Source organism: Vigna angularis, chromosome 1 (assembly GCF_016808095.1).
Source record: "Vigna angularis cultivar LongXiaoDou No.4 chromosome 1, ASM1680809v1, whole genome shotgun sequence".
NCBI classification, from domain to species: domain Eukaryota; kingdom Viridiplantae; phylum Streptophyta; class Magnoliopsida; order Fabales; family Fabaceae; genus Vigna; species Vigna angularis.
The window spans coordinates 26619018-26691106 of NC_068970.1; the positions used below are offsets into that span (position 1 = coordinate 26619018).

The 72089-nt window shown below is 33.5% G+C and overlaps 5 protein-coding genes and 1 long non-coding RNA gene across 8 annotated transcripts in view; 2 read left to right on the top strand and 4 right to left on the bottom strand.

The window, feature by feature from the left end:
* The window catches only part of LOC108321870 (uncharacterized), a 6672-nt gene extending 5318 nt beyond the window's left edge, over positions 1-1354 (top strand). Inside the window, exon 6 of the mRNA XM_017553766.2 lies at positions 936-1354. Coding sequence (XP_017409255.1) covers positions 936-1151 — 216 coding nt within the window. The 3' untranslated portion in view covers positions 1152-1354. The remainder of the gene's footprint in view (positions 1-935) is intronic.
* A 1231-nt stretch (positions 1355-2585) lies between these two features.
* LOC108321933 (mitogen-activated protein kinase homolog MMK1) lies at positions 2586-6762 on the bottom strand. 2 transcript variants are annotated; one of them, XM_017553852.2, is made up of 7 exons: positions 6669-6762; positions 6222-6480; positions 5892-6021; positions 4789-4926; positions 4205-4537; positions 3702-3882; positions 2586-2997 (listed from the first exon to the last, which is right to left on the bottom strand). In XM_017553852.2, exons 2-7 carry the CDS (start codon positions 6452-6454, stop codon positions 2825-2827), a joined length of 1188 nt encoding a protein of 395 aa, XP_017409341.1. In that variant the 5' UTR covers positions 6455-6480; positions 6669-6762; the 3' UTR covers positions 2586-2824. The 2 variants fall into 2 exon arrangements, with proteins under 2 accessions (XP_017409341.1, XP_017409349.1); XM_017553860.2 differs by lacking the exon at positions 6669-6762 and having other exon boundaries at positions 6222-6657.
* An 11907-nt stretch (positions 6763-18669) lies between these two features.
* Positions 18670-21638, bottom strand: LOC108333493 (uncharacterized). Its single transcript, XM_017568961.2, has 7 exons — positions 21346-21638; positions 21185-21254; positions 20916-21075; positions 20601-20682; positions 20020-20236; positions 19745-19809; positions 18670-19154 (listed from the first exon to the last, which is right to left on the bottom strand). The coding sequence occupies exons 1-7, from the start codon at positions 21427-21429 to the stop codon at positions 18900-18902; spliced, it is 933 nt and encodes a 310-aa protein (XP_017424450.1). The 5' UTR covers positions 21430-21638; the 3' UTR covers positions 18670-18899.
* A 19292-nt stretch (positions 21639-40930) lies between these two features.
* Positions 40931-41863, bottom strand: LOC108343093 (uncharacterized). Its single transcript, XM_017581158.2, has 2 exons — positions 41538-41863; positions 40931-41344 (listed from the first exon to the last, which is right to left on the bottom strand). Exons 1-2 carry the CDS (start codon positions 41744-41746, stop codon positions 41089-41091), a joined length of 465 nt encoding a protein of 154 aa, XP_017436647.1. The 5' UTR covers positions 41747-41863; the 3' UTR covers positions 40931-41088.
* Positions 41864-42180: 317 nt separating this feature from the next.
* On the bottom strand, positions 42181-53918 carry LOC108343086 (probable phosphoinositide phosphatase SAC9). The gene is made up of 13 exons (XM_017581144.2): positions 53738-53918; positions 53060-53655; positions 52047-52179; positions 50450-51669; positions 50022-50129; positions 49743-49913; positions 49142-49384; positions 47923-48348; positions 46047-46868; positions 45129-45326; positions 44581-45039; positions 44258-44485; positions 42181-42789 (listed from the first exon to the last, which is right to left on the bottom strand). Exons 1-13 carry the CDS (start codon positions 53748-53750, stop codon positions 42508-42510), a joined length of 4899 nt encoding a protein of 1632 aa, XP_017436633.1. The 5' UTR covers positions 53751-53918; the 3' UTR covers positions 42181-42507.
* A 15250-nt stretch (positions 53919-69168) lies between these two features.
* LOC128196481 (uncharacterized) overlaps positions 69169-72089 on the top strand; it is a 3378-nt gene continuing 457 nt past the window's right edge. Inside the window, exons 1-6 of one of the 2 annotated variants that reach the window (XR_008248793.1) lie at positions 69169-69462; positions 70023-70088; positions 70436-70495; positions 70580-70743; positions 71602-71673; positions 71893-71997. This is a non-coding gene — a long non-coding RNA (uncharacterized LOC128196481). The remainder of the gene's footprint in view (positions 69463-70022; positions 70089-70435; positions 70496-70579; positions 70744-71601; positions 71674-71892; positions 71998-72089) is intronic. The other variant, XR_008248792.1, reaches the window with a different exon arrangement.

Genomic DNA, 72089 nt, shown 5'->3' on the forward strand with positions numbered 1-72089 from the left:
TTTATGGAACGCATGCTTCAAGTGGATTTACAAAATAAACTAAAATGAACATTGAGAATGGCTGAAACATCAAGGGGGTTGGTTGTTATATACCCTATAACATATTTTATCTTCTTGAGATCTGGACTGAAGGTTATGATGAAAATTGTGATTATTCTTTTGTAAAAGAAATTGATGTTTCATTGTTGCATCAACATATTTTATCTTCTTGAGATCTGGACTGAAGGTTATGATGAAAATTGTGATTATTTTTTTTAAAAGAAATTGATGTTTCATTGTTGCATCAACATATTTTATCTTCTTGAGATCTGGACTGAAGGTTATGATGAAAATTGTGATTATTTTTTTTAAAAGAAATTGATGTTTCATTGTTGCATCGTGTGTATGTGCCGCTTGTTTGTCAATTTTCTTGTACGATAATAAAAATATTTGTAATTAAAAACTTAATTAATGTAACTTGTCTGAAAATGTAAAGCGGTTGCTAAATTTTATGTTAAAGTTAGAGAAAATGTGTACATAAGAAGCACTTATAGAAATTAATATTTTTTTGATAATTTTTATAATGTTGTAATTGCACAGTAGGAACATTTACAATTTTTCATCACAGTAATTACTACTCATGAGTAGTTTCTTACATATCATTGAATCAATAAAGTTAGTGGTAAAAGAATGTTCACACATATTACAAAAGAGTAGGCACATTATTTAATGTTATAGATGTCTATGCTTGACATTAACATTAACTTGTGTAAATGTGCGGCTGACTGAAATCGTTGGTTTCAATTAATATGTAGCTTCTCTTGGATTGTTATTTGCGTAAAACACCCGTATCTTAAATTAGTACTTTGTTCAAACAATGTCGATTGACACTTGATGTATCCGTTTGTTATGAATGTAAGCTTTTTTATGTATCCTCTTTACCTCTACTATTGTAGCATTCAAGAAGATCTTCTGCATCTAGCTCCTCTTCATCATCTTCATACTCTTCCAGCAGTGATGAAGAAGAAAGAGGATCAAGGAGGTCCAAGTCCAGGTCTAAGAGGTCAAAGAAGGAAAAGAAGCCCAAGTCAAGAAGCAAGGATACTGGAACGGATAGTGAAGATAATGGTCCAGTTCGTCTTTCAAGATTCTTTGGGAATGTTAAGAGTTAATAGTGTCTGAATACTTGGTCATGTATCATAAAATTATTTTATGCAAATTGTACACTGTGGGCAGCTTCACTCTTATGTTCAACTTATTCTTTCTTAACAGATTTGTAATCTTGTATGCCATTTTGTCTTCTATCAATGTGTGAGATGGAGGGGATCTTTGAGTTTCGATGACTATAAATTGAATTATAGCGTGATGTTTAACGGACCTCACTGGTTTAACCATATAAAACTATTAGTGGACTCAATGGAAAGGGAGGGAATACAGCACTAATTTGCAATGATTTATTATCGTATAAGTGTATAGTTTTTCGTTCAAGACGTTTATATGTGCCATCTTAAAATTATTTTAATGGTTTTATAACAGTTTTAAATTTGTCGTATATTTATTACTTTTACAAAGATAGCTGTTGTAATAATAACTGTCACCTGGTTAAAAGTTTAAAATATCCTGAAAATTAGAAAAAAAAATGATAGTTGGTAAACGAGTTGTCAAACCGGTAAAGGAACCTGTCAATTTCTTTTAGTACAAGAATCAACTGTTTTAATTTTTTTTATCAAAACGTTTTCAGAGTATATATAAGTAAATAATGAAAATACAGATATATTGGCTTTAAATTTATATTTTAAGATGTGCAATACGATAAGTGCTAATTTGCGTTATATTTATTTTTATTTAAATTTATCTGTAAAACTCCGAGTCAATCAAGTTGATTAAGAAAATGATAAAAGAATAGTTTAGACTAGACTACTTTTGAAGATATTGCTTATTTAATGCATATAATCTTTACTAGTGTACCTGAGGGCACTAATTTCTATGGGTTGATAAAAGAATGTTAAAATAGTATTGTTTTTGTGACGGATTTTTTCTTAATCCATTCTATTAGATAATAAAATCTGATAAATGACATTGTAAGATAACAGTGGTTAGAATGGAACTGAATTTGACGAAGTCAATTTGGGGGATTTAATGATTTAACCCCAAAACTTAAGCTCTGCACCTTCAAGCTTCTTCTGTTCTAACGGTGTTCTCAGTAAATGTATATATTTTTTCTGGGTAAGTATAAAATACTGTAATCAATCAACAATGCCATTGAAAAGCGAGCGTTGTAAATAAAGCTGCTCATCTCTATGTTAAAATCAAAGGCTCGAAATCTCCGTTACACCAAAATCAACCAGTAAAAGCCAGTTCTTTACTGGTTGAACTAAAACAAACCACCCAGTTTATCTAAAGAACAAAGTTACACATTTATTGACTTATCGATTGACTTCTATTTTAGTTTTTACTAGTTGAACCACCATAAACTACCGTTCTTTACTTCACTAATTAAACATTTTTAATGACAGATAAATGTGATATTAAATTTATAAGTGTAGCAGCACAAATAACCTTTACCAAGGAAAAAAGAAAGAATTTCAAACCCATAAGATCATAAATTTGAGACCGAGAAAGATTTATCAGTTGGCTCAAGCCAATGAATTGGGACAATAATATGAAGCAAATAAGCCAATACAAACACCTTATGATTGTTCCAGTCTACCAATCATGCCTCTGAGGGAAACAATTCAACTCCAATATCATCTGGTTTCAGATGATAGATATATACACAAAGACATCCCTTGATCTATGGACACAGACATCAAACGATCCAAATCCAATGACAACATGACTATCACTACTGCTGATACTCAGGATTAAATGCTAAAGCCTCTCGGTATATCAGTTCTTTCATCTGTTCCTCAGTCAAAGCATGTTGTTCAAAGTCAAAGCTAAAAGGAGTCATGCACACAGGTTCATCACTGATGTCATGCAGAGACGTTAAGTACGGGTGTGCCAGTGCATCTTCAACTGCAAAACAAGGTAAATCAAGGAACGTAAGCACTAGGATAAATATTTGAATTTTGAATGCCGATGGTGATGCTTATGAGACTAGTATAAAGTAAAGCATTTGTTTTGTGACAGGGGGCATTTGTTTTGTGAACATGCTTTATATTTTCCTTAATAATTACAAAATGTTTTCACCATCTATACAAATCAAGGAAACAGGAGATAAAGTAAAATAAGAGGGTAGTTTACAAGAGAAAAAAAATATATCAAAACAGAACATTTCTAAAACACTTACTGAAGCGACAGAACTTCTACTACTTATTGAGAATAGATATCACAAACTCAGATTTTATGTTGTAAGAACACAAAGACTAGAATACAAAGCCTACCCAACTAAAGAGAAGTTACACCACATTAGTTAATAAGCTTAGCCAAATGCAAGAAAAGTAATAGAAACGTGGCACATTGATAGAATAGTTTAAACAGATAAAATCATGCACATACAATTTCTGAAAGATATATAGTATATAACCCAATAATTATATGGCATCTCCAAAGCTAAACAGAAAGCATTTATGGCAAAGTAGATTCAAATTCTCAACCAAATAATAAATATTCAAATAGAATTTTAACTAGTACTCGTGGTGTCAAAAAAATAAATATTTCATATTGATAATATTTAACCTCAGAATCTGAGACTCAAACAATGAAAAATTGAAACTTACCAGTAATCCTTTTTCTAGGGTCAAAAGTTAACATTTTCTCAACAAGATCTATAGCTTCAGGGTGGACATGTGGAAACTTTTCTTGGAAAGATTGACGGTGGTAAGGAGGCAATTGCCTAATGTATCTCTTAGCATTTTCATTCAGAAACCCCAAATCAGCTTCTGAAGGGGTGCCAATCAACTGCAAAGTAAGAGCATGTCTGTTATACACTGATTTCAATGCAGACTGTCATCAAATTTGAACTATATATAGACCATAAGAATAGAAAAAATTAACATTAGAAAGCATGTGTAGATTTCAGTAAGAATTTCGTCATTTTGGTTTAGTGGTCTGACTTTACTCAAGCATGGACATGATATAATGAAACTTAACCTGAATACAATTAGCTTTAATAATGTGTTAGTTCCAAGTCTGGAAGATTAATAATTTCAACCATAAAAACAAATGTGAATCAATAGTTTTTGGATGTTCTTCTTATAATAAAGACTGTTGAATAAGTTACCTCCATAAGTAGACGCAACTGATGCACGTGATCTCTGCCAGGAAACAAAGGCTTTCGATCCATCAGTTCCATGAAAATACAACCAACAGACCATACATCAATTGCTGCTGTGTAATCAGAAGAGTTCAGCAGAAGCTCTGGTGCACGGTACCATCTTGTAACAACATATTCAGTCATAAAATCAGTTTCAGAGGTAACTCGAGCCAGTCCAAAATCACAAATTTTTAGGTCGCAGTTTGCATTCAGGAGAAGGTTGCTAGGCTTTAAGTCCCTGTGCAGAACATTTGCAGAATGTATATACTTCAACCCTCGGAGAATTTGATACAGAAAATACTGTGCCAAGAAAAAAATTTATTCAGGTGTCAAGGATAAGCTTAAATAAACTCCACAAACAAACAAAAAATGAGACAATTATCAAATCATTTCCTCATGACATGGAAGATGAAACTGAAGAAGTACTCTATTACGAACCATTTAAATTTGAAAGATTTTCCAAAGAATTTATAACCAATGACAATGTGATAAAGTATGCAAATAGTTAATAGAAACATGGGCAAAATGTAAAAGTGTATATAAGCATGTACCTGACAATGCTCCTCTGATAACGCTTGATTTGAACGAATGATTTGGTGCAGGTCAGTGTCCATCAATTCATAAGCAATGTAAACATCATTGAAGATCTCCCTTTGAGGTGGTGGCACTATATCCCTGATTGCAACCACCTAGAAAATAATTACAATAGGCAAACCCATATAAGAAATAGTAGAAGAAATATTCTTACTGATCTTAAGTTGTTACATATAATGTCACAAAGTTATTTGTCCCACAATGTATAAGAAATATGATATGTACGCACATTTAAATGACCTAATAATGAGCACTTATTTTCTGTTATCAGAACTACAACAAGACAAAAAGAGGCAGCCCAGCTGTAAATGCAACAATTCAACAGAACACGTGTATGAAGCATGTTCGCCCAATTCATTTCACTGGGGACTCCACAAGAAGCAAATAAAAATAAGCATGTTCGTCAGTTCACTTCAATCAGGACAAAGCCAATAAAATAAGTAACGTGTCTGACATATATCTCAGCCAGCATCAAAATCAAATGCCAAAAGCAATTTAAGAAGAACAAAAAACGCATGCATTAATGCTGGACAAAAATGGTAAACAAGTGCATCAAGATTAAGGATAAGATGACAAACTAATCAACAAAATTGTCAGGGTATCAATCAAGAACAAGCGTCTATCATCAGTTTTCCCATTGGACACAAGTTTATGTTTCCCTTCAAATGTTATGAATTACCATCTACACCTGGGCACTAACACTGATACTTATTATCTACTCATTATCATCATCAATAGGTTTACCGACACTAACTTAATGCATGCATGCCACATAAAAATAACAGGTGCATTTAGGACTCAATGTCTCCTACTATGTTCACACGCCTCATCATTGAACATTCATTATTCCCTCAATTCAAACTAAAATTGTTTCAGAACGGAAAAGAAACACTTTGTATAATTGAATTTGAATCTTTCACATAAAAATAAGGATCTAAAGTGGAACAGATAATTACACCACAGAACAGAAAAGATTAAACTTACACAACAAGACTAAATCAAGAAAGCAAGAAAACAAACAAACAACACCATAAAGCAATCTCAATCATTACTCACTAACGTTTTCATGATCCATGTGACGAAGCAGCTTGATTTCTCGGAGGGTCCTCTTGGCGTCAATCTTGTTGTCAAACGCATTCGCAATCTTCTTGATGGCAACATGCTCATTCGTCTCCGAGTTCAAAGCCGAGCTATTCACACACAACAAAAACAAAAACCAAACAAAAATTTCCATCGTCCATTCCCAACCAAATAAAAAAGAATCAATCTTTTTCTTACATTCAAGAAACACATAAAAGAATAGAGAGAAAAAAAGAACATTAAAAAAGAAACTATCTTGGAGTGGGATTCGATTTGCAAAGAAATAAAGAAGAAAAGGGTAAGTGAATACCAAACGATGCCGTATGCGCCTTTGCCGATGGGCATGATGGGTGGCTTGTATTTGGCGGTGACTTCGAATATGTTCCCAAAGATGTTGTATTGGATGAACTTGCCACCGTGACTGAGCGTGGCCGGAATATTGTCGATCCCCATGGCTGTAGGGGGCTGATGGGGTTCTGGATGCGGTGCGGCATCCGACATAACGGTGTCAGCAGGCGGAGCAGCTCCTCCTCCTCCTTCCATTGGCTGTGTTCTCTACTATCTTGCGTCTAAAATTGAAAGAAAGAGAGAAGAGAGAGGATAAGAGATGGTTAATGAAGTATGAGTTGGTGGTGGAATGAATATATTTATAATATGTATGTGGGAAAATGTTGATGATGTTTATGACAGTGGAAGCGGTGATGCAATCGGTCTTATGAACAATAGGATTAGAAGAAGAGGAAGAAGCAGAATGAACCTGATTTGTGTGAGGGCTTTTGGTCAAACAGATCTGTACTCTCTCTCTCTCTCTCCCAACTTCTGTAAAAACTGTCATCTCCTTCTTCTGTCAATCTTTTCTTCTTTTATTCATTTTTTTCTCTCTTTTTTTTTTCAATTTTTCCTTTTTTATATATTCATTTTCTTACATTAATCTTGTTCAAGGCAGGTTAAACATTTATTATCAACATATTTTCTGTTCTTGCTTAAGAAAACACTGAAATTTGAATTTAAAGAATTTTATGCAAGTTACTTCATTTCTCATGATTTAATTGCTCTTGATAAATTATATTAGCACACAATTTTGTTTGATAAGATTTAATCTTATTTCCTACTTTGGAGGACACCTTGATTGGTTGATTTAACAATGATCTTTTACTATAATCTTATTTTGAATAGTTCAGGGAAGAGTTGAGTAATATTTGAAGGATTAAAAAGTTTACTAAAGATGTGGCTATTAATTAATGTTAATTTTTAATTATTAGGAGTATTCAATAAAGTACATTAATGTTCTATAGTTAATGATTTTTTAAACACTCATTGTCAAGATATACATGTAATTTTTATTAAAATCTTTGTACATGGTAACATTCTTTTGGTACATAAGTTTTATTAATGTACATATTAAATGTTTTTCTAATTTAAAATACCATGTTTATGAAACTTTCAAATATTAAATGAATTTTAAATTTAAGTTTAATATACAAATTAAGTTAAATTATTACATGTTTTTAAATTAAAATTTATTCAATGATTTCTAAGTTTAGATTGATTAAATATTTTTAGATTTAAAATTATTAATATTTTCTAAAGTTAAAATTATTAAAACTATTGAACGTTTCATCTTGGTTTAAAAATTAAATGATTTTATTTTTATTAAATGGACTTGGTTTTAATTTCATAATTAACTTTACTAATTGGACTTTTTGTTTTAATTCTTTAATTAAATAATTCTACAGCAGTTAATAAATGATTTTCCCCACCCTTTTAGAGCATTAATTCCACTGCATAATTTCATTCTTGTTTTAACAACCCAAAAAATTAATTTATCTTTTTTATTAAAATCTTCTTTCTAATTCACTTAGATTTAGGACTTTCCATTATGATACCCTAAAAAAATAGTTATTTCAAATTATGTAGTTAATATTGTAATTAGATGACAAATTTTTAATTAATGAGATTTTAAAATGATTTTATTTTTATAGTGTTTCTTTTTTTATTAATAATGAATTCTACAGCAGTTAATAGATATTTTTGGGTAATTTTATAGAGAAAATAATTAATATATATTGCAGCAATTTTCTACTTCAAATATGAAATTCTAATAAATGAAATAACAAGAGTTTGTTTTGGATATAAGATTAATTTACTGGGTAACTTTGTTGGTAACTTCCTTTTAAAATAAAAATAATTCAATTATAAAAAAATATATTTCAAAGTTAATTGAACAAAACATAAGGGTTTGATAAAACATAATGGTGCAAAATAGTTAATCAAACATATATAGAATGAAAATAATAATAATAATAACTTATTGACACACATTTTATATTTAATTAATATTTATTAAAAATTATAAATATGTATGGATCTCATTAAAAAAAATACGCGTATTTTTCGGTGAATAATTTTACATGATTTTCAATATTAAAGTTTATAAATAAATTAATAAAATATGTGTATTTTTATAAATAGTTTTACAGAAGAATGGTTCTCAAGTTTTTTCGACATTTAAAGTGGTCCAACTTTTGTAAAATTTATTTAATTTGTTCCTTTTTATTGACAAGGTCTAAATCACATGACGTAATGTTCATATAAGTCAATATTGAATGAGATTTTGATTTTTAAAATATGTGGCAAGTTAAAGGGCAATGATATGACAAAGTTAAGTTAAATTTGTTTCTATAAAACGAAATTAACCTTGGTTTCGAATGTGGGATCAATTTGGGTTGAATTTCGGTTAAAGAAATTGATGGGATTGTTGTTCAATTTGGGTTCACTCTTCGTTCAATTTCAAATTGCAATTGAAAGAGTGTGGGTCAGGTAAGTGTTCTTAACCTAATGTTGTGTTTGCTATATTAGGGCTTTAGGGTTTATTATCGAATGAGTTTAATTGTGTTTAATGTAACTTTTTGTTTGAGTGGGACATAAGTTTTGTACTTAAAATGTTATAATTATTTGGTTGTGAAACCTTGTCGGTTTGGGTGTAATTGTGTTGAATATAATACGTCAGCGATTTGGGTGTTATTGTGGTTAAAGTTGTCACTTTTGGGTGTTTTTATTGGTCTCATACGTTTTACTTTAAGATTTTTTAGTGGTCTTGGTTTTCATTTACAGGGGTAGGACTTCGGATGTCTAACCAAATGTTTGAAGTAGTGGTCCACCATGGTGGGACCTTGGTAAAGGAAATTCCCTTTAAATATATAAATGGGGAAGTGGGGAAATAAGGTCCAGGAAAATAAGAGTCTTAAAAATAAAGTAGTTTTGAGACTTTGAGTTTTTATTTGGAAATCTCTTGAGTTTTGTTAAAACATAATTATTATGTTATATTCTTTTATTTTATTTATATTTTTGTCTAGGGCCAAAATGATCTTTTATCTTTTATTAACTAGGTGCAAGAAATAAAAATAGAGGGTGTAGAAAGGAAAAACATGCAAATTAAATAATATAAAATATAATAAAAACATATTATGTAAATCTTTTAGAAGATGTAGTTGGTGTTATTTTAAAAATTAGTTAAATAAAATATGAGATATAATTTTGATGTGTTTAAAGATTAAAAGAGATATTATTATTAGAGAAAATCATTATTAGGTATTGTTAAATATTTTAAAAGATATTTTGAGATATTGTCAATTAAAATATATCTAAAGATATTATTGGATGCAATTAAATATTATTATTAGATAATAATAATAATAATAATAATAATATATTATTGATAAATTTATTATAATAAATTAAAATAAAATATAGGTTTAATAATATAATAAATTAAAATAAAATATAGGTTTAATAGTCTATTTTATCCTCAATTTTGCTTGAGTATGTCAAATTAATCTATCCTTTAAAAAGTGCGTCAATTGGATCGTCACTTGATAAAATTTGCGTCAATGAAGTCCCTTCCGTTAAATCTGTACAAACGACGTTAAATTTGTTTTTTCTTTCTTCTACTTTTCTATGCAACATAGGTTTTTGGTCAGTCCTGACAGTGAAGCTGAAGAAGCCGCAATTCGATCTGGACCAGGTGGGGGTGCAATACATGGGCATCACATCCACTCCCCCCTCCACGGCCTCTCTCTCTCTCTCTCCATTCCCTCCCCTTTGCTGCCACCAACTCCAACAAGGTTGGCATCCAATACGTCTAGTCCAACTTCATTGTCATGTACCGCAGGATCCCCCACGGCAAAGCCATTGTCCCCGACTTCTTCCAACAACCCCACAGTGACTACCAGGTCATCTCCACCATCGTCGTCGATCACATTAATCTCCTCCAGGCTGACACTGCTGACTTGATTCGCGACGCCTCCATCATCGACTGCGTGGACCTCCACATTTTGGGCGATGTCTCTGCCAAGATCCGCGTCATGAACTTCGATTCCCCTGGCGTTCAGGTAACACACCCGGTCCCTTCTTTAATTTTCCTCTTTCCATATTTAGGTTACCTCACATTTTCACTCTTAAACCTCATATTCTTCGCAAATTTCTTTTTCTCTTTCTTTTTCTTTTGAAGCAAAATCGAGGGTTATTATGCTTCTTTTCTCATCTCTACCATGACAGAGATTGAGAAAGTCAGTGAGAATGATGTGCCGGATGCCTCAGGGTAAGAATCTGCTCTCTCTCGAGTTTATAGCAATTGATTCTGGCCCTTTTGTAATTGGATCCAAATCCTAGAGCTTTTCTCTGCTGGGTACCTTGATTCTAGGTTTGGGTGAGGAAATGATGGGAAATTAGGGCTTGGGTCTGGAATTTTTCATCATTTCTAATGAAAAATTGTTCATTGTTGTGTGCATACGTTGTTAAAGTTTCACTTTGAGCTTGTTTGATCATCTGGGTAGGTGGTTTGTATGTCATCTCATACCAGTCAGCTGTAATTGTGTAAATCCTATGGCTGTGTTATTGTAAAAGTTGTATAAACTAGGGATCAGGCTTAGGTGAAAGCCTCGACCTTTGGTTTTCATTGCCTTAATCAACATTAGAAATGTCTTCTGATGGTGTCGCCATCCTTAGCCCTGTTCCAAGGGAACTGTTACTGTCTTCAAATGAATACCATACTCCACTACACTTGTCATTGGATCATGAGTTTATTTTCATATTCTCTCCCATTCTGGATACTTAACTCTGATGTGTGTCCTTCTATACGATACCATTGAGTCGTTGAAACTCAAAATGAAAAAGGTCGAGGGGCTTCCTTCATTGACAAACAAACAAAAGTTGGTTTGTAATGGACGAGAGCTAGCACAGAGTAATTCCCTGCTAAAGGACTATGGGGTTACGGAAGGAAATGTTTTGCATTTGGTGATTAGGTTGTCGGATCTCCAGACCATCAGTGGGAGAACCTCTTCTGGAAAAGACTTTACCTTTCAGGTGGAGAAATGCAGGGATGTTGGGTATGTGAAGCAGCAAATTGCAAAAAAGGAGAAGCGCTTTGTTGATCCTGAACAACAGGAGGTTGTGTGTAACGAGGAGCTGCTTGAGGATCAAATGTATGTACTAAATGAGTTAGGTGTCAGTTGCATCAATAATAATGCTGCAAACACTGACAAAAACCTGCGTTGCACACAAAAAAGTAGAAGAGAGAGAAAAAAATTTAACACCGTTTGTACAAATTTAATGGAAGAGATTTCATTGATGCAAATTTTATCAAGTGAGGACGCAATTGACACACTTTTTAAAGGATGAACTAATTTGACATACTCGACCGAAACTAGGGACAAAATAGGCTGTTAAGAAAATGAATGAATTTTCAATCTCTTGCTCAAATTTTTATTGAATTTACTATAGAATATGTTAAAGCCCCTACAGAATTCGACGTATTATATGTGGTTTAAAAGAAAAAAGAAAAAATAATTAAAAATGGGGTTACTTTTTGGCTTCTGGCTAACAAATAATACGTCAAAGCCCGTACAGAATTCGACGTATTATTTGTTGTTTAAAAGAAAAAAGAAAAAAGAATTAAAAAGGGGTAACTCTTTGGCTTTTGGCTGAAAAATAATACGTCAAAGCCCCTTCAGAATTCGTGTATTATTGGTGGTTTAAAAGAAAAAAGAAAAATAAAATAAAAATGGCGACTCTTTGGCTTCTGGTTGACAAATATTACGTTGAAGCCCCTACAGAATTTGACGTACTATTGATGGTTTAAAAGAAAGAAGAAAAAGAATGACACGCTGGTTTAAATAATTACCATCATAGAACGTCGAATTGTATAGAGCTTCGACATTTTACAATTCTAAACGACATCTAATAATTGCATTTATTTACAAAAATGCCACCGGTCATTTTTAACGTTGGTTATTCAGTAGTTGGACGTTGAACGCGTGACGTTATACGCTGTTTTTGCACTAGTGATCTGTGATTATTGTGGGATAAGGGTTTATGTATGCATGGACATAGGGTTTATGTAATATTTGTGTTGATTTGTTAGGTTATCCCAACCAAGGGTTTGGTGTTAAGGGAGAACAAAGTTATGATGCTTGGGAAAATTGTTAAAGACATAATTGTCTATACGAACGAACAATCTCATGTTTTGAGGTTTAATCAAATAACATTAAAATAGGTTAATAGCCAGTAAACAAGCTAGGGTAAAAACAAAAAACTTAGAGCCCAAACCCCAAACAAACAAAAACTAGAACTTGAATCCCAAACATATAAAAACATAAGAAAACACTTAGGTCCTAAGAATTAGAAAAACATATAGGTTAAAACACCCAGACGCATGACTGGACGATATATTGTCTAAAAACATCCAAAAGAGATTGAGTTAAACACTTAATGCTTAAAATACTTGGATTAAATATTTGGCTTCTCTAAAAAAAAAAAACAGGTCGAGACAATGTCTTCGACAAAAACATTAAAAGACTTAATTATTAGAAACACATCAAAAAGCCTAAGCAAGGTAAACATTGTCTATCTAAAAAGAGACAAAAGACAAAAAAGTGTTTACTTGATAAAACAATACCATGAGCTAAAGAAAAACCTTATCTTTTGATAAATTATTCATATATGCTTGGTATCTTCAATTTAAAGAATTAAATTGTAAAATGCTACCTAACGGTAGGAAATCAAAAACACTTTGTTGTTCTAAGCAGGCATTAAATAGCATTAAATGCTCAACCTTCAAAAACAACAAAAGTGATAAAAAAAGTCATATCTGCTGCATGCACAATTTACTTTAATTTTGCAGCTAAGCTATTCTACACGCATCCACAATACCACATATCAAATATCAAAATGTGCACGTTAGAGACAAAAGAGATAATCACGAAATGTTCCTCTCTTGAAGTAAAGTCTAAAATGATCGTACAACCTACTTCAAGCAAATGACTAAAAAAGCATATTTGCTCTAACAAAGTTGACTTACACAACGCCTGCTACAAAAAGAAGAAAGAGAAAAACAAGTATCAAGGCTACAAACTACAAACTCAATCTAACAAACAAATATTCATGAAGCCTATGAATAGAAGATCTCTCAAGAAGAAAATCAAGAGGATAGAAAAAAGGATAGCTAAAGAGCACAAAGAAAAGCTTACAACGACATATTCATCCTAAAGAGAAAAAGAGAGAAAAGAGCTCAAAGAAAAGAATGCATTTGAGCTAAAGAAAAGAGAAGAGAAAAAGAGAAACAAATACTCTAGAGCTTAAGCACCAAATTTCTTACCACTGTAAGAGAGAAACACCTGCGAGTGTTTAAACTACATTGTATTGTAATCAAATCCTCTCGTAGAGAGATTTAATCTGAACTACTTATAAGCAATCATTGATTGCAATTATGAAGAGAATTAAAATACTTACAACTAAACTCTTTTGGAGTTGAGGAATCTAGGTGCGGTAGTCTAGTACTAGAAGTGGTTCAAATACTCAAAAGAAATCTCGGCGCGGATTTGAGTACTGGAGTGGTGCAAATACTCAAAGGAAATCTCGGTGGGGAGTTGAGTGACACGAGTGGTGTGAATACTCAAAGGAAATATCGATAGAGTAATGAGTACCAGGAGTAGTGTTAATACTCATTTGTAATCAGGTGAAGATTATAGTAGGACCCCCTCTATGGAGGAGACTGGACGTAGCTCAATTGGAGCAAACCAATATAAAATCTCTTGTGTTATTTCCTCTTCTCTTTATGAAGGGTTGCGAAAAACATTTTTCATAAACACTATTCAACCACCCCTTCTAGTGTTTTTTGGGTACTTTAGGTTTCATACAAATATATGTTGTAAGGGTGTTGTGATAATCATTTGTAGTATATTTGGGTTTGTTGGGGTATAACATGTATAATGATTGGGTGTGTATGATTTAAATGTTGTGATGCATGTGTTTGAGTATGTTTATAAGGGTATGTGATGCTTGAATACATGCATGACGTTTTAGGTAAGTTTCCCTCGTGATTTAAGGTTGTTTCATGTATGTTTGAACACCTGGATTATGTCTAGGATGTGTTTTGATTCGACAATGATCGATTATCATTAGTTATAATCAATTATCTGTGAGTTGGTTTGGTGTGGTTTCGGGAATAATCGATTATCAGGGATGATAATCACTCATCCTTTCATGCATGATGAATTCCTGTGATTTGCTGAGTGGAAACACTAAGATAATCGATTATCACCAGTGATAATCGATTATCACCAGTGATAATCGATTATCACCAGTGATAATCGATTATCACCAGTGATAATCGATTATCACAGTATAATTTATGGACATGTGTGTGTTACAAAAATAATTAATTATCACTTATGATAATCGATTAACCTAGAATATTTTTGCTAGAAAAAATGTGTTTTGATGAAGAATGAACGTGGCCTAAGCTTAAGGAGTTGTGGAATGTGATGATAATTGAAAGAGAGAGATTAGTGGTTGTGCTTAAGGTCAAGTTTGACTTGTGGTAGAGATTGGAGCATGAGTGAAAGATGGAATGCACAAGAATGTGTGTGGTTATTGAGCATGAGGCATGACAGATTAGTCTACTTGTTGTACCTAGTAAATCCTGGTTCTATCTCCGGATAAGTGCTCCCTTTGAGATTTGTTGTTGAAAAGGGAGAGATATTTCCTTTGACATTGATTGTTGAAAAAGGGATGACTCTCTTTAGCATTGGTTGTTGAAAAGAGAGTGGTGATTCCCTTTGGCATTGGTTGTTCAAAAGGGAGGGATATTCCCTTTGGCATTGGTTGTTCAAAAGGGGATGACTCTCTTTGGCATTGTTGAAAATAGAGTGGTGTTCTCTTTGACAAATAGTTGTAGAAAAGATAACATTATTTGAGTGGTGAAAGGGATAAATGTTTTGCCTTGTCCTTTTTCAACTCCTTTCGAAACTCTTCCACATTATAAAATTAACAATCACTAATACAATATTACATGCAATCACCCAACACATTTAAACTATGGTACATTCATACAAATATTATTTTTTAAATATTCTTAATTTTTCCCGGGTCTCACAAATGATGATGGGAATATTGTGCACATATGGTGGCTCCTCCTCTAAGCTATATGATTCAAGCAAGAGGAGAGGTTATGGTGGTGTTTAGGTGCTCTTTAGAGAGGTTGAGCCAACTCAAGAGGAAGGGTGACTAGAGGAAACCTAGAAGTGGTGCTCTAGCCTTGTGACCAAGTTGAGTAGTATGACACAAAATTGGTAACATAATACTTAATTCAAAGGTAAATTTACATAGGGGGAGACACCTCTATTTATAAGCTTGGGTAACCCAAAATGTGTCTCTAAATTATGAGGATGACACATACCCAATACTAAGGAGAAAAACCCTAATACTCTAACTTGGAGACCAAGGTAAAATCCTCTCCATTAAGAGGATGACACATGCCCAATACTAAGGAGAAATCATCTCCATTAGAAGCATGACACATGCCACCACTAAGAAGAAATCATCTCCATTATGAGAATGCCACATGGAAAAAACATGTGTCTCACCAAAAGAAACCCTAGACTACTTGGCCTATTATATAAGGCCTAAAATAAACCTAATCTACTAAAAAACCACTGATGGCCCATGATGAATAGAGCTCGGGCCCACCTACAATAGATCACTTCAACTCTTCTTGAATATGCTTGACCATGGTTAGAGGGTATGTCATCACAATTTATATTGTGCAGCCAGAAAACTTTGTGTCATGAGAACCAAAGAATATGGTTTGTAAACTGACAAAATCCATTTATGGGCTAAAATAGGCATATCGTCAATGGTACCACAAATTTCATCCAATATATCTTCTTAATCTTGTATGTTGATGACATACTGCTTGCTACCAACAATATAGACATGTTGCATGAAACTAAGAGATTTCTATTTAGAAATTGTGAAATGAAAGATACTGGTGATGTCTCCTTTGTATTAGGAATTCAGATACATCGAGATTGACCTCAAGGTATTATAGGATTATCATAGTGGAAATATGTCGATGAGGTACTTAAAAGGTTTGGCATGCAAGATTGTAAAGTAGGGAATACTCTAGTTGCTAAGGGAGATAAGTTCAGTCTCAACCAATGCTCAAAAGGAAATCTAGAAATTCAGGAAATGCATAAGATTCCCTATACATCAACTGTAGGGAGTTTGATGTATGTCCAATTGTGTACACGTCAGAATATAACATACATAGTTAGGGTTTTAGGCATATATTTAAGAAATCATTGGAAAGCAGCAAAAAGAGTTGAGGTATTTACAAAGAACAAAGAATTATATGCTCACATACAAGAGGTTAGACCAGTTAGAGATCACTAAATATTCTGATTCATACTTTGCAGGATGTCAAGATAGTTTGAGATCCACTTTAAGTTACACTTTCACGCTGGTTGGTTGCGCGATTTTTTGGTGTAATACTAAACAAACCCTTACGACTTCATCCACTATGGCTACACAATTTGTAACATGCTTTGAGGCATCAAATCAAAGAATATGGTTGAGGAATTTTGTCATAAGACTACGTATTATGAAAGGAATTAAAAGACCATTCAAGTTATATTGTGAAAACAAATTAGATGTATTGTATTCTAACAATAATAGGAGTTCAAGCAAGTCAAAGAACATTAACATCAAATTCCTAGTTGTTAAAGAAAGGATATACAGTGGACAAATTACATAGAACACTTAGGGACAAACTTCATGATAGCATATCCTCTTACTGAGGCTCTTACACCCAACGTCTTTCATGAACATGTTGCTCAAATGGGTGTTTTAATTTTTTTGGAATATTTGGTTTAGTGGGAGTTAGTTATTTTTTTTGTGTTTGTGTTTTGGACATATTTGGTTTAATACATATATGGTTTATTATTCAGAAATTACACTCTGCATATTAAGGTTATTATATTGATCTCATTAAGATAAAGTAAGGATCAGTTGAAAATAGACATGTACAGGTCACCTTAACGTAATTTTCATGCTACACATTTCATGATGAATCCATATCATTTGGTTATATCAATATTAGTGGTCATTCTGAGGTTTGGTTGAGAATGATGCAATGAAAACTACTTTTGTTCTATATGGGATGTGATCAATGGACATAATCTTTTGAATCTGGACGTATAAAGTCTAACACATTTGTAAGAATTTATAAAAATATATCTATATATATATAAGAATATATATCTATATATCTATATATATATATGACTAATAGGGTCATTATATTTTATTACTCATTTTATTAAAGTAGTGTGATTAATTAATTGTAGTTAAGAAAAATTTATTATGTAAAAATCATAAGCAATATTTTAATTTGTTGATGGACCAAATTAAAATATTGAAACTTAAGAAAAGAAACCAAGTTACATAAATAGTCTATGATTTTCATTTGTAAACACATACAATTATTCATGTTATTTTTTCTTCGTACCCATTAGAAAAGAAAATAAAAAAAGTAACCTAATGCTTTTCTAAGAATTACGAATTGATATATTCATGAAATGCTTATTACTCATAAATTATTGATTTATGTTTGGATGCATAAATTATCAAGTTCAATCCCTGTTGAACCCCCATCTTATCTAATTTTAAAGACAAACACACTAGAATAAACTAAAAAGAGATTTTCATTAAGAAAAATTATGTAAAAGTGAAGAGTTTTCGGTTACCATTTTATAGGTCATTGTAGCACGACTTTGTCCTCAAACATTTCAAAGTAGGCTTTGAAAGAATGAAAAATTGATGTCCACATGCGAGAGGAAGCCACGTGTTTGTTTTTCATAAAGCCACATGAGTGTTTTTCTTTCCTCTTTCAATTAACTTACTTTTGATTTTAGTTGTTAATTTTTAAAAAAATTCTGTGATTGTGACACATGTCAGATGTTTCATTTGTACTCCCACAATAGTTAAATTTATAAATTCATACGATATAAGAAGTGCTAACACATAAAACTTCAAAAAGTACTACTTTTATCTTTCGTATAAACATTTCTTAAATCCTTACTTTTAGAAAAGGATAAGTTATCTTTTAGTTTGTTCCCTATAAAAAAGTATTATGTTTTTAATTTTTGCAATCATCAAAATAAAGTAAAGTTAGTCCCTTAGTAGAAAAGAAAATAAAGTTTAATTTCGTTAAAATGTAAATATTAAAGAGTTATAAATTTTTTATAGAAACTAAAATTAACATTTCGACATATGTATAAAAAAAATATTGCATAATGTGACAAGCCAGATTTCTAACCCCAACCAGAAAATACACATTTAGTGTTCGGTCATGTCTCAGGGTGGATCACATGGAAAACGGATACCTATGAAGAACAAAATAAAATAAATAAATAAACAAATTAAAAAAAATATCGTTCTTTTGAATCTGTATAAGGAGTGTGTTTCCAATGTAGCACACAATGTTGTAGTTGATATCTGCTTTTCAGTCCTGTAAAAAAGAAAAACCCGCTGCTGCATATATAATAAGCAAGGGTGATGGAGAAAATGTATGTAACATGAAGAGTGTTGTCACAATTCAAATCATACTAAAATTATAACAGTAGTGGCTCAGATTCCCTGAGATGACGTTCTACCAGGTGAAAGCTGACAACACATAAGATGGATAAGCTTCATATTTGGAAGCAAGTGATTGCACAGAAGATGAATCTGCAACTTCTCCAAAACTATGGAGCCCAAGTTCAGTAGCGTGAATCCCACCAGTGATAAAAACTGATTCTATTCCAGCAGCATTAGCACCCTTAATATCATGATGGAATGAATCACCCACAGCAATACAGTCAGAGCCATCTGTACCAGCCATTGACATGGCTGACTTGTAGATTATCTGATAAATCTTAATTGTTACAAAGATTGCCAAGAACATGGAATAAGGATGCATGTGCCAATGCAGCAGAAGATGATGTCCCACAAAAATCTTAGTCATGTATTATATACATAAATATGTTCCTACTTGCTCCCAGAAAAACTAGTACCACATATGTAATTCAATCATGAGAAAACAAAAAATCAAGCTCTGGGTGAGAATTATGCAGAATTTACAAGGAAAACAGTTTGGATAATTTAATCCATTTATATGTGCTTAACGTGATAAATTAAAACTGTGAATTTACTTTTGCTTGTTGAGATTGCTTTTAAAATGTTCACAACTGTGAGAATAAGATACAGCTAACTTGAAAATGCTAGAGGGATTAAACACGCTGCTTAATAATTTTGAAAGATGACACTTGAATTATACCAAATAACTCAGGGTATAAATTGACCACTTAACATTTGCAGAAAACGTAATCTTATTTGTACCATTGTGTATGTAAGATTTGAGCAGTCTAGATACTAAAAGCATGGAATACACTAAGAAGAAAACAACTATCAAAAGTGGAATTAATAGTATTTAAACGGAGATAGATATTTCATCACCTCATCAGGTTTTCCCATCCATTTTACTTCACCCCCAAGCTTTTCATATTTAGCTGCCAGTGTACCTAGAAGTTTAAAATATGCACACGAAAAATTGATATAAGGTGAAACAAGAAAGAAGAAAAAATATGTTGTAACATGATATTAATACACATGTCGTCTAAAGAAAACTCATGCTTCAACTTTTTATGAAAAGAATACCTTGGAATTACTATTTAGGCATTCAACTTTTAGATTTCGTTAAAAGGGTAAAGGACAAGATAAAGCAAATTCACCAGGCATCACACGTAAGTCTCTTGCTTCAACAGTTACATAATCTGGATTGGCTACAACCATAGGAATTCCTTTGAAAGCACAAAGCTCCAAGATTTTCTCAAGGTCTTCAAGTTTCATTGAACGTGCACTCCCATCAGCATTCCCCAAGGCTTCAGTACCATGAGCCAAAACAAATTCAGCTTCTTCAACATTCTCCACAACTTGCAAGTCTAAGCCCTAGATCATATGCTGTAAGATTTTAGATCCCTCGATGTATATTACTCTTTGCAATCATCTTTGCATTGTCTAAATTAACCATTTTATTTACACATATACCTTCTCTAGGTTACTGATAATTGAAAACAATCATTTGACTTTCAAATGGACAAAACGAAAAAGACCTTGCTAATCTCATCTTTAGCAATTTCCTCAACTCCATCATTTAAGAAGAAAGGAGCCCTTCTAAGCAGATTAATTGATACAACTATAAACCAGGTTCCAAGAAACAATTACTCAAAGAACAATAAAGCAATAGTGTTTAGGAAGTAGCAATTGAATAAATGAATGTGGTGAATATCAGAATTGAAGCTGCCCTACCCACCTCAAGAGAGATTGCTCCCCGGCCATTCCAGGTGAAATGAATACAAGATCTTCCTAATGCCGCAAACCAAGGATCATCTCTCCTGCTTAAAAAGCACAACGAATTATACACAGAGCGACAATGTATTTACAGAATGAAGGAAATGACAATTGAACACGGAGTCATGGATAACAAAGGCACATGTTATACATGAAACAGATATTTTGGTAGTATGATTGCAATTAGAGTTATGAAGAGAAGAATGATGGAATGAAAGAAACACTTAATGATTGGTTTATGTTTTGCCGCATGAAGAGGAAAGAAACAAGAAACAACCTTTGCAAATACTGGTGAGTTAGTTCTCCACTAGTGACGGCCCCCAGAAAAAGAGAGGCATCAAAGCCAAGACCCTTCACTTTTTCAATGGTGGTTGACGATCGTCTTGAGGAGTTGCTTATGATCACCATCTTAGCACCCGTCTTTGCTATATTTTCTACTAAAAGAATTAAAACAAAAGAGACATTAGCTTCATAGTAGGTAAGATACAACACAGGATACGAGAAGCAGAAAGGAAAAGGAAAGAGTGGAACAATAATTATAGTTACATGTCGAAATAGCAGCTGGATAAGGTTGTTTTCCGTCGTGGAGTACTCCAAACTGGTCCAACAACCATACCTGAACGGTGTAATAACATATCTGATAATGTTATTTGTGTTGTATGGGTAAGAGATAAATATAAAATGTTGAAATGGTATGATTAAGGAACCTTGAAACGGCGCGTTTCGGCGAGTTGTCGGAGACCGTTCACGGTATGAAACTGAAGGGGCGGCACAGAGCATTTGGGCATCATTCTTCAGCACTCTCAGCTCGGCTTAGGTCAACTTCATGAAATTACTTTAGAGCCATTGAAATTCTACGTTCTACGCTAAATGTAACATCGATCTATTCATGAAAACAAATTGACGAGGGTGAAGATTAACGATGGATTTAGATACAAACAAAAGCACGCAACACAACTCCTTTTTCTTGTTCTGTTCCTTCTCTTTATCATTTATCTGTGATGCCAGATCACTCCACATTTCTTTCATTTTGGACTACAACCTTAAAATTACAGAAAACAATAAAGAATCTTAATAAAAAATTAAATTTATATTAAAATACGATTAACCTTCTATTTTCTTTATTTTTCTCGTCCATTTTCCTTTTATTCTAACGTAATATTTAAACGGAATAGTAAAAGTTGTAAAGATATGAATAATTGATATTGTTTATTTCAAAGTGTTTTATCACCGTTTTGTTAACATGTACTGATTTGAATGATTACATTTTATGAATTAAAATATTTTTTTAGTGTAAAAGACTACAATAAGATTTATTTCAAATTTTATAATTAAAATATAATTAAATTGCATACAAGGATTACATTTTCTTTTCAAGTAAAATGAAGAAATTGAAAATCATAAACAATTAAAGGTTAATGGATACTTAGATACGAACTTGGGACATTCTGTGTTTATTTTATACTCACTTTTAAAAAATTTCAATTTCGTCTTCAAATGGTTTAATATGCATCAATCAAGTTATCATCGTTAGTTTTTCATATACAGTGTTAATTGGTTGGTAATGTGACAAAGAAGAATATCTACGTACAACAATTTATAAATGCATATAGTGCAAATTGTTTTAAAGGTGAATTTTGAAGTTCGAGGTTTGTCCTAGTTCTTCTTTGCGCATTGCGTTCTTTTGTATCCATTGTCTTCTTTTGTGTCTTGTGTGATGTTCTATTTGTGCGAGTTTGTTGGTGAACTTTGGTCTGGAACGGGTAATGGTTCATGAAGGGTGCAATGTCGCAATCACGATTGTTCATCTTTTTCCCAAGGCTCACAAAACTATAACATGTCGACTTATGGTAGTTCATCTAAGGGATCTGGTGGACTACCAATTTGTCATTGTGGAAAGGTTGTAGTATTGGGAGTGGCTAGAATTTTTAAGAACAGTGGGAGACAATTTTGGGATTGCCTTAACTACAAGCACTAGTACAAAAACACATAGTCAACGTTAAAAATGACTGGTGGCATTTTTTGTAAATAAATGCAATTATTAAACGTCGTTTAGAATTGTAATTCGACGTAAAAGGATATAAAACGTCGAACGCCCCAACGTTAGACGTTAAAAGGTTAGTGGATTCAATAAATATTTGAGCGGGAGATTAAAAATTCATTCACTATATCTTAGCACGCGAGACCCTATTCTCTTCTCAAACTTTTCTCGAACGAAGTTTGACGACCATCATATGTAATCTTTCTTTCATTTGTTTGTTTTGACTGATTATTTTTGTCCTCTTGTCCTTCATAGGCGCATTCTGCTTTTTCTGTCACTAGTGACGACAATTTATTCCAACGAACCCACCTTTTGAAAGTTAGTTTTTGTTTTCATTTTGAAGAACTTATTTGTTGAACTTGTTTATTGTTTTTTTGTTAAACTTGTTTGTTGTTGTTTGGTTGAACTTGTTTGTTGTTGTTGTTTGATTGAACTTGTTTGTTGTTGGTTATTGTTGTTTGTTGGTGATACTACAATACACATTCATAGTTCTTGCTTTATAAAATACCAAAAACTAAAATTTGTTGTTTTTCTGTTTTTAAGGTCTTGTAGGGTTGTAAAGAAGGATCACAATTAATTAAAAAAATTATTAATGTCGTATATTTACAAAATTCGACGTTAAGTTAATGTTGTATATTGACAAAATTTGACGTCAATTTAACATCGATTTTTTTTAATTCGACATTAATTTAACGTCTCTTGATATGACGTCGTTTGTGAATTCGCAGTTAAAAGCCCAAAATATTCGACGTTGTACGCGATTTTTGTAGTAGTGAAGGTTTGATTCGGGATATATTTTATTTGTGTTAATAACTATTTAATGTTAATGAAAAGGTTGGTTCTTATGGATTTTTTTGAAGAACAAAGAGGAAATGAAGACACCCAAGGGTGCAATCATTTCAAATGATACAATGAAGATAACAGAGATGAAAGGGATGCCACAATTGTTAGGCAAAGAAGAAATATCTATAATCTAGAGAAATCTCTCATGCTTTGTAAAAAATAGGTTAAATTATTAATATCGATGATATGTTTTGTGGGATTGATTAACGTCATCCTTGTTAGTATGTTGTTTAAAATTCCATAAAATGTGGTCAAAGTTTGTAAGGAGTTTGTGGATTGTAATAAGTGTATGAAGAACTTGAGTTTATGTTTTTGTAATTTGATGTTATTAAATGAATGAGAAGTTTATTTCAATGTAGAGAAAAACATATCAGCTCAATTGTGTAGCAAATAGACATGTTATAAATTCCAAAAACTTAAGAGTAAAAAACATTCAACTTTAAAACACATAACCTGCTAATAAACATAAATTGTGCAGCAAATAGAGATGTTATAAATTTCAAAAAGATTAGAGTAAAAAAAAATCATCTTCGATACACATAACCTATTAATAAAGATAAATTGTGCAACAAATAGACATGTTATAAATTCCAAAAAAATTAGAGTAAAAACATTCATCTTCAAAACACATAATTTGGTAATAAGCATAAATTGTGTTGCAAATAGAGTTCATAATAATTCAAAATACATTTGATTACATAACATTGTTCTTCAAAATAAGTTGTGTAATTATAAGTACATTTGGAAATCAAAATAAGCTGGTAATGAAACTAACCCCTTTTACATGGCAATTTATGTGTAATTATGAGTGTTGTAGTAGGTGTGGTTGTTGAGTCCGTTGGTGGTGGTCTTGACTGGTGTGTTGTGTTTGAGAAGCTTGTGGACCATTATTTCTTTTGTATCCAAGTTGTCTGCATATCCCACATCTCTTACGTGTACCACCTTGTCTTAATTGTGTATCATCCTTCTTTAGCTCCCAAGACTCTAGTCTTCTTTTCATTTTCGGTCTTCCAAACAACACCCTTTTAGGTGGAGGCAAAACATCACTATTACAAGTTATTTCCTATAAATGAGGATCGTTGACAAGGTATATCATTGAAAGGTATGTTTCTTCATAGGTTGACCTGGTAAACCAATGTGGGATATAGTATTCTACGTTGATGTTTAAGAATATCATGGTAGTTAGGGCATGACAGCAAGGCATTCAGGTTATAGTCCATTTAAAGCAGCTACAATTGAGTTTATCAATGTTCACCACAAACTTCTCACCAATCATGAACGTGTGTCTGACCTCAAATAACTTTTGTCTTGACCAACTATAAAATGAATTGAAATTAGAATAGGGCAATGGATTATTAATTCTGAATAAATATATCAAAACACAATCATACCTAGGTATCAAATATTTAGTCTTCTATAATTCCTTTTGTAGTCTTTTTTTTTTAATTCTGGGGTAGAGGAAACCTTCACATGCATTGATCTTGTTTCTATTTGTTGCCCATCTCTTCATGAGGTAAAGTTGAATGTCTTCCATCATTGTTATGATGAGCTTATTCATTATTGTCATGATTGCACTATTAAAAGTCTTTGACATATTATTCACAAGTGTGTCACAAGCAATCGTTGATGTGAACTTTGACTTTGACCAAAATCTACTTTAGAAGAAATGAAACATTAAAAACAACAAAAAATTTTAAATAATGAACATGCTTTTGAGTTTTGAATTCATACCTTGAGAGAATAGCTATCAAATATTTAAAGGCGTCTTTATTCAACTCTTTATTGTCTCTCATGATTACCTCTCATGCTTGAGGGAGTGTGTAGGGATGGCAACGGGTCGGGTCGGGCACGGATAGTGCCTACATGCAACCCGACCCGACAAAAAGAAATTCACCCGCTACCCGCACAAATACCCACTTAAAAAATATTCGCGGATATTTTAAAACCCGCGGATACCCGTGGATACCCGCAAATATTTAAAAAAAAATATTTTTATAAAATATTATAATAAAACTTAAATAAAGTTACAAAAAATATATAAAATATAATATATATTAAATTAAATATAAATTAAAATTTAATTTTAATTGTATTTAACCTTATAAAATATAAATTAATGTTAATTTTAATTAAATTTAACTTAATAAAATATAAATTAAATTTTTATTTTTAGTTTTTGCGGGTAGCGGATATTCGCTGGTATGGATAGTATAATATCCGCACCTGACCCGTTTATAAGCGGGTATTAAAAAACCCGCTACCCGTAATCCGCGGGTAACAACTATCTGTCGTGGATTTTATCCGCGGATATTCGCGGGCGCAAATTTTTTTGCCAACCCTATGTGTGGATGATGTTGTCTTCCATAATAGACATTTCAAACTTTTCCTAGGAAATTTCTTCCAAAAATTTGCATATATATGACGAACACAAAACCTTTTATCCACACCAGGTAAAAGTTGTTGTAATGCTGGAAAAACTCCCTATGGGAGTTGTTGACTACATTATGGTTCAGGTATGGCAAATTAAGAAAATAAATATATAAGAAAACTAAAAAAATATATGTAACTCACTTTTGTTGGTCTAAAATAAATGTAAATTTTAAACATAGTTCAACCCCACCAAGATCGTCAATCAACCACTTTAAAAACCAAGTTCATGTTTTGTTATTCTCAACTTCAATAACAACATATGCCAAAGGAAGCATTTGATCATCACCATCACTTGCAACAACTGATAACAATTCTCCGCCATATTTTCCTTTAAAAAAAAAACCATCTAAACCAATAATAGGCTTACAACATATAAAGTTATCTTGCATGCCTTCAAACACTCATATAATCTCTTTAAAATTGGGTTGTCCTCATTGCTTTCCACATTCACTTTCACTATAGATCTAGGATTCAACCTCAGAAGCTCATTTGCATATATATATTCTTTTAAATTGTTCTTGGAAACAACCATCAATGTTGTTGTAAGCCATTTTTTTTGCCCTAAAGGTCTTAGACCTAGACACACCAGTATTCCGTTTCCTACAAATTTTGTTTTGAAGGTCAGTCAGATTTGCTAAGACAAAATTGTCTATAAGACTAAAATGTCTAAATGCTCTCATATGTTTTGCAGTTTAACAAAACAACATTAAACGAAATGAGAATATGAATATGTTATTATTAGAATATTAGAATAGTTGAAACATAGGTAGGTGATAAGTTAAATACTTTGAAAACCTATTAACTTTGGAAAGTCTTAGAAAAACATATAGGCATAAACTAGATGCAACACTAAATGATTCCCAAAGATAACGTGTCAATGAGAGTCTTGTTAAATGCAAAAGTTATACCGAACCAAATGGTAACTAATTAAAACTCTTAAATAGATGATGAACAAATTTTCAATCCCCGAAAATGGAGTCAAAAACTTGTTAACCCTCGGCAAGTGTAACCGAATCGTATCAAGTAATAAACCTGGTAAGACCAAGTATCGTTCTTCCAAAGGACTCATGACCTAGACAGTTATGTGATTCGTTGATCATCTAAGACTTGGAACCAAAATTTTGTAGGTTTAAATGCAAAATACTGAAAAGTAAATATGTATGCATGTATTGATCAATGCGCAAGAAGAAACAAAACACGTGATTTGAATTATATGAATGAATATGTTGTTGGGGTTTATCAATTTCATCATTATCCACTCTCATGTATTCATGAATTCGTCTTTCTTTTCATTATTGTTAATGTCACTCTCTAAATTACCTTAAACCCGATGTCTCGGTGAAGAAAGCCTAATCATAATCACTAGTTTACAATGTCTTGTCTCCCTAGCAATTAATCATGCATTATAGTGAACAGAAGCTTAAAGGCAACCAACCATCATACTCCTATGTCTAGGTTTATACTATTCTTGGGAGAGATTCCCTAGATCTAGATTTCCCCGTATGTGTCCATATTGACAAAACCAATAATCATGACATCGAATGAGTTAAACAATGCATGCTTTGAGCAAAGAGGAAAAACCCTAACAATTAATGAAAGAAAGCATGTAGCTTATAAAAGATCTTGAAGAACAAATTCAATACATGAGAGTTTCAAAAGGATTACATTGACTCCGCAACAACAATAAAAGTTTATTTCTCCATCGTCATGGAAGAACTAGATGAACAATGGAATGAAAGAATGGAAGAGATAGAAAAACTCGAGAAAGAGAAGAGGAGAGTCGTCACCATCTCCAATTCTACCCCCAAGGGGTGAAAAATATGTTTCTGCTTCGTTCCAACCAAAGATATTAACCCTAGGTCCACTAAAACCTTATATAGAGTTCTACAAATTATAGAAAAGTAGGCCCAAGCCCTGACAGAAAACAGGTCCAAGCCCATAAAAATGGCGCTCAGAGGCACTTTTGCCGCTCAGCGGTAAGTGCGACACTGACGCTCAACGGAATTTGGCGCTCGGTGGTGATTTCGGCACTTCAAAACTGCCGCTCAGTGGAATTTACCGCTCAGCGCCACTCATCGCAACTTTTTCTGCACTCTGGTTGACTTTTCTGCATTCTGGTTGACTGGTTGACTTTTCTGATTGATTGTTCTGATTGATTGGTTGACTTTTCTGGTTTCTGGTTGACTTTTCTGCATTCCAACCATTCTGTACTTTAACTCTTCTTTCAAATCATTCCAATAACCTACAAAATCAAGGGAATCTAGCACAAAATCATTAAATTCACCTTCAACTCTCTTTTATTCACAAAACTAAAACAAAAACATGAGTTAAAACAAGTTTCTAAGTCAAAAAGGGTTTATTGATTATCAAAATTAAGTATAAAAATAAAGTTTTTTCAACCGTTATCAATAGATAAGAATGTAAAAGTGTTGAGACAATGTTTTTGGTAAGCCCTTTGAAAGTCTCCATTAATATTCCAAAAACTTGTAGAAGATAACTTGTAAAACACGCTTGTTGAAGAAAGTAGTATCGTAAAGTGGTTACACTAGACTAAACGATACCATGAGCTAAACCATTCACTTGATCCAATGATGTAGTCTTCAATCATGCTTGGTGTCTTAGTAAAAGGCTTAAATGATAACATGCTACCCGAATGGTAGAAAATGTAAAGCACTTTGTTGTTCTGAACAAGCATGGAATGTCATTAAATGCTCAACATTCAAAAACAACAAAAGTGATAAGGGAAAAGCAATATATGTTACATGCATATCAATTATACTTTGTGCATATAACCTACTACATGCATCCACCTACTCCATCCGATACATATTAGAAGTGGACGTTAGAAACAAAGAAGACATTCATGGATTGTTCTCTCTAACATAAGTTGTGCTAGATAAATAATATTACCTACTTTTGTCACAGTATTGAAAAAGTAAGTCTCCTATGAGAAGTTGACTTTAACCAATGGCTGCTTCATACGATAAGACTAAAAAGACACAAGGTTCAAGGCACAAGCTTAGTCTAACGGATATCTTTTATGAAGCCTTTAAATAAAAGATGATTTGAAGAAAGAATCAAGAGAATAACATATGAAAAGAATAGCTTACGAAAAGAATAATAAGAGAAGAGAAAAAAAAACATATCATCGAGAGAAAAGCACGGAAGAGCTCAAGAACTCAAAAGAGAATATCTGAGAAAAGAAAAAGCTCAAGTCTACAAATACTCTCAAGCTTCATTGTAATATAAGCTTAAAAATTGTAAGTAGAGAGAAAAGAGAGAAAAACACTTATCGAGTTTGTAGATTGAATTGTATTAAACAATATCCTCTCTGCGAGGTAATCGTTTATTGACTTGTAAGCAATAAGATTGATTGCACATTCTAAAGAGAATTCAAACACTTGTTGATTAACTCAGGTGAGTTAAGGATTACTAGGCAGCGTATCAAGTTGATACTAGGATTGTTTAGTGGAAACCAGAAGTGGGTGAAACTTAACCAGACGGTGTATCAGGTTGATACCAAGAGCGTCGAGGGATATCGGAAGTAGTGAAGAATACTGCACAACCACGAGTGGGTGAAACTCAACTAGATGGTGTATCAAGTGGATACCAAGAGCGTCTAGGGATATCAGGAGTGGTGAAAATATTCAGTTGTAACCTTGATGAAGATTATAGTGGAACCCTATAAGGTCAGAGGAGACTAGACGTAGCATAGTTGAAGTGAACCAGTATAAAACAACTATGCACTTGTTGTCTTACTCTTTCTCTCAACGCTTCTCTTATAAAACTTGCAGTTGCAATTTTATCTTTATACAAAACTTTCTATATCAAACGAATTTTATTAAAAATGAAGTTTTATTAAAACGTTGTAGCGAATATCTCTCAACCATTGAATAACACTTGAAAAGAACTCATTGGTTAAATTAATTTCAAAGTCGAGTTATTAAACATCCTACGTAAAATCTTTCATACTCGACGAAGGTGCTATATTATATCGGTTGCAAAAAAGTTTTCCAATAACACTATTCAACGCCCCCTTTTAGTGTTTTTCAGGTACTTCAAGATTAATATTTGTATTTTCTCTTATTGTCTTATCTAACCTGCCACTTAACCACTTTGAAGTGATTAGACAAACATTAAATTCCCTACTGCATTTATGGTTGTTGATATTTTTCATTAACTGCCATGTACTTTGTGCAGCTTTATACATACAATAAGCATACCATTAACATTTTCCTTTTGCACCATAACATTTAACAACCACTTTTCATTTGTCATTTCTAAAAATATTCAATTTTCTACCACTGTGAACACCATAAGTTCTAATTGCTTTAGTGAATTCTTCTTTTTAGTGAAGTACATGCCAACCTCCCATTTATAATCTTTCATAGTTTTGGGCATTGAAAATATCCCAATGTTCCCATATTGGTCTCTATCTTCATTCAAATTCAACACTTTTAAACTTTTAGATTCCTATTCAATCTTAGACAAACCTCTATCATGTAAACATGACATTCCAATGGATGACCTAGTTCCCATATCAACTTCAACATTACCTTGCCATAATTCATCTTCAACTTCATCTCATCAATATTAACATCCATTAAATCATTTTCACTCAAAATGTATGTTCGAACTCACTACAAAGATTAAGATAAAAGTCATCCTCACTATGACCCTTTTCATAGTGCCCATCTCCCTCCACATTAACTTGTTCTTGACAATGAGCGTCTCCCTCTCCATTAAATTCTTATTAACAATCATTATTTCCCTCCACATCAACCTCAAGTAGACTCTCTCCCTCAAAACCAACATCAAGTACATCTCCTTCCTCCAAACCAACTTTAGGTACACTCTATCCCTCCAAACCAACCTTAGGTACACCCTCTCCCTCTAAACCAACTTCAGGTACACCCTCCCGCTCCAAACCAACATCAGGCAGACCCTCTCCCTCCAAACCAACATCAAACAGACCCTCTTCCTCCAAACCAACATCATGCAAACTCTGTTCCTCTAAGCCAACATCAAGCAGACATTCTCCCTCCAAACCAACATAAGGTAGACCATCTCCCTTCAAACCAAACTCAGGTACACCCTTTCCCTCCAAACCAACCTCAAGTACACACTCTCCCTCCAAACCAACCTTAGGTACACCCTCTCCGTCTAAACCAATCTCAGGTACACCCTCTCCCTCTAAACCACTCTCATTACAATCACCAGCAAAATATTCTGACATATTTATTATGTGAGGTTCGAACACCATGTGTACAACATACAAGTGAACTTGACCATTGAGTGTGGCAATGTTCACCATATGACATGCACCTTTGTCATCGGACAACAATTCCAACCTTCTTTCCAACACAAAACCTTCACCTAGTGAATACCACAACTCCTTAACATTCACATAACTCATCTCCATCAGAATGGAGAATATCTCAAAGTAGATACATTTGTCTAGGTCACGAGAAAACGTACTGCTTTCTCCATCGTATTTCAGTGGCCCATTATCCATAAATTTTCCACCTTGGTGAAACACTACTTCAATATGTGCCTCATACATCTCAACTAATATGTGTGTGTGTATATATAACCTTGTTAAACACGAAAATGACCAAAGAATATGAAAGATATTACATTTCATATAACAAATAAATCCACACACCGATTTCGAATGGGGACCATAGTAAAAACACCATCAGACATAATGAGGGACAACAATTGTCAACTTATTACATAAACAAATATGCATTCCACTACATTACACAGAAAATTACAAAAATGCACAACAATGTCAAAAACCCTAAAATGACACATACATTCTGATACAAGAAGGTCTAACACCATAGGACCCATCACAAGAGGAATGGCCAAAAAGCTCCAAGATGAATATTCTCCTCAAGGTCAAGTACTATTTGCTATCTTTGGATGGAAAATTGGAGAACAAGAAGATATGCCAAATCTGCCAAAACATGGAGAAGGGTAAAAAGGACATTTCTATACAAGAAGGGGTGTACTTATCCTTCTATGGGGGCTGCATTAGTAATTGTTTTTCTTCACATAAAACTCAATTTTCACGTGTTTTAGAAGCTAAACATGTAGCACATGGGTCCAGATCTGCAACGTGAAAATTGCTTGCTTAAAGCCTTGAGATTAATCTATAAAATCTCATAGGAAAAGCTTGTAAATCACTTTTGGATTGTAGTAAAGAATTTCTGCTGAAATGTCTAGCAAATTCCTTCTCTAAGAGTCACTTCTTAGCTTGATCTCCATTGCAACTTCTTCCACTCTAGGAAGCCTTCTGAGTTGTTAATCATCTCTCCAAGCTAGCCTCCATCTCCATTCACCATAAGCACCAACAATCCGCTGCCACACCTCCAAAGATCCCATCCAGAAATTTCAAGTCTGCACAACAATCTGCAGCTGCTACCGCCACTGCTACCTTGGTTTCAGCTGTCTTCCAAGTCTCCCTGCATCTCCAATTTCACGGCTCTGCTTCTCTACATCTCCTAGGATGTATCAAGTGGTATTCAGAGCTTAGGTTCTAACTTGAACCGTGAGATAAGTGGTTTCATCTTTCATTTTCCAAACTGTTATTCAATTCCTACTATGTCTTGTGGTTATTCTGAAGTTTGTTTCTGTTTCAGCATCTATGATGTGTTTAGGCTTCTATGTTTTAAGTTTTATTGATACCAGCTCTATTTGCTTGAGTCTATCATCATTTTATTCGGTTATCTCTTGTTGTTTTGAGTCATTTTAATCATTTGAGCATCAATTCCGTTTTGTCTTAGTCATGTTTGGTTAATTTGCTGTTTTGTCATCAAATTTGGTTTTTAACCAAGTTTTTACGGTTCTGAAAGTGTTGGATGTGGCTACACCAATTAAGAGCAATGAACAATCAAGAGATGAGCTCAGGTGTTTAAATTTGCCAACCAAAATCAGATCTGCATGTTTTTTTTTAGTTTTTGTTCTGTTATTCCAGAAAGTGTTACTGCTGTAACAAAACTCCACTGTTCATTTAGCATTGTGCACTGTTCTATTGAACAACAATTGAATGAGTTAATGTCTGAATCATTTGGAACATGAAATGATTTGATTCCAAGTGTTTTGTAATGTTGTAAGCATCAAAAAAATGCAGTAGTCGATCTGCAAGTGTTTTGAGTTAAAAATTATGCATAATTTGAGTTGGATTGGTACTAGATCATTGCCAATCATTTTTAAGTTGATTCTGCTGTGTTGAGCAACTTTCAAATACCATTTTCAGACTCCTTTTGATGTTTTTAATCCAGAATCAAAGCCAATCTACATTTTGAACTTTGTGGTTGTGAATTTGAGCTGAAAATGACCACTGCAGTATTCCAATTCTGTTACACAGTGATTTAGCTCATTATAGCTGTTTCTGCAAGTCCTCACTCATCATTGAAACATATTTAAGTCATGGGAATGAGCATATAAAATGTACTGTGCATTTGGTCATTTTTCTGGGTAGATTTGTGTTGGCTGCCAAGAGCTATGCAGTAAAATTTTTGGTCCAGAGATTCAAAGTTTGGCTGTTTAATTCAATAAGAGTGGATGTAGTAAAAGCCATTGGTCCATAACATATCAAAAGTTCAAGTTAAAAAGAGTGATTAAAACATTAAAAGGCAGAATAGGACCAATACATCCTGTTTTCGAAATTCTGGTTGCACCTTTGAACATTGCTGTCAAAAATTAATGCAAGTTCATTGAGACATTTCAACAAACAGTTTGGTCCACTTTCATTGCATAGCTATTTCGTGTTTGATTCTGGTTTCTGGTCTTTTATTGCGTTTTAAATCTGTTCTAGAGCCATTCCTAAGATCATTTTGATGTGCCACCGTGATTGATAGCCATTTAATTGCTTGTTTTTCTGAATCTTGAACACTCTGCACACCATCTGTTCGACAAAAGTCCTGGTGTTGTTGTCACTTGGATGTGATTTTGCTGGCAATTGTGGTGGTAGTTTCTGTGACTAATTGGTTTGTTGGATAGGTGAACTATAACTCAAATGGCTCACTGCAAGTGGAAGCATCAAAGGAAGTTCAATTAGTGAAGAAAAGTGAATGAAGTTGAGCCTTGAAGAAGGAAAGGCCGTGACTTGCAGCAGAATTCTATACTGCAGAAAATTAATTTCTTGGTTTAGGTACTTTGCAGCTGAGATAATTGTTTAGAATCCAGTAGATTCAAGTTCTTTGAGAGCAACCAAAGCTGCACACATTGTTCCTTAGCCTATTCTAACTTTCCTTTTCCAAGTTACCAAATTTTCTTTGTAATTTCCGTTGTTTTCTTTGGTTGTAAGTTCCAAATCCAAGCAAGTGAGGTGATAGAGTTCACAAGTGCTCTTCCCTCATTTGTAACTAGACTCAAAGAAGTCTCACAACCTAAAATTGAGTAGACGGTGAGTGTGTCTTAGATCCAAAGTCTAAGCCTCACCTAGGAGACCTCAATTTAATGGTTTTTCCAATCTTCGACTAGATAGCATATATCTTGTGCGAATAGGAAGCTCTCTTAGGGGTCCGAATTTAGAGTTAGGTTGTGTTCTTTCTTTGCTTTGTGTTTTCTTTGTTGTCTTTAAGACTTAAGTGGATTTAAGAGTGATTTTGATCTAAGGACTCTAGTAAGTAGCAAGAAGCATATTTGGCAAGGATAAGGCTTGGTACTTAAGCATTCCTAGTGAATCACCTCCCTTACCTGGAATATTGCTTCAAGTGAAAATCTCTAGTCTTTACTTCAAGAATAACATTTAAGTCCATCATAATGTCTAGAAGGCATTCTCCTAGGATTAGTGATAGTGAAAAAGAACATTTTTCTCTTCAAACTTTAGTTAATGAATTCAAGGAAATAAGAAGAGAAATGAATGAAGAGAAAGTCAATAGAGAGCTTCAAAATGCTGTTATTCAAGATGAGTTGAGATTAATAAGGAAAAGTAAGTCTAGGGGAAGTCAGAGTGAAAACTCTCAAGAGGGAGGGATGTCTTTGAGTTTGGGTGATTATTACCCTCATCAGCCTTCTACTTCTAGGAGGCATAGGAGAAATTCTCATGCACCCCCACCCCCTAAAGAAGTCAATGTTGTGTTGCCTCACTTCCATGGGAAGGACAATGTAGAGGCTTATCTTGATTGGGAGATGAAGGTAGAACAATTGTTTGAATGCCACCAAGTAAGTGAAGAGAGGAAGGTCTCTCTAGCTACCCTAAGCTTTCAAGGGTATGCAATGTATTGGTGGACTGCCTTGGTCCAAGAGAGGCTTAGACATCAAGCCCCTCTCATCCACTATTGGAATGATCTCAAGTCTGCCCTTAGGAGGAGACACATTCCCTCCTACTATAATAGAGAACTCATGGATAAACTTCAAAGGTTACAACAAAGGTCTATGACAGTTGAGGAATATAGACAAAAGATGGAGTTGTATATGATGAGGGCAGGCATAGTAGAAGGTCCAGAAACTACTTTAGCTAGATTTTTAAGTGGGCTCAATTTTGACATAAGAGATAAGGTTGAACTTCTACCTTATAGAGATTTGAATGATCTTGTTCAAATGTGTATAAAGGTAGAACAACAAAACTTGAGAAAATCTTCTTCTAAAAGAATTCAAGTTCAACCTACTTTTGAAAAGAAAATTTTTAAAGAAAAAGAGCCATTTAAACCTCTAGCCAAAATAGAAGAGAGACCCAAGAAAGAAACACCCTCACACACCAGAACCAGTGAAATCAAATGCTTCAAATGTCTGGGAAGGGGTCATGTAGCTACTCAATGTCCTACAAAAAGAAACATTATTTTGAAAGGCAAGGACATTTATAGTAGTGAAAGTGACACCCCAACTAGTACAAGTGAGAGTGAGGAAGAAGAGAGGGAAGAGGAAATATATGCTGATGATGGGCAACTGCTCATGGTGAGAAGGATACTTAGCAACCAACCAAGTCTTGAACACATATCACAAAGAGAGAACATCTTTCACACAAGATGTAAAATTCAAGAAAATCATTGTTCTCTCATTGTTGATAGTGGATCTTGTTGCAATTGTTGTAGCACAAGGTTGGTTGAGAAATTGAAGCTTGGTATTATACCCCATCCAAAACCTTATAAACTTCATTGGCTAAATGAAGATGGGGATATAATAGTCAAGAATCAAGTGAAGTTGGCATTTTCCATTGGGAACTTCAAAGATGAAGTTTTGTGTGATATAGTTCCCATGGAAGCATGTCATGTGTTATTGGGGAGACCATGGCAATTTGATCATCAAACTATCCATCATGGTCTAACCAATACCATCACTATCCATCAAAAGGACAAGAAGTTTGTGCTTCATCCTTTGACTCCTACACAAGTGGCTAAGGATCAAGCACAAATGAAGTCTTTAAGAAAGCAAGAACATGATCAAAAGAAAAAGTCAAAAAGAAAGGAGGGTATAGCAACAAGTGTGCCACCTAAGGTCACTCAACATGAAGTCCTTTTAAACAAAAAGACTTTAATCAATACACTTCAAGTTGAGCAACCTTCATATCTTCTTCTTTGTCAAGGGACACTTACATGCACATCTAGTGATTCAAAGACTTCAACTCCTTCTCCTTCCATTCAAAAACTTTTGAAAGAATTTGATGATCTATTCCCACAAGAAATTCCAAAAGGGCTTCCACCCATAAGAGGAATTGAACATCAAATTGATTTCATTCCAGGGGCAGTTCTTCCTAATAGGCCAGCCTATAGGACAAACCCCCAAGAAACTAAGGAGATTGAGACACAAGTCCAAGAGTTGCTAGATAAAGGCTTAGTTCAAAAGAGTCTAAGTCCATGTGCTGTACCAGTGTTGCTTGTCCCAAAAAAAGATGGGAAGTGGCGCATGTGTTGTGATTGTAGAGCTATCAACAACATCACAATCAAGTATAGACATCCCATTCCTAGGCTTGATGATATGTTGGATGAATTGCATGGAGCACAAATATTTTCAAAGGTAGATTTAAAAAGTGGCTATCACCAAATAAGAATTAAAGAAGGTGATGAATGGAAAACTGCCTTTAAGACCAAGTTTAGATTATATGAATGGCTAGTTATGCCTTTTGGTCTTACAAATGCTCCAAGCACATTCATGAGACTTATGAATCATGTCCTTAGGGATTGCATTGGGAAGTTTGTAGTTGTTTACTTTGATGACATCTTGGTATATAGTCAAAATTTGCAAACTCATGAAAATCATTTGAGAGTTGTTTTAACAATTCTTAGAACACACAAATTGTTTGCAAACTTTGACAAGTGTACCTTTTGTGTTGATAGTGTCATATTTCTTGGATTTGTGGTCACCAAAAATGGGGTTCATGTGGACCCAGAAAAAAATAAAGGCTATCCAAGATTGGCCTCCTCCAAAGAATGTAGGAGAAGTAAGGAGCTTCCATGGGTTGGCAAGCTTTTACAGAAGATTTGTTCCTAACTTCTCTAGTCTTGCTTCACCCCTCAATGAGTTGGTGAAAAAAGATGTTACATTCCATTGGGGGGATAAACAACAAAAAGCTTTTGAGCTACTCAAAGAGAAGCTCACACAAGCACCCATTCTAGCTTTGCCAAATTTTTCCAAAACTTTTGAGCTAGAATGTGATGCTTCAGGATTTGGCATAGGTGTAGTATTATTACAAGAAGGACACCCAATTGCATACTTTAGTGAAAAACTTCATGGTGCCTCTTGTAATTACCCCACCTATGACAAAGAACTATATGCACTTGTGAGGGCTCTTCAAACTTGGGAACATTACCTTGTTGCCAAGGAGTTTATCATTCATAGTGATCATGAATCACTTAAGTATTTGAAGAGCCAACACAAGTTACAAAAGAGGCATGCTAAGTGGTTGGAATTCATTGAACAATTCACTTATGTTATTAAATACAAGAAAGGAAAATCCAATGTGGTGGCTGATGCTTTGTCAAGAAAAATTAATCTATTAGCCACATTGGGAGCTCAAATTCTTGGATTTAATAACATTCTTGAATTATATTCACAAGATCTTGATTTTGCTCATATCTATGAGGAATGTCTCAATAAGCCTCAAGGAGGATTCTATGTGAAAGAGGGGTATCTTTTTAAAGAAGGAAAAATTTGCATTCCCCAAGGTTCACATAGAAAACTCCTTGTTAAAGAGACACATGAGGGAGGATTAATGGGGCATTTTGAGGTAGAAAAGACCCTTGGCATGTTGAAAGAAAAATTCTTTTGGCCTCACATGAGAAGGGATGTTCAAAGGCATTGCTTTAAGTGTATAACTTGTTTAGAAGCTAAATCTAAATCAATGCCTCATGGACTGTATACTCCTTTGAATGTTGCTTCCACCCCTTGGGAAGAGATAAGTATGGATTTTGTGTTAGGTCTTCCTAAAACTTCTAGGGGTTTTGATTCTATCTTTGTGGTGGTAGATAGATTTAGCAAAATGGCTCATTTTATACCTTGCCACAAAGTAGATGATGCAAGCAACATTGCAAAGTTATTCTTTAGAGATGTGGTTAAACTTCATGGGTTACCTAAGGTAATAGTTTCGGATAGAGATACAAAATTTCTTAGTCACTTTTGGCGGACCTTATGGTCTAGATTAGGGACTAAGTTATCTTTTTCTACTACTTGACATCCTCAAACAGATGGTCAAACTGAAGTAGTCAATAGATCTCTTTCCACTTTACTAAGGGTAGTTCTTAAAGGAAATCACAAATCTTGGGATGAGTACCTACCTCATGTTGAGTTTGCCTACAATAGAGTAGTTCATGGAACTACTAAATTGTCTCCTTTTGAAGTTGTTTATGGTTTTAATCCTTTGACACCCATGGATTTAATACCCCTTCCAAATTCTATTGATTTTGTTCATCAAGATGGGGTATCTAAATCTAAATTTATCAAAGATTTACATCAAAGGGTTAAAATTCAAATTCAACAACAAAATGAGAAATATGCCAAGAAACATAATAAGGGCAAGAAAGAGTTAATCTTCAAGGAAGGAGATTTAGTTTGGATTCATCTTAGAAAGGAAAGATTTCCTCAACTAAGAAAATCCAAACTCAATCTTAGAGGAGATGGACCCTTTAGGGTGATCAGGAGGATTAATAACAATGCATATCAACTTGATCTTCCTCCTGAATATGGTGTTCATGCTACCTTCAATATATCTGATCTTAAACCTTTTGCAGGATTTGATAGTGAAGATGAAGATCTTTTGGATTTGAGGGCAAATCCTTCTCAAGAGGGAGGGGATGATACAAGAAGGTCTAACACCATAGGACCCATCACAAGAGGAATGGCCAAAAAGCTCCAAGATGAATATTCTCCTCAAGGTCAAGTACTATTTGCTATCTTTGGATGGAAAATTGGAGAACAAGAAGATATGCCAAATCTGCCAAAACATGGAGAAGGGTAAAAAGGACATTTCTATACAAGAAGGGGTGTACTTATCCTTCTATGGGGGTTGCATTAGTAATTGTTTTTCTTCACATAAAACTCAATTTTCACGTGTTTTAGAAGCTAAACATGTAGCACATGGGTCCAGATCTGCAACGTGAAAATTGCTTGCTTAAAGCCTTGAGATTAATCTATAAAATCTCATAGGAAAAGCTTGTAAATCACTTTTGGATTGTAGTAAAGAATTTCTGCTGAAATGTCTAGCAAATTCCTTCTCCAAGAGTCACTTCTTAGCTTGATCTCCATTGCAACTTCTTCCACTCTAGGAAGCCTTCTGAGTTGTTAATCATCTCTCCAAGCTAGCCTCCATCTCCATTCACCATAAGCACCAACAATCCGCTGCCACACCTCCAAAGATCCCATCCAGAAATTTCAAGTCTGCACAACAATCTGCAGCTGCTACCGCCACTGCTACCTTGGTTTCAGCTGTCTTCCAAGTCTCCCTGCATCTCCAATCTCACGGCTCTGCTTCTCTACATCTCCTAGGATGTATCACATTCAATACAAACATACCTTCAATCAAACTCACTTCACTACCAATGAAATTCTGATTCTTCACTTTCACTTCTTTGTGAACTGAATCCCAATTTCTCTTATTCTTTTTGTTGTTGAATCCTTAATTTTGTTTCTAGTCAAAGCTCTATCAATCCCTAATTTATCACTATATCAATTTCGTTTTTTTATTTTATTTTTCTGAGCACTCTTTTTTTTCACATCATAGTGTTCTACATGTTACATGTTAGAAAAAAAATGTCACCACATCACATAATATTCAAGTTAACATACACAATAAGTTAATGTTATCGATATAAATAATGTGAATAAAAAATGACTTATGATGCACATTAAACCATTTGGGGACGAACATATTGTCCCTAAAGTGGGTACCAAACGATCAATTAAGCTAAAATTAAGAAAAAGAAATATTATTGACGTAAAAAATATTTGTGTTCAAAGAAAAAAAAAAGGAGAGTATATATAAAACATAAGGTCCATGACATAAAGAATGCATAAACCTAACAAAATAATAATAAACCTAACAAAATAATAGTAAAGGGTACAAAAACTCGATCATATAAACTCGACAGCTTAAGCTTGACCATATAAGTTCCACAATTTAAACTCGGATATATAAACTCGAGAGCATAAACTCAATCATATAAGATCGACCAAAATAATCTCTAAAGTACAAATTCGGCTCATTTCATTTATATTTATGTTATTTTAAGACTCTATTTAAGCCATTATGATATTAATATAACGTGAGTTAGAAATTAAACAGGTGATTGATTGACATCTTAGCTTGATGAATATTAACACATTAATTTGAATGATGCTTTGATCTAGTTCGTAATGCGTTTGATTTTATGGGTTGATTCATGTTATAACACCAATTAGAAGATTTTTGTAGTTTTCTCATAATAGCAGCACGAAAGTTTGAACTTATCAGTCTTCAAGGAGTCGTGCGGGGTAATCATCAACATCATTTGGCTCATTCTAAGCGCAACCATTAATGACAGTCCTATGAGCTCTTACAGAATCATCAACATACATTTCTTTGTAAAAGAATGTCATTTCACTCCATTAAACCTGTGAAGCTAAAATGTCTTATTCAATCGAACGACAATGGTAATACAAAAACAACTTGAACCATTTGAAAATGACAATAGAAAGGTTAAATATGTGGAAACTATTCAGGTGGAGGAGGTGGTGGTGGTGCGTCTTTATTAACGGGTTTGCCTCTAGCTCTCAGCTTGTCAACTTCTTCTTTCATGGCTTCTTTTCTCCTTTTGCTAGCCAATATTTTAGCCATAACACCACTCACGCCCGGGTCCTTTTTCTCCGTCGGTGGTGGAGGCGGTGGACGCCTTGCTGCACCACTTGCCCTTTGCTCATCAAGCAAACCCAACCCCACCACTACCGCACCACTCAGCCCCATCAATGTCCTACACGCAATATTGTAATTGTAATAACAATGCACCATTCTTTATTTCATTTTATTAGGTAGCTTATTCGATTTATTCATTTAATTTCAATAGACTACAATAATAATAATAATGAGTAAAAGTAAAATATTTCTCTATGTTAAGAAGTTATAAAGTATTACCAGTTTTGCAGTTGCAGTTATAAAGGAGATACCTGCGATGCAGAGAGTGGCTACGATGAGAAGGGACTTGATGAAGATCAGAGATGGAAGAGGGCTGTGATTGTTGATATTGGGGACCAAAGCTGGACACTGTTGACGTCGGAAAGTTACCATTTTTCTGAGAATAGAGGAGGGTCTTGCGGGCTCTCGAGGAGAGAGCTGCTGCAGCAGTGGTAGGAGGTGGTGTTAGTAAATGAGCCATTGGCTCCTATTCTGAAATGAGGAAGCAGAAGCAGAACCAGAAGCAGTCAGGAATAGGCAAGTGGTTTATTGATTAAGTTTTGGTGGTTATCTCGTTACACGAAATAGGAAAATACTCGCTAACGTTAGTGTGGATGTTATTTGAATAAATGTGTGATCTGATAGTGGAAATCCATTGGCTCATTCCGGATAAGGTTCCATCCGTGGACCCTCACCAGCTTCGCCTTTATTTTAAATCACGTTTTTTTGTTTATTAAAACCAAACGTATGCCTTTATGGTAGCAAGCCATCATCAAACAAAGCTCGTTGAACATCAATAACCATATCCATGATCGTGAATGAGGGAATGAGAAGGCTCTACATAAATACAGATGGATAAGAAGAAATTCTGCTTTAGGATCAAGTGCTGATCAGCTTGCCAGTTTAAACGTAAAATATTGCAAACAGTGCTCCAGTGCACATGTACAGAATTTAGAAAATCTGAGAGAAACAATTACATTTAAAATATAAGTCAAAAATGAAATTCACCCTTTTTGGTAAACTAAATAACTACTAAAATCGAACCTCCAAACCCTAACCTCATCCAAAACTCCCAAATCCCACCTTTTCCAAGCACCCACAAGTGGCCAGAAATTATACAAATAATGTTCCTATAGAATAATCCTATAATACTATTACATCAATGGATGAAACTTTACATCTACATAATACAACATAATGTTTACACAGTCAATCAATATAATAACCAGTACTGACGTGTAATTAAACTGCTCCCAGGCTAGCCCATTTGCCAAGGTCATATGGATCAGCATAGTAATACAGCTTAATTCTATTAGACAAAGATAGCCCTACTGCCAGTGGAGAAATTCTAGTGCCAGAATCATCTTGTTCTGAGGGGTCATCAGTAAAAGCTGCAATATCTCCAAGTAGTTTGAAGGAAATTCTGCGAGTTTGTATCTGGCCAGAGAAATCAAAGTACATTGGTGTTCCCGCTCGTGCCTCTGGTAATCGGTACTCACCAATGGTGACCACGGTATGGGGTTCCTGAAATCAATCAAAATAGTCCGGTTGTTTCACCCATAAAAGATGAATAAAAAGGAATATTTCAAAAGTGGGGTGAGGAGGTGTAAAATGTAATAAAAGAAAATGTCTTTATCCGACACCTCATGTTCATGGAATAGTTAGTTCATAAAAAGTCTTTAGAGAGCCAGAGGTCTCTAAATCAATCGGGCTCGCCCCTTTCTAATTAAACAAAAAATAGAATTTTAGCATAGACTAGGTGGTCTATGGACCCCTGATTCTATGCCTCTAGCCAATGTAACATAAAAATCATTTATATTTCTTCACCTAAGAGCTTAAGATTTTCGAATTGCTATTTCATGATAAAAAAAGACTTAGACTTCAAAATATCATTAAAACTAAGACTTTCTACATTTTACCCTTATTATGTGATCAATTGGTCTAAGAGTTGTTGTACCGATTGTATGAAGTCCAATTCGAATAAGCTTATTATTTTGGAGTACACATACATCCTAGGAAGGTTGGTTCCTATGTTCCTGACTTTTGGCTTCCTCTTCCTTCACATTGGATTAAATGTAACATACTTATGCTGATGGGACAGCTAAAGGTTCTCTTAGTGTATTTGGTTGTGGGATTATTTTTAGAGATCATCATGCTTCCATTGGGGATTATTTCTCTTCATAGCTTAGTGTTCATAATGCTTTATATGCTGAGATCATAGGTGTCATTGGATTAATTTTTGGATTGAGTCTAACTCTCAACTTATTATTCAAACTCGGTCAAATACTAGTATTACTCCTTAGAATCTTCATTAATAGATGGTTGAATTGTTGTGTGAATAGTAATACTACGTGCATTCATTGTTTGCATATTTTTAGAAAAGGTAATCAATGCATGGATAAAGTCATTATGGCACTAGATCTCAAGGTTATACTTGGTGGGATAATGTTCCTAGTTTTAGTTGTCCTGAGTTTTCATGAGATTTTTTATTTACCCTTTCAAAAAGGTTTAGGGATTAATGGGTCAGGTTTGGTTCCCCCACTGCATTTATATTTTGTTCTTTCTTTTTATAATATTTTGAGGTGCTGCAAATGATTGATATTGTTCGTGGTGCCAACATAGTTGGGGTGGCAAACAACATAGAGATGCCTTAGCACTCTCATTTCTATTAAAGAAAATTGCTCTTATGGAAAATTTTCTATGAAACAAACGGACGATCCATTTTTCTACTACTTCAAAATAGTACAACTTGTGCTTCTTCGTGGACATAATAAAAACATTTTGTGAATTAAACCCTGATGCCGTTTCTTATTATTTTAAAATTCATTCTGCACATTATTGTGTAGGTGCCAAACAACCATGGCCCGACCAAAAAATTAGGTACACAGAATCAGAGCTCTAATATACATAGCAATTCATGGAAGGAGAATCTCCATGGATATATACCTAGGCAAGAGAAACGTGACAAAAGCAGAAATGTTTCAGTAACTACCTGGAGAACGGATACTTGAATGTGCAATACGGCTGGAGTGATGTATCTGTCATCCACAAGGGAAGGAAAACGTTTGCTATGTACATCTGAAAAAGGTGAATGGGTAACCCGAGGCTTGATTGCACTAAAGGCATCTAGACGAAATCCAGCAAGCAAGGGAGAAACAGGAGACAGATACTGCTCCAGGACAAGATCATTGTCCATCAATCTTTCGGCCTCAATTGGAACCTAATAAAAGAAGTTAATAGATATTTTTGAGACAGATAACTTCAAAAGCAAAATGATTATCACAAAAGGATTAAGCAAAATAGCGTAGATTTTACCTTGAATCTGTTTAGCTGTGGTGCTCTTTCCAACCACCCAGTCAGGGCCAACTGGTCAGAGCTTTGTTGTGGTTTAAGATCAACTTCCTTCCTAGCGGAGCTTCCAACCACTAAAATCCTCTTGGCATGAAGACAGGGTTCACTCTCAATAGATCCGCCAAATGAGGCACGTCGAGTTTCTTGTGCAAAAGGGTTCTCATCAACAGACAACAGATTGAAGTCATTTCCAATATTCATAGAACTTGAACCAACTCGCTGAAGGCGTAAACTTATCCAAATTATGCGGCAGCGAACAGAATTCTTGAAGGGAAACTTCACATGTCTAGGCACTTTATGCTCTGTTCCTGACTTTTCAGGTCCATATAATTCTGAGGAAGAATTAATCATAGATTGCAGATCCCACTTTCCCATTAAAGATCTTTCTTCCTTGTGTATTTTGTTACTTGCCCAAATTTGCACCTGCGCCAACATATTCCTAGAGTTTAACTTTAAACTGAAGGAACAATAAAAGGAAATAAAGCACAGAGGAATGACATACGAATACTTACAATAGGAGCATCAGCCGCAGAGTAGCCACATGGGCTGACAATCAATATAACCCCACTAACATCAGAAATATTGCCCAGGACAATTCCAAATTCAACGGCAGAGGTACGAGATGGAGCTTTCCAATATGATAACCCCAAACCAGAATTTAAAGGCGCAAGCAATGACAAAAATGGAGCAGAATCTGCAGCTGCTTCAACCTGCAATTTCATGGATAATGGTTATCGCATATAGATTTGTTGCAAAAGCAGGATTACACTTGCATTTGAAAGACCAGAATCATATTGGCTCCCCAATAAGAGAAAAATCTATTATTTTCCCTGCATGGTGGCAACACAAAATTTAACCCCATAATGCTTCACTTAATATGCAATTAGTTGATTAAACCACTGAAAATGATTTAATATTTGTTAAAAAGCAGCCAATGTAATTAACGGTATATGGTATTTGCTAGTTTTCTAAATCTTTTCTAGACAACAAGATTCTTTTTACTATATTTTTTGGATATACCACTTGAAAATCATTAATTCAGCTCCAGGATCTAGCAAAATGAGGCATCGTAATCATACACAAGAATTCAGCTACAAAAACTCATATACACAATTCTGGCAATTGCATGGTTAAATTTTGAGATTATTTGAACAAAAACTTATATCTCAAGTTCTTCCATCAATTGTATCAAATGATTTCCTTCCTTTCACAACAACATATTCATTGATGAACAATCAAATATAAAAATCATTTAGATAATTGGTATTAATCTCATCCATGCATGATTTAACTCTTGATGAAAATTTTATATCATTGATTAAACACATCTTTGGTAGATGCAGCTGTATGTCGCTCAATAATTCACATGGAAAAGTAAAACAACATGAAGCAGTGCCAAAAATAAAAAAATATTAAGTTAAAAAATATACCGGGTGTAGAAAGCTGCCAAAAGGAAATTCAGCAAGGGATTCATATCCATTCAGTAATGAACATACTGCTTTTCCATTAGGCTTGTTATCATAGGCATGATTCTTTTCTAGAAGGTAATCCCAAGATAAACCAATAATTTGCTTCAAGGCATTGCATGCAGCCTTTTCCACACGTTCTGTTCTTCGTAAGCTAATCAGAACCCTCACATGGTCCAAAATCAATGCCTGAAGCACAATATCCTGGCAACATCGTTTGCAAATTATACCATCCCGAGCTAGTAAACGATTTACAGGTAAATCAACTAGGCAACTTTGGCTTGAAGCACCATTGTAATTCATGACCTCTCCTCTAGTGTTATATCCTACAAGCAAAAGTGCCCCCCTCCCTGCACAGCAAACTCTACATACCTTCCTTTCACATTGGGAACACAAGAATAAAGCTTCTGAAGCACCACTAGATGACATTGTGCTAGATGAATGACCTGCCTTTTTAATTTCGGCACGCACTTCACACTTGCCACCAGAACAGGTTTCCTCAAGACTGATAATGTTCCAGAAATCTATTGGATTATCATCAAGAGTCCCAAGACCAATAGCAGAAACAATTTTATCTTCAAGAGAAGTTTCACCAAGCAGAGCAAGATTGTTTGCAACTTTAGATAATTTTGCCATATAAGCTTCATCAAGAAGTGCATTGGGATTAATGGTTGCAGGATCCATTCCAACGGATAGCAAGGCTCTATCCCTTTCAGCAGCAGAAAGATTCAACTTAAGACGTTCAATTTCAAGTTTCATGGCTTCAATGAAGTTGATTTTTCTTTGCTACAAAACATTGCCAAAATACTTCAAGAATTAGATTCAAACGAAGATACCAAAAGAACAATTACTTCTTCCGTTTAAGATATATACATAATATAACTTTACATTCAGTGCCCCCCTAAGCCACCCCAACGGTGGTGAATGAAATTATTGAATCCATTTTAAGTGACTGATTAATCAATCACTATTAACAGTTTTCCAACATCTCTTGGTTTGGCTTGGCTCATTAGGAATTTCACATTTTTTGCTAAAGAAATTGTATTATGGAGAAATAGAGAAAGTATGACTCTGACTCATAATAGAAATATCCTCAAACAGATGAAATGAAATGCTGCCTAGACTCTCTCCCTACCCTATGAAAAATGAAACTCCCTTGAAATAGCTGAGTACTGGAGAGAAAAGCCATAAGCATAACCTATATCTCAGTGTATTCAATTTTTCTCTTTATAAAGTAACTACTTAAGAGAGAAAGACAAGGAGGGTTTCAGGCATTTTAGTCCCAAAGATTTTAAAAACCTTCCGTAATTCCCAAATTTGCAAAAATTGATTCTCTTTTGGGGCAATACAATCAAGAAAAATAAAGTGAAAAAGGACTATGTCAAGGGACTAAATGTAAAGAAAAAAAAGAAAAAATAAACAATCTATGCAACCTTGAGGACTAATTTAAGGGACTTACTCAAATAAAACCTTGACTCACTATTCAATTCAACCAAATACACAATTTACTTTTCCACAATATCTAAATTAACCAATATAAGCTGCTACAAATTCTAAAGTACAGAATTCTCCAAAACTTTAATCCAAATAAAAGTGAGTGTACTATGATGCAAATACAAGAGTAAAAATTGGTAAATAAGATAACAATATCCCTTAGTGGAAACTGCAAGGAATCTGATAACAAATAACAATCATGAATGAAACTTAAATCCAAATATTATGTCATGAATCATCTTTGACAACAACAATAGTGTATGGAACATTCATCATGATGATAGAAAACAATGTTATCGGAAAATTTATGATGATTCATAGAAACATCAAGAAATTTATAACATACCAGACCTGGCCCCGCAAGAGTTTTAAGGCACTTCAAATATTGTTCAGCACTACTATCTGAATGTCGGGCATCTTCTCCTGAGATTTTACCGTCACTTTTGACACCATGATTTTCAACACTTAAGTCCAAGAAATCAAGTGGGTCACTTTCCTGGTAGACAACATTGGCAGTAACTGGTTGTGCAAGTGGGTGTGGAAGTGGGTCATCCCCAGACAGGAGGTCAAGCAAAAGGTCAGCAGAACTGCCTCCTTGCTCGGTCGATGATACTTTTTCAATGGATGATGGGTTAAATGGACTTGTATCAGAATCAGATAAAAAGGGATTTATCTCTTCTTGAAACTTCTTGACATGCTCAACTAATCTTGTACCAGGGCCTTCATTGGTAAATACATCACTCCAAGGAAGAGAAACTCCAAGGATTTCAATCTATTGACAAACCACATCATATAGCAGCAATTAAAGATTTATGTAACCCAAATTTATATGCCTACCTTGAAAATAGAAGTAGACCAATAAAGAATTAACTCGGCAATTGAATTAATAGGCATGGGGAGAGCACATATGCAAGTAAAGCATTCAACCACTGATCTAGTAATAAGTAAAGGAACAATAAAAATCATGTTGCATTGCTTTTTGAGCACGTGTCTAGATGTACATTTTCAAATTTAATTTCAAGACCTTGACATTTTAAAAAATATTTCTGTTTCATCAAAATGAAAATTGGTTTAGAGAAAACAGGAAATAATGAAAATATGCCAGAATCAAATCCATTTAGAAAAGGAATAAGTTTTCATCATTATTGACATGTAATCTAAATTAATACTGACAAACAACAATTAACTTAGCTAGGACACACTAGAATTAAAAGCACAGGATACTTTAGCACTCCCTATTTAAAAACGGGGCTGGCAGAAAGATTCAATAAACTTTAATGGACTTTCACTCAATACAGAGATCCCTCAAAATGGATCTACATCAAATTTACTAATGTTATACAGAGAATAGGAGAAGAATGGGATTTTGAAAGTAAAATTGTTACATAAAGAATTTAAACCTATATTAATTGATTATCAACTCACCTATTCAGTTAAATTATGCATCGTATTACCAATATATAGGTTTTCAATCACAAGAAAAAGTAGTGCAGTCATGCAACCCACATAGAATATTAAATAAAAATGCCAAAGACTATTATAGTTTGTCAAGCCACGACTCATACCTCACCAAGTGTTAATGGTTTTCTTCCAGAAACAGTTGGATAAAAGGTTAGCGCAACTACACGAGTAAGGAAATCCCACTCTCCCTCAAGTTCCTCAAAATCATACAGTAAGGAGAATGGTAATGCATCTTGGGAATGAAGACGAGAATTTGCTCCAGTTATAGCCACATCTTCTGCACCAATTGCCCCAGGTAAGGGTATCACAAGGTTGGTCCCACTTGCACATTGTGGTACAGAAGCACCCTGCCAAATAGATGTCAGACAGGTTTATAAAACTCCATAAAAGAAAGTAAGAAGTTGCTTGCCCCTATAGCTAGACAAACCATTGCTTACTAAAATTCAAATTATTTTATTTTATACCTGAGCAGATATAGATATTGCATTATGTAAACCATAAAGAATATACAGTCAAGATGATCATTAAAAATTGAAGATGCCTTTCAAGCTATTCCTTTTAGAAAGTTTTACATTGCACACAACAACACAAATAAGTGCAAGACTTCTTCTTATTCAAATAGCATGATTAAGACCAACTATTTTGTAGTATTATGCACACATGAACATTATGAGTTGTTAGACACAATGAGGACCAAATACAGACCTCCAAGACCAGTTTAAGCCCATCTAAATGGCGCCCTGTCCTTACATCAACTGTTGATGGATAAGTTGAATCATCTGCACCATGGGATATTGTGAGAAGGAGCTGACAAACATGGCAAGGTTCACCAAGATAAATAATGATTTCAACTACATCTGCAGGCTGTGGACAAATCTGTGAAAGGAAAAGGTATACATATTTTGGTAAGATGAGATACATAAAAATTTCAGGTATATATAATTGAAAAAATTCATACATGAAAAGTAGACAACATTAGCATACCCAGACAAGTCCTTTTCTTTTGAAACTCAGAAGATTAGCTTCACCACCAGAAATAGGAAACAAGTTTGCAATTGGTTTGAGAACAAAACCAGAAGGTCGAGATGGTACCTAAATGATCAAATAATTAAGTTATCGATAATTGCTTGCCTGTTCCCACTGAAAACCACAGGTTTAAAAGTTTGAACATTAAAAAATTATACCATATTAACTGGCATTACAAGTCAACAGTTAAAAGTGGAATTCCTCAACCAGAAGCAGACATGAATACAGAAAATTTAGCGACAGAGAGATGCAAAAAGTGAAAGGAGATGTGATTCAGTGACTAACATGAAATTAATTATGAAACTGCAATTGCTAGGAACTTGATGCATGAAAAAGAAACAGAAAGGCATCACTCAGTTAACTTTGACAGTTGGCAAGTCACATACATGTAGAGGTTTAAGGGAAATTGATGGAAGATGCTTGAAAAGCCTCATTCCAAGAAACATTTCTAATTGCTTTTGACGAGAGCTATCCACAACTGCATTCTTATATCTTCTTTGCAGAGTGATTTTCACATTCTGTGCAGCTGAAAACTGTTTAAACTTTCCTGCTTCTTCACTGAATATGCTAAGTATTTGGCTATGCATTGCTTTGGAACCAGTGTAAAGAGTAGCATGAATATCCCCAGCAAGTAAGAAAAGGTCAGAAAGTTGAGATACAGGAGATAAAATTGTTGATCTCTTGAACTCCTCAAATGTCATATCAAATCTCTTCCATGGTTTATCAGGACATGGATGCATCCATGTGGTTGTTCTGGTATTATGATCAATATAATATGTTTTTCCTGTCACAGCATCAGATCGCTTCTCCCACCCAGGTGGCAGTGGAGCAGTATATCCACCATAATTATTTCTCATTGACTGATAACCAAAAGCCAAATCACTATCAAGTGATATCCCTAACCGTCTACATTGCTCAGTGAATACTTGGAGGCAGCCAAAAAAACTAGCAGCATTGGTCCTATCCAAAGAATCGGCACAGTTAAAACGTATGATCCCATTTTGATGTGTTCTTAAGCAGAATGCACCTTCAAAATCATCATTGTAGATAACTTCGCCTCTGCAATCATTTATTCGTTGTCGGGAAGGCAAATAATCCCCTTCAGATATACCTATGGATATAGTAGGTGCTTTGAGAAGTATCCATAACCCTTCAATTGTCATTTGTTCACCTTTTAATTTTGTACTAGCATGCCAGTCATAATTTATCAAATGGACCCGAGTGTATGGAAGCTTCCCAGATGATCTAATAAAGTTAATAGACTCCTCAAAATGTTGAACCAAAAGGGACTCTGACTTCCCTTCACCATTTCGAAGCAAGTTTATCAGTACAATGGGAACCAAAGCTTTCCTGTTCGGTTTCTCACCAGCACGTATATCTAGATTCCGAGCATCGTATCTCTTACCCAGTCTTCCATAATACTCTACACTTCCTTTATAAGGATCACAATCTGAAACATAAATTTCAGCTTCTGCAGCTGTAATTTTCAGTTCTGCACCCCACCAAATAGGAATAGTGCCTCTTCGCCACACATATGTGTTGAAAGGTTCACTTTGACCAGATCGTTTGGGAACCCATACTAGTTGTTCACACTCCACTTCATTTCCTGCAAAATGGAACCTAATAAAAATTTGGCAAGTGGTAATACTAAGGCACACAAAATGATGATTATCAAGGGTAAAACAGAAAAGATGATGAATAAATGATGGGAACAGTACACACACCTTACACTACAAAAAGAACGAGGGTGAAATAAGTGATTGTGAAACTTTCCCTATTTGGGAAATTTAACAAAGATATTATCGCATGTTACTGAAACCATAATTTACAAGATGATGTATCAAAATCATAATCAAACAGGTTTAAGTTAAAATGACTTATTATTTCCTTAAAGTCAGCCAGAAAGCTATTCTTATGGGTCAATAAATCAACTAATTATAATGGAAAAATGCTAGTTAAACAGGCAATGATATCTACATTCACCTGTACTGAAACATGAATTTAACCCCCTTGCCAAGTATCGAGTACCCGGGTGAAGCCTACTTCGACGAGCTATGAGAACCGCAATACCTTCGAGTTGACCTGAGCTTCCAAAACTTCTACATTCTGCAAACCCCTACACATCAAGACCAAGTGAGACAAAAGAATGCACATGTGAATTTCACATCTTAATCGCTCTATACAGGTACTATCTTTGGTACAGCATTGCTATAAAAGATAATCACTAATTGAGACAGAGCTTGCACAAGCATGGAAGTAGAAAAGAAAACTAATAATAGCCAACAAGAACAAACTAACAGCCAAAGGCACATCCATAGTTCATGATTATCATTCTCACAATACAAGGATGTGAATTAAAAAATTTAAACAAGTATACCACAATTATGCGTTCATAAAGAGACTATTTGTAAAATCTCGTCTACCCATGTTGCCAAACGCAACAAATGCGATCTTTCAGAAAGCAAACCACAAATTCAGTCATTATCATCCTTAGTTGTTAATGCAAAAAAATTCATTAACCTCCTAACAAACTCATCTGTATTGGCATCCAATTTGCACAAACAAAATCTTTCAGCTAGCAAGATAACACAGGTAACCAGGGTTCAAAAAACAGTCTGCAACTACAATTTTGATCACAACATTGAGATTTGTGGGGTCTATTAACTGAAACACAACGACAATCGCAGATTTGTTTGCAATTTCGTACAATATCTACGAACGCAACAATCACCAACCGTGACTACAATTCAAAACATTGAGTAACTTTAATTGTATTGAACTCCCGAATTCAGATTATCCTACTTTCACGAAATTACCAAGATTCAACAAGCAACTGATATCTCAAGAGCAAGTTACACTAGATTCACTCAATTGCACATTTGAAGTATCCAACTTTCACGTACTTTCTTGCAATTCCCAGGGTTCAACAGCAATAGATATTCCAAAATTAAGTTATACTACATTCGCTCAAACGTAAACAGAAGAGATCACAGAACCTGCAGTAGCGTGACGCAATGCCGTGGCAAGCCAATATCAACAAACGGCGTAGAAAACCACGCGTTCCAAACAAACTCCTCATCAGGTTGACTCATCGGGAAGCGACTTGGGAAAGGGCGCGTAACATCCCTCGTCTCACAGAAGTAATGCTTCCCGTCAATATCAAGCTCCGTCAACTCTTGCACGTTCTTGGCCTCTCCCTTCCCCAACGACACCGCATTGTGCAGCGGAATCCTGATCCAGAGGCTCTCCGCCACCGTGTACACGCAACCGCCACCCGGCATATTGGGAACGCTGGCGGTCAACCTCGTCGCGACGAGGAGCATCGCCACGTTCCCGAACGCGGCGTATCCTAATATCGCCCTTGCGGGAGTCCTGCTCTTGCAAGCAAATCGCGATCCATTGGTGACGAAATCCAAGGCCTCACCCTGCGACTTGAACAGATCGAACCCTGGCCTGGCAAAGTAGAGAAGCGCCCCGGTGGTTGGATCGACGTAGATTGCCTGAGTGTCCGTTCTGGTGCTGAGGCTCACAATGATGTAGACTTCGTCGGAGTCCAGCGTCACCACGATAACCGACGTGTCCCTCAAAGCACCTGAAAATTAACGAACGCGAATTCGTTGGGAAATGAAAATTGATCGAACGGTAATGTAACGGGTGGATCCAGTTTAGCTTACCCGGTGATTCCATCTGTTAGGAATTGAATCGAAGGCGCGCCACCGCTCATATACGGAATCGCTTCGACGGAATCAAGTTCACGACCACCGAAATGAGTATTGCCTCGCTTCGGGCGAGCTAATTTATTTTACGATTAATGGATTGGAAACAAAAGAAATTGTTTGTTTTTTTCATGTATCTCAGTAGAATGTTTATTTAGTGAAATCATTTTCCTTTTCTAGAATTTAATTCAGTGTGTAACAGCCTAAATTGTGTATCTTGTTGTTCAGATTTAATTTGTTATTCTATTTTTTAAAAAGTAGTTATTTCTTTATTCTTTTGTATTTTGTTTGATTATTTTTATGCGAGTTCGAAGTTATCATGCTTGGTAATTTTAACACCATCACAGTTAAAAGTGTCAAAAAATAATCTCATGTAAAAGAATTTAGCACGCATAGTTAAGTAATTAATATTGCAATAATTTAAAATTGAGGTCTATTTTTGTGAACTTCTAAATTTTTGTTTTACTTTTTCTTATATAATAATTATGTGAAAGTCAAAGTTGATCAAGTGTTACTTTGTATCAACTCATTTCAATCAAAAACCTTGTACATTTTGTAATAAATGTATCATTAAACAAAATAATTAAGTTTAAGATAATAAAGTTATCCTCAAAACTAATTTTTCTATTTTGAAAAGTGAAACACTAAATTTATGGTAAGTAAGAAATTGATGGTAATTCAAAAATCTTTCAACAAAACAAAATTATTAATTTAGTAAATATTGTGATTTGGTTTTATGTTTTTTTTCTTTTTTCTATTTTTTTTTATTTTTTTTTTCGGCGTTATGGTCATGATCATTGTTGTGTATGTTTAGTTTTAGATCAACCCATGATTTTCTATATGACGGGTTTACAAGTATCATGAAAGAAGAATTTGAGATGTTAATGAAAAAATATTGACATTCTTTCTAAGATTTCAAATTAAACAGATGGAAAGTGGTACTTTCATCTCACAAACTAAGTATTGTAGAAAGATACTTAAAAAATTTGGAATGAATACAGTAAAGGAGGAAAGCAAAGGAGGAAAACCGCCTATGGCTACCTCTTGTTACTTGGGCAAAGATGAATCAAGTCATGAAGTTAATCAAACCATGTTTAAAGGTATGATTGGTTCTCTTCTATATCTTAATGCTAGTAGGCCTGATATAATGCAGTATGTGTCTCCTTTAGATATTAAACATGTCCTAAGGATTCATATCTTGTAGCAATTAAGTGCATTTTAAAATATCTTAAGGGAACTACTTCTTTTAGTCTATGGTATCCTTATGATGTGTCTCCATACCTAGTAGGATATTCCGATGTTGATTATGGGGGTTGTAAGATAGATAGAAAACATACTAGTGCACTTTTCATTTTCTTAGATGTTCTTTAGTCTCATGGCACTCTAAGAAGCAAGCTTGTGTGGCTCTATCCATTATTGAGGTTGAATACATTACTATTGACAATTGTTGTGCCCAAATCCTTTGGAGGAAATAGAAACTTGAAGACCATGATATCTTTCTTAATCACATTCCACTGAAATGTCACAACACAAGTGCTATTAACCTGACCAAAAACACCATAATGCATTCTAGAACAAAAAATATTAAGATTAGACATCACTTCCTTAGGGATCATATCCAAAAAGGTGATTATGTCATAGAGTATATAGACATTATGCATCAATTAGCTGAATTTTCACAAAAGCTTTATCTAAGGAAATACTTTATGAACTTAGGAGGGACTTAGGAGTTTTAGATATATCTTAGTCGCCCAAAAATTTCCCAAACTTGTTTTCTAAAATTAACGCGCAATAATCAATTATCCAAGTTTGATAATCAATTACCTTAAGTTGTTTTTAAGTTGATAATCAATTATCTTAAGTTGATAATCGATTACCTTAAGCTTCTTTAAAAACCACTTTTTCATTCACAAATAATCGATTATCACGACTAATAATTGATTGTCTAAAGTAGTCATGCAACACATGTCCTTATACTAGCGGCAATAATCGATTATCCAAGATGGATAATCGATTATCCTTCAATTTTGAAGCAAACTTATGATATGATAATCGATCATTATAAATAATAATCGATTGTTACGCATTACTGTATAACGTCCACTTCAAAACTAGCCATTACAATAGCTAGAAACGATTACTTTCCCCTTAAAGAAGACATTAGGCTCATGGTAGGTATATATATATATAATCGATTATTTAACACTATAATCTATATGAGCTATCTTGATCCCCTACATTCCTTTCTCTTGTTCTTAAAACTTCGCATTTCTACGCTTCCCCTAAATGGTTGAACCATCTAGACGCAAGATACCTACTAGGTGAAGAAGTCGTATACATCCTCCTGCAATGGCTCTAAGACCCGCAATCCTTGAAGGACAGGTCTTTGATTTAGAGAAACACGAAGAATTCATTAATTTCTAGAAAGAGCGCAAGCTAGTGGCTCCAAAATTCATCAATATCAATTGGTTTACCAATAATGGCTTCATATTCCCCAAAATTCTAGACAATATAGGCATGCAACCCGTTATGGAGCACAAGGATGCCTTTTACCCATATTTAGTTTGGGTATTCTATTATACTTCAAATTCAGAGATGAAGTTGCTTACGCAAAGGTGAAAGGAGTAGATATCATTCTTGACAATGATATCTGGACCAATGTTCCTCTCCTTCCTGTACGAGATGACACGATCAAGGTACATCTTAGAGTTGAAGGATTCAACCGCATCCATGCTTATCGATCATTTGTAACCTTCTACCCATATTTAGTTCGGGTATTCTATTATGACTTCAAATTTAGAGATGAATTTGCTTATACAAAGGTAAAAGGAGTAGATATCATTCTTGACAATGATATCTGGACCATTGTTCCTCACCTTCCTGTACGAGACAACACGTACATCTTAGAGTTGAAGGATTCAACCGCATTCTTGTTTATCGATCCTTCGTAAAGAACCAGCAACAACGCATCGAGTGAAAACAACTATTGGTTAGTGGACTCAAGATGGATGAACGCCTCATCCATTATCTCATTGTTTGGATTCTTGCTCCTTGTGCCACTAACCATACTCAATGCTCTGACAAGATTTTCTCTTTATATATTGGCTGCTAAACAACATCATTATTGTTTGGCCCAACCTCATACTTGACAATATGCTTAAATGTTGTTTGTATTTCTCGAATCTATTTTGAACGGGATGACTAAAAGATTTATATAGATTTGTCTATTTATATAGATTTGTCTATCACAGTCTCAATAATATATTTACCTTATTATCTTTGTTGAGGCTTTATGGTACTATATTCTTTCAATTGTTAACTCTTAATAATACATTATTTCATCTTATAATTTTATCCTTTACTAAATACAAAGTGATTTATTTATTTAACAAAAAATAATTTGTCTTTATTTCAAAATGATTGAATAACTTTTCAAAAATAATAGTTACATATTTTATTAATTATATAATGTTTAAATTGTATTATTTTTCTATTTTTAATTAAATATTAGTAAAAAAATAATATTGTGTATATTTTTTAATATAATAAATAATTGAATAATTTTATTTATTTTAAAATAAGTAAATAAATTTTTAAATAATGATCACATAATTTTTTAATACTATTTTTATATATTTATATATGTATTTTTTAAATTGTATTTTTTTTAATATTTTAATTGATTATCCATAAAATGTATAAAATCATAAAATTATATATACTCTAATATATTAAAAAATGTAAGTACATATATGAGAAATGTTTTCGCTAGTGTTAATATACAAATTCGATCAATTCTTTTAAAACACATTAACAATAATATATATATAAACCCTAAACCCTAAAGTAAGAATTAATTTTATATTTAGAAATATAAAATTGGAGATAAAGTTTAATAAAATATATTAAAAATAAGGGTAAAATTTTATTAATATTTTCGTAAGCTTTCAAGTTTAGTTTACTAATATTTTAGTGAGATTCTATTTTTAAGTTACTAAATATGTTATTTTATATATTTAATTAAAATTAATAATTTATTATATTTAATATTTAATTCAGTATATTAGATATTTAAATAGAAACTGTGGTTATTTAAGTAGCTAAAAAGTAAAGATGTTCATTATAAAATTCAATATAACAAACTTTAACATATATAGTTTTAAAAAAATTATTTAAAAAATATATAATATATTGAAAATAAAACTAAATTTTACTTTAAGAATATATTTAAAATTAAAGGTAAAGTTTCTTAAATAGTATAAGTTTATATAAAGTATAAAAAAAATAAAAAGAGAAAAATCAAAGAAGAAGAGACTGTGAAATTGAGTAAAAAGAGATAGAGAATTAAGTAAATTAGAGAAGACTTTTAACATGTAAAGTAATTTAGTATTTTTTTATTATTTATTATATAATTTTATATGTTCTGATTATGACTTTTATTCATTTTTAGCATGTTTAATTTTATAAGATTTCATATATTGAAAATATAACATTTTTATCTGATACAGCATTGAGATAAATAATAATTGAATACAAATTATTGATAGGTCATAATTTTTATATGAAAAAAGTTTTTAGCTTTATTGAATTTGTGTTTAATGATTTTGAGGAAGGAAAGATATTTCGTTATTATCTATACAAAAACTGTAAGAATAAATTAAGTCCAAAATAGTCTTATATGAGCACTTGATCACCATTATAATAACAAGAGATTATGTTATATGGGATCTTCGTGGAGAAGTAGGAAAGGGATTCATAATATATTACATGATCTAGGAAGTGTAATTAATGCTAGAAACATCAAAGAAAACAAGGAAACAAGTTATATATATAGAAGCCAAATTTTATAAACTACTAGAGGATTTTTAGCAAGAATTATATCTTGGTTGCAAAAAACTAAGTTACCATTTATTGTTCAATTATTAAATATCGAATATTTATTTGGATACAAAAGTAATTGATGTACTTATTAACAAGAACATTCCCAATAAGGAATAAAGTTTTGGGACTTATTATGAGCCTCTAAAATTTATTTGTGAATTTGGGCATGGTTAAAAAACAAAAATAGATGCTTGTGAATGATTATATTTTTTTTTTCGACAGTAAACTTCATTAATGTAGAGATAAGGTACTCTATAATGTTATACGTTATTCCTCCAAGGTTAACAAAATTATATGTATAATTTAATATTGTTATAGAAATGATGTGGCACAAGAATAGGCATTTGAAGATGGGAAAATGAGTATCCAACTGATTCTACTGCTTGTAAGATTTTTGACTCACGATATCAATCTTTTGTGGCAAATTCATGCAATGTAAGACTTAGCCTAACAAAGTGAGAGAGTTCAATCCATTTGCCTAACAAAGTGAGAGAGTTCAATTCATTTGAAAATATGAGCAACGTATAGATAGTGTGGCTAGTTACTTTAATTTCCTACAACATTGACATTGGATGTGAATGAAACATCCTTATTTCATTATGCAAACACATATTCCAAGTTCTAATATTTCTGAAAATGACATTGATATCTATTTATAACTATTGATTAATAATATAGAAACGCATAATACGTCAATGAAAAAATATTTAGGAGTATATATACATCAATGAAAAAAATATTTTGATTACATACATATAAAACTTTGTGAACTATTAGTGATTTTTGCATATGAAAATCTATCATGATGGAAAGAAAATTTTGTTTATCCTTATTATAATGATAATACATAATCCTTAAATTTACTAAATGAAAAAAAAATTGTTATATAGCAAGTCGTCCATTTTTTCCACTTAACAATCCTTGAAACAAATAATGTAAAAGTTTTTTATGGTAATAGAGAAAATCAACTCACAATATGATATAATTCAACGATATCAACAATTTCACCCATAAAATTATTAATCTAAAGTATTGTTGTTTTATAGCATTTGTTTATATAATATTAAATTCAAATATTAAAATGAAAATTATATATTTTTATTTAAATAATTATTTTATTTTAAAGTTAAGCTCATGTGGACTACAAATGGTTTTTGATATAAAAGTTATTTAATAAATGAATCACAAAATAGTGAAGTTTTAGTTAGAGGTGGTGAGTTTTAATGAGGTTAAACTAAATCTATAAATTGATTTTCAAAACTTTTTGAATAGATTTATCCTTTCTTCAAGTTCTTTGAAAGATTTTTTTATTAAAAAACTGAATGCAATTGATATAGAGACCTAAGATTGATAAAAACTAATAAAAGGAGAAGAAATATTACAAAAAGACATTTATATTAGTTTAGATCGCCTCTGATTTAATCTCAACTATTCACCCTAAATAACTGAAATTCACTATTGTTATATGTTAATACAAGCATTCACCACAACTCAACTATTCAACCTAACTGGAATTCATTATTGTTATGTTTATACAAGCATTTACCACAAGCAAAATATACACAAGACAACAAACAACAGAAAATCAACTCTTGAATATGTATTATGTAGGGTCTAATACATCTAGGCCAAGATGAGTCTGATACATCTTGTCTAGGATTACTTGGTAAGTTTAGGATATAAGACTGGATACATCTTGGTCATATATTGACTATCCTGATCAAGCCTAGTATGCAAGGTAGAAATCTAATACAGGAGACCAAATATATGAGACGAGAGCATCTCAAAAAGGGACTTGCTAGCTTCAACAAGGTAGTAATTTGTCTCTTTAACGTTATGATAGTTACAACAAAGTATTCATTACTATTTATAAAGGATTTTAAATGTCCCTAGAGGTAATTAATGAGGGCCAAATATATAAAGGTGACTCAGTTTCAAGTAAAGGGTATCTTAATCTTGTTATCATCACTAAAGTTATCATATATTCCTTATCATTGACTTAAGTGTCAGAGTAACTTAAGTGTCAGAGTACTTCTAGGTACCCGCTCCCCCGTGGTTCATTATATTAGACTTGGTGATGACATCCCAATCTTGGAAAAAGAGTACATCTCCACAAGCAGTCGAAGAATAATATCATACCTTGTAGGACAAATTAGTTCCATACAAGAACATAATACAACCAAGAAGATATGTTCTATCCTTGAATAACACCAAGAGTAAACTTCACTAAATCAACTTTTTGAACACTTGAGAGGATATACATTGGAAACATTATAAGAACTCAGAAAAAGAAATATGTTGAAATTAATCACAATATCAACATCATAACAAAACCTTTGACAATTTTTTACAATCTTGAAAACACTCTTTTAACCATGGAAAATAACTTTGAAAGATTTCAAATGAATGTTGTGAAATTATTTTTCAAAAGTATATTAGATGTACCAAAGAGTGAATAAAAAAATTATTTATAAATTTTTAAAAATTCTAATTAAAAAATAATTCAAATCCATTTAATTGATTATCTTAAGTTGTTAATTAATTATTCTCAATAAAATTTGAAAAATAGTTAAAATGTTTTCTATTTTAGTCCATTGTTACATGATTTAATTGATTATTTTAGTTTTTAATCTATTTTAGAAAACAAATTTAATTGATTATTTTATAAGACTAACATTATCCTACCATCTATGTTAATGAATTAAAAAGAAAATAATTGTTAATCAAGAATAATTTAATCGATTACTTAAAGTCTTAATTGTGACACCAGGGCACTGACGAGGGCGGGGAGTGATCGTCGGTGTAAGAGACATGAAGTGCAAGGGGCACAGACAAGGAGCGGCTCCTGGCAGGCTTCGAGTGGAAGGGACACATGGATGAATCGAACATACACTGGAATGAGAGAGATCTAGAGACTGTATAGGTATGAGACTATATAGTTGAAGGATAGCTTAAAGGGATTGATTTGACTACTTATATCACCAAATGCATTTGCTTTTCGATAGCCTAACTCATAAGAACTCCATGGTTAAAATAATTCAATAATATAAACAGAATTTCTTAAACTCGTCTCATTACTTAAAACACAAACCATCTCTTTAAAAAAACTCTTCTCTTGAGTTCTCTACCTTCTCTCTACCTTTTCTAACTCTTAAGTAATCTCTTTGACGATCAGGAAGTGCCTAAAGGACCACAACAGTGAGATCTACGTTTCTACCCGATCAATTTCTTCTATAGAGCAAGTAAGTTTATGCTTCTTTTTCCTTTCACTGTTTTGTTATTAAAATCTCTAGTTTAAGGGTGACATATGTGTTGTTCACCTCTCTTTTCTTGTTTATTGATGGTCAATGGTCCTAAGGACTCACTTTGATTTCAATTTCACGATTTGTAGGCGTTTCTAGGATTCCTTGAGTTGGAAGCATGGACTTCGGCATTTATAGAGCTCAGTAGCTTCAGTGTAAGGTAAGGGAAGCTAGTGTTTATCTCTAAATTGGATTATAATGTATGAAATTATGACTGCTGGTATGTATGTTATTGTATACGATTGACTATGTCTAAAATGCTCGTTTGGGTATGAATTGTGTTTGATTAAGGATAATGAATGGTATGATGCTTTATTCTTTGTGTGAATTATGTGTGAACTTGCAGTAACCTTGTGAATGCAGTTGGTATGATGGTATTGGTGTTAACTTTGGTTGAAATGTTAAGAGGAAAGGAGTGAGTAGAATTATAGGTCAATTTTGGTCTAAAATGGAGGTTTCAAAGGTGATTTTTTGAAATACTAGTCTAAGGTCAGAAGTTGTTGTTTAGGACAGTTAATTTGGCCATTTGTAACTTGTTTGGGATGAGAATTAGCTTATATGTGTTTTAGAATGGAGTGGTAGTCATTTTGACGTGTTTGCAAAGTTGTTTAAGTGTTTTTTAGGGGTTTGGAGTAGTGAATTTTAAAATTAAGAGGGTTGAGGCAAAATGAAGTGTTTAAGGTTTGTTTTTAGGTCATTTGTGACTTGGTCAAACCCCTAAATAGTTTATTTATGTGTTAAAAGTGGTAGATTTGAGTTATGGTCCATATGTTGAGGTTTTAGTTGGTTTAAGTTAGAATTTCCTTTCAAAATGAGTTTAGAATTGGTTATATATACGCTTAGATAGGTCAGTTGTAGCTTAGATTATTAAATGGAAGTTTTGAAATTGGTAGAAGTACCTAAGAGAGGTCAAGTGAGGTTGAGAGGGTGCTTTTGGGGAAGTTTTGAAGTTATATAAATTATGCTGAGTCGTTAGACGAACAAATTATTGGGTACAAACAAAGTCCCACATCGGATAAAATATGAAATACACATGGGTTTATATACACATAAGATACATCCCTTAGTAAAAGACCTTTTGGAGTGGTACCAAAAGCAAATCCGTGAGGGCTTAGCCCAAAGCGGACAATATCTTACTAGTAGGGAGATCTATGAACATGTGTGTATATTTAACCTACACAACATCTTGTATTAGCCCAAAGCAGACAATATCTTACTAGTGGGGAGATCTATGGATATGTGTGTATAGAATGAGTGTATACTCACTGGTGACTCGTTGGGCGAGTAGTTGGGAGTGAGTTTTAGTGGTTGAGCAAGATAGTTTGCTTAGCCTGCAAAACTCACTGCTTCTTGGCTCGAAGGGCGAGTTAGGGAGTCCTTAGGCGAGTTGTTAAAGGGTTTTGGCAGTGGGTTGCAAGGGCTAGGCAAGCCAGCTCGCTAAGTTGGAGATGTTCCTTGGAGAGGTTTTCGCTAGGCGAGTAAACCTGCTCGCTAGGTGAGTAGGCTTAAGTTTTCTTGCTTGTTTTGCTTTCAATTTTCTACTGTCTTTGGATATAATTAGTGTGATGCTCTATTATATATTCAGTGGTATGGTTTGAACATATGAGGGTTACAAGCATGGTTTATCAAGAGTTTCTAAGGTGAAATTCTTATGGTCATCTATTCTAAAGTAGAGAGGTGAGACATGTAGCTAGAGTAGCAAGGGGTCCTGGTCTAGAGGTTTTACCTGACCTTAGGTGTGAGTTAACGAACTAACCATGTGTGGTAGCTTGGGGTGGGCTAGTTGTTTCACCAGCATAAACCACCATAGTTCTACAATAACACATGTATCTAGATGGTCTGAGTCAATAAGTATAATTTAATTAAGGTGTGATGTGGTTTCAAGATAAATAATATGTGATATGTTTAGTTGTGAAGATTATGTTTAATTCTTTGAAATTAGCTTACCCTTGTTTTGTTATTTTGTTTGTTGTGTGTTTTGGTTTTAGTCACTTGATTGGTGAAAACGGTGGAAGATAAGGTGTCTTTGGAGCACCCTAGGCGATGATGACCTTTATGCATAGATGTTCTTAGTTATAGCTATTTTCCTTTTAAATATGTTTTTGTTTAGTTTGATAGTTTTGAAGGACTATTTGTAAATAGTTTTGGTACAATGATTTTGAAAATAAAGTTTTATTTATAGTTACATGTGGATAATTATAATGATACTTTATATTTTCTTTATTTATCTCATATTGGATTTGTGATACTTTCTTAATAGTATTTTTAAACTATTTTAATGGAATGTTACACATAAAACCTTTTTCATATATTTTTAACCTCTTAAAAGTTTGTTGATTAATTTTAATTTTATTTGTGTGCTAAACTGAAACTGTATTGAATATCTTGGCTGTAATAATTTCAAACACATACATCCGAAGTTATAATACTAAAAATTCATATGTCTCATTAATCCTCAATTTATGTTTACTATCAATAAAAATATATTTATATTTTTTCTTTTTTGTATACTTTTATTTGGAATACATATCCCACCAATCACATGTAAATGAAATAACATTATGAATAATTGCTTTTATATATTACAAATGTATGGTGAAAAAAATATAAATAATAACATATGAATGAAAAAAAATCATACAATTAAATCTAAACTAAACAATATTTAATATTTTTGTCACTAATATTTTTAAATTTTTTTAGTACTAATATATTAGAAAAATTAATCACTGATGATATTTTTTGTTCTTAAAGAACATGAACTTTTGCCATAAAAAGTTCAGAAAATCCAAATTATGAAATTGGCAGGGGCGATATTCCACTATTGTCCCACTAGCAAAACGCCCCATTGCAAACAACAATCATTGATATTTCAATATTAAAATTTTAAAATTTCAATGTTTAAGTTTATTTCATAAAATACTAATGGCTAATCTTTAAATCATCTTTATATTTAGTATATGATACATTATTATACAGATTTGTCTAGATCATGAAGACTATATGGCTATACTCCTATAATATTGTTGTTCCCTTTATTATTCATTAAAACGAATCAAAATTATTAATGACGTTTCTAAGTAGTATTATTAATTAAGCAACAAAAATGTCTGGTTTCGCTTTCTTGTTCTGTGATAGATTTTGTCTTTTAGTTGGGGAAATAGGAAATACTTTTGTCTTGTAGATATAGAAAAAAACGATTGTTTTACTTCCACACATATTTTTGTTTCCATACATTTGTTTCCTGGTCCCCATTCATTTGATTTATTTGGGTGAACCTGGACACTTTCATTGATTTGATTTTTTTGTTGGGGTGCTTTTTAACTTTTCTTATGCAATTTCTTGATTTGTTTATAATTTAAGTAGTCGGATTCTGTATTGCATGTGATTTTTTTCTTCTAAATATGCGATATTAGTATTTGTAAAGCTCAGATATATTACTTGGATTTTTTAATTTTATTTTTTGCTGAAATTTGACATTAATAACTCACTCGCATAAAAAAAATATAGTTAATCATTGAAAGAAAACTTAAAAATAAAATAGTATATAAAAACACTTAAAATTGTGTATTCAATTTTTCAATTTAAAAATTACATGTATGTGTGAATGCGTAAAATTTTGACTTAATATTTATAAACTATGTTATCTTATTTATCGTAAAAAGACACTTTTACACAAGGCTGAAAATTAAAGAAAACTAAAAGGATAAGTGAACTTTACTAATAGTATGTAATATTTATTGTGAAGTCATATGTTATACATAGGGCTGGGCAAAATTTACTCATCTGTACTGTACTGTAGTTAATTATACTATATTATACTAAAAATAACTGATCCATTTTTACTAAAACTTAAATATACTATTTTATGGTTCAGTTTTTAAAAACTGAACTTATAAGATTTTCAGTTCAGTTAACTGCTAGAACTGTTATCCATCCCTCTTTCATTTTCAATTTTTCAATTAATCCCTCTTTCGTTTTCAATTTTTCAATTACTCCTAAAACGTGCCCTAAGCGTTGTCCACCGTGAGCGTGAGAGAGAGTTCCACTGCGACCTAGCTTGCGTTTCAACGTTGCCGTCGAAAGAGAGCTCCAAAGATTACGCGCGGCCGCTGCCACCGTGACCCTGTCGACAAAGGAGAGTTCTGCGACCTCTACCTCTCTGTGTTGTGTCTCTACTTGTGCTGCCTGTGCTGCTGTAATTCCCTTCCAAAGTCTCTACTTCCTCCCCTTCCCAATTCTCATATCCTCGTCCTTACTCATGTTCTGTAAAGTAATCCCCTTTCCTTTCTCTCTTTAATTTATACAATTTTTATCTCGTACTTGCAAAAGATTAGAGCTTGAGCATCGTGGGTTAATGGGGTGCCTCATTTGCCTCTTTCTTCAATGCTTCATGTAAATGTTGTTAGTGTTAGTGGTTAATGTTGTTCAAGAGAGTACTGAATTGGGTAACTATGTAATTGGTCAGCACCAAGTTAGTTTTATGTTGGCTACTGCCTCTAAAGAGTACAATTTTGTGGTTTCTAACAAATTTCTGCTAGTAGTGGAGACAGTGTTGCTACCATTTATCTTTTTGTAATAGAATGATTTATGTTTAAGTGCTAGAGGTGATGAATTTCTAGATTTGTAGCGTGATACATATTCGTATTCAATACTTTCATTTTTGTTACCCTCTTAAAGGCTGTTGTTTTTTTAGTGGTTCACAGTGGTGTGATGCATGGATGAATATTAACTTAGAGCACTATTTACAGAAAGGAAAATGCCTTCGGAATTCAGCAAAAAGCTTCCATATGACATGGAGACAATCTTGATGCAGTGAAGAGCGGGATTTTGCTGCAGGTTGTTTAACTTTCACGTGTTTTACAACAAAATTAAGCATTTCATTACATCCAGTACTGAATCTTGCATTCTAAATACTATTATCAGTTTAACTTTAAAGTATTCTTATTATTCGTGCCCTTTGTTTACTCCTTAAGTTCTAGATACTAATCTTTTCTTTCATCTGGTCGAAGACAGAAGTTTCAAAGCAGTGAATACTCAGGAAGCCACATTTCGTGACATACAAGTGCAATGAAATCTAACTTTTTCTTCAGTTGATCAGTTATAAGCATATGTACTAAATGGTTTGTTTTCTTTTGCCTGTTATGCTTCATTGCTGTCTATTTGAGATATTGATGCAAAACCATTATTCAATTGGATGTTAGTTTTCTGTCTTTTGTATCTTGTACAGTTTAGTGCCTATATGTACTAGGCTTGTATTCTCTGTTTTGATCTGTAATGGTCAATTCAAGCTCACACCCATCCGCTTCCCAGTTTTTTATGAATTCCATAGTAGAAAAACTTGATGACTATTTTCATAGTATTATCATGTTAGCAACACCTAGGAGCAACATAGGTATCCAAATCCTGATTTGTTTTCCCTCTCTCTCTCTATGTCCTCATCATCCCACCATAAGCAAAATATTCATTTCAGACCATCCACTACGAGTGCTTTTAGATTTTATGCTTGAATTTCTTAGATGATTTTGATAGTTGATAACCTGCACTTCTTCATATATTTTTAGTTTTAAAAGATTATAGCATTAAATCATAGATAGTAATTTGAACTCTTAATTAATGTAGTGAAGTGAATGTCAGAAACGGTAGAAACCCTCACACCAAATACTTCTAGAATGGATCATTTACCTCCTTGTATCGATTCATCGTCAACTGAGAATAGTAAAGGTCGATCAGATGTGTGGGGACATTTTACTAAACAAGAACCTTATTCTGAGAAGAAGGCTAAATGCAATTATTGTGGTGATTTGATTAAATATTCGGGTGGAACAAGCGGGATGAGGAATCATTTTAAGAGATGCAAAGAAAATCCTAATAGAGAAGCATTCAAAAGGCAAAAGCTTTTATCATCAACTACAGAAGTTAGTGTTAGCCCTTCACCAACTATTTCTAAATTTGACCAAAATGCATCTCGAATGAAGTTGGTGAAGATGTTTGTGAAGTCCGAGCTTCCTTTTCGATTTGTGGAAAATGAGGACTTCCGTGACTTTGTATGGTCCTTGCAACCACGATTTGAAGTCCCATCCCGTACTACATTGAGGCGTGAAATGTGGGAACTCTATGAAGAGGAAAAAGCAAAGTTGAAAATGTTTCTGTCAAAGCAGTGTGAGAGGGTTTGTTTAACTACAGACACATGGACTTCAATCCAAAACCTAAATTACATGAGTTTAACAGCTCACTTTATCGACAATATTCTGATAGTAGTGATGTGAGCATAAAATTGATGGCAATGAGGATGAAGGGCAAGTATGAAAAATATTGGGGAAATCCTAATGGAATTAATATTTTATTATTGATTGTTGTTGTGCTTGACCCTAGGAGTAAGTTGGATTTTGTTAATTACTTCATTGACTACCTATTTGAATCTAGTATGGCTAGTGGATTGAAATTAAAATTATTGTCATCCTTAAAATCACTATATGAACAATATCAAGGTATTGAGGAAGGTTCTCAAAGTAGCCAACAAGAATCTCAACTAGATGATGATGATGATGATTCTCATGGCATGAGTTTCTACCTAAGAGCTACAGGACGTAGATTTGATTACATATCAGAGCTTGATAAATATTTGCGAGAGGATCCTGAACCTTATATAAAGTCAGTTGAGTTTGATATTTTACATTGGTGGAAAGTCAACTCAACCAGATTTCCTATCCTTGCGAACATGGCTCGAGAGGTGTTAGTCATTCCTATCTCTACCGTAGCATCAGAGTGTGCATTCAGTACAGGAGGAAGAGTGGTTAGTCCTTATCGTAGTTGCCTAACGCCTAAAATAGTGGAAGTGCTTGTTTGTACACAAGATTGGTTAAAAGGAACACCTTTCTCTATACTTTTTGATGAGGATCCTAAAGAACTTGATAAATTTGAGCAAGGTGAGATTATATGACAAACTTATATACTTTTTAATTTATATTTTAAGTGTTCAAAAATTATGAAATATTTTATTTTATTTTTGTAGAGATAACCTCTCAAGATGAAGTGGCACTACAAGAAAATTGCATTTTACATACAAATTATTATATACGGATTTTAATCTGTATGTATTAAATATATTACATACGGATATTATATACGGATTTTTAATTAATTATTAACTAGAAAAATTTTAAAAAAACCTGAACTTCTTGTAACTTTGAAAAAAAAAACCCTGAGTACAACTCTCCTGAACAAATCCCTCACTCACTCAGTGACCCTTCCTTCTTCCTTCATTTCGGATAAAGAAAAACCCCACAAATCCTTTCTTCTTTCTTTCCTCGGATAGAAGAAACCCTCACATGTTTTTGTTTCCCTCCTTGTAGCCACGCGTTCTTCCTTTCCCACGTCTTCATTCAGACTCCATCATCAGCCACGTCCATTTTCTCTCTCGTGCATTGGAGAGAGCAGCTTCATTCTCGCGTTCTTCTTCCGCAAGAGCATTTTCTTCTCGAGAGCTCACCATCAACCGTAAGCTTCCTTTCTCTTCACAAATTCATCATCTTATTTCATATTTCTTCGTTGCCTCAGCCTACTCAACAACAAATTTCCTCTTCCACCGATTATTTTCATCTCCTTCTAGGGTTTCGTCATCCTTTCACCTTTTTCTTGAAGTTTCACCGATTAAATCCTCTTTTACTCCGTTTTAAAGTTTTTCCTCCGATTGTAAACTCTTTTCCACCGTTCAATCTCGTTTTTGAACCGATTAATCGGTTCATTTTGAGTTTCCTCCCTTTCTTGGGTTCCTTCGGTCCAGATTAGGGTTCCTACTCTATTTAGGGTTTATGTGAGTCCTATCTCTGATTTGGTTTGTTCTCCTTCAAATTCCCTCTTCTATTTGTGTCTAGGGTTAGTGCGAAGAAGACACGAGGCCACGAGATCGCTTGCAATGCGGAGAAGACACGAGGCCAGTTTTTATCAATTTTATTCACTGTCTCTGCATAAAGAAATTTCTTTTCCTGCTTTAAGAATATTGTTTAGTAGGATCGTGGAACTAAGGAAATTCACATGATATTCAATTTCTTTTGCAGGTTGGTGAGAGGGGGATAGAACTATCTAGGGGACAGAAATAAAGGATTGCAATACCTCATGCCATAGTTAAGAATCCATCAATCCTTTTACTAGATGAAGAAATCAATGCTCTGGATGTGTTAGTTAGTTGTATGAACATTAAGGAATATTGAATGATCAATGTTTTCATCATATCAATCAGTGATACTATTTTGGTTTAGGGTTCATTATCTACATAAAGTGATTTCTATGCTTTAAGTTTGAAATGTGGATAAATTTGAGACATTATTTGCATCTATGTAGAATATATTGTTGCTGCAATGACTGGAGCATCTTTCTTGTTTTTAATTTTTTCCCCTTTTATTTCTTTGTGTGTCCATTTGTGAGATTTCTTCATGATGTTGGTTCGTATTGGTTGTATATGTGTGTTTAGGTGTTTATGAATTTGCAAAATTGTAGAAGACCTAAATCTGTTTAGTAGAAGTCTTGGGAGGTATTTTAAATTATTCAAATTTCTGGAACTCGTTGAGATGAAAGCAGTCATTTTAATTATATGAATTTTAATGTGTCTATTCAGACCCTGATGCTGAAGTTATGGCCTTGTCCCCCAAGAGTCTTCTGGCCATAAATAAATTCATTTGTGAGATCTGCAACAAAGGATTTCAAAGAGAGCAGAACCTGCAACATCACAGAAGAGGGCACAATTTTCTGTGGAAGCTGAAGCAGAGAACAAGCAAAGAGGTGAGGAAGAAGGTGTATGTGTGTTTAGAGCCAATTTGTGTGCATCATGACACCATTTATAATATATGGCCACGCATACACTTTCACACATTCCATATCCTTTCTTGCAAGATGATATGCGTTAGAACAATGGCATGTTTAACAACATTATTTTGGGTATCTACAAGGAATTTATTCATGAAATTTATGATGATCAACTCTTTATAAAGTTGAAAAAAGGGTTCAATTTTCCTGCCATGGATCTTTGGGTTGGTTAAGAGTCAATGATACATTGCATAGTTTGTGTTATGTGTTTTTACTTTTCTTAAAAAAATCTTTCATATTGTACCTGGAAGCATTTCCCTAAGTTTGAAGTATTTTGGATTATCATTTAATTTCAAATTTGTATATTGGCTAAATGGATAAAAGGATAACATGCAGGGACCATTGTTTTTAATTCATAAAATCCCACTGAGTACTTGTCTTCCACTTCCTTTGCTAAATTTTAATGTCTTAACTTCAGTTGTATCTTTGTATAATGTTTTCCAAATTAGTTTTAATAAAGTTTTAACGAAAATCAATAACTAGTTTTAATACTTAAAGGGATAATGCCTTTCTAAATATGAATGTAGATATTGGCTTGGGATGAATGTAATTGTTAGAATTTAATTATTTTATCCCTTACAGTAGTTCCAAAAGTACTTTTGCATTATATGTGTTTATCTTACTACACATTGATTTTCATCAATTTATTGAGCATTGATTATATCTTATACTCTTGTATGCTCTGTTTTGAAATTTTGAGTTTTTAATTGATTTCTCCTAAATCACATTTTAAATCATTAATACAACTTCAGAATACTAAGCTTTTTTTTTTAGTTTATTATCATTAAGACGTGATCTTAGAAGAGGGATATGTTTGAAAGCTTCTTCGAGGAACTTGTAATCAAGGTGGGTTCCGCTACCTCATCTTATAGAACCTTTGGGCATTTACTTTTTAGTGAATGTTTACTATATATGCCCATATTTGTTAATATTAAGTATTATGCAATTTTTGTATTTAGCACTACATTGGCGTATGAAATTTGGGGCAATTTTTTTAAAGTCACAGTTCATAATGAAGACCATCAAGTGGCTTTTATATAAATCAACAACTTTTATTTGTTTCAGAGTCCAAATGGTGTTTGGAACATTTTTGGTGGCAAGCTTTCATAGGACTTGAAGTAATTGTATGTGATGATCCAAATTTTGAGGGGCGTAGAAAGCCTTCCAATGGTATATTTATATTATATTTATTTATGTTTCAACTATAGCAACCATGTTAGCCTGTTGGTAGCATTTCAAGAGAAAGGAAGTAGAGATTTGTG

What these genes read in the sequence shown, in the direction of transcription:
- LOC108343093 (XM_017581158.2), bottom strand. Translation starts at nt 41,746, where the DNA reads ATGGCTCATTTACTAACACCACCTCCTACCACTGCTGCAGCAGCTCTC. An exon ending in AGCCACTCTCTGCATCGCAG is followed by an intron (nt 41,345 to 41,537) that starts GTATCTCCTTTA and finishes TATTGCGTGTAG; the next exon opens with GACATTGATGGGGCTGAGTG.
- LOC108343086 (XM_017581144.2), bottom strand. An exon ending in TTTCCCTTAAACCTCTACAT is followed by an intron (nt 50,130 to 50,449) that starts GTATGTGACTTG and finishes TTGATCATTTAG; the next exon opens with GTACCATCTCGACCTTCTGG. An exon ending in TTGGCAGCTTTCTACACCCG is followed by an intron (nt 45,327 to 46,046) that starts GTATATTTTTTA and finishes ATGAAATTGCAG; the next exon opens with GTTGAAGCAGCTGCAGATTC.
- LOC108321933 (XM_017553852.2), bottom strand. Translation starts at nt 6,454, where the DNA reads ATGGAAGGAGGAGGAGGAGCTGCTCCGCCTGCTGACACCGTTATGTCG. An exon ending in GTCACATGGATCATGAAAAC is followed by an intron (nt 4,927 to 5,891) that starts GTTAGTGAGTAA and finishes ATTATTTTCTAG; the next exon opens with GTGGTTGCAATCAGGGATAT. An exon ending in AGTTGCGTCTACTTATGGAG is followed by an intron (nt 3,883 to 4,204) that starts GTAACTTATTCA and finishes CTTACTTTGCAG; the next exon opens with TTGATTGGCACCCCTTCAGA.
- LOC108333493 (XM_017568961.2), bottom strand. Translation starts at nt 21,429, where the DNA reads ATGATGCCCAAATGCTCTGTGCCGCCCCTTCAGTTTCATACCGTGAAC. An exon ending in CCGAAACGCGCCGTTTCAAG is followed by an intron (nt 21,255 to 21,345) that starts GTTCCTTAATCA and finishes TACACCGTTCAG; the next exon opens with GTATGGTTGTTGGACCAGTT. An exon ending in TCCAGCTGCTATTTCGACAT is followed by an intron (nt 21,076 to 21,184) that starts GTAACTATAATT and finishes TAATTCTTTTAG; the next exon opens with TAGAAAATATAGCAAAGACG.